The 60,987-nt window shown below is 39.2% G+C and overlaps 1 protein-coding gene across 1 annotated transcript; it reads left to right on the forward strand.

The window, feature by feature from the left end:
• Window positions 1-31,219: 31,219 nt before the first annotated feature.
• Window positions 31,220-56,990, forward strand: OPN5 (opsin 5). The gene is made up of 6 exons (XM_059076560.1): window positions 31,220-31,349; window positions 35,072-35,191; window positions 38,539-38,709; window positions 42,048-42,382; window positions 52,972-53,213; window positions 56,927-56,990. Exons 1-6 carry the CDS (start codon window positions 31,220-31,222, stop codon window positions 56,988-56,990), a joined length of 1,062 nt encoding a protein of 353 aa, XP_058932543.1.
• Window positions 56,991-60,987: the final 3,997 nt, after the last annotated feature.

Genomic DNA, 60,987 nt, shown 5'->3' on the forward strand with positions numbered 1-60,987 from the left:
CTGTTCAGGAGTTACAGGACATGCAACAAAGGAATGAAACACAGTCTGCCCTTGAAGCTGACTCAGTGAGAAAACCGTGGAAAATATCATTATACATAAAGCCAGCGCTGTCCTGAGGGATATAGGCTTTGATGGAGATCGTTGAAATTTAACTTCTGTTATTCTTCTTGAGTTTGACTTTCATAAAGTATCAGCAAATCAAAAGCCAAAAACAGAGATTGATTTCTGTTGCCTTGTATTGTTTTCCTATCAGCATTTTGGATTTTAAAATTTATTATTACTGTTTTTTATGTAGATTATATATACATGGCAGTCAGAAATGCCAATGGCGAATAATGGAAATTCTTTCCTGCATTCTTAAGATTAAGATATTGAGTATTTAGTGTCTGTATTTCCATTTTTATACATAATCACAAATACCTAAAAAGTGATAGATTAAGGATTTATATTGATGGATTTAAAAACCCATATGGCCTATTTGGTTTCTTCTATGATTTTTTTCTTTTTTCATCTAGGTCTTGCCCTGTACCACCATCTCTCTGGATTCCAACTATACTGCTGAATCACTCTCAAAAATAGGGACTCATATGAGTGGGTCATCTGGAAACGTTTGTCCTATTTTAAGAACAAATTAAAAGTTGCCTCAGTTGGTGGTGTCTTGACTCTTTAACTTAGATGAGAGAAAATATTAATAAGAATCAACTCTGCTTATTTAACAGGTCGCGTTGGTCTGTTGTGTCCATGGGGATGCTTGAGGAGAAGCCAATTAACATTGAGATGTGTGGAAACAGGATCAATAGTTTTCAGTAACTGAGGAAGATTACCAGAAGTCAAGGAAGTCTTTATCAGGGGCTGTGCAGCCCTGTGCCCAGGCCTGTCAAGCACTTGGCAGGCGATTGAGAAAGTCTAATTGTGGCTGATGATCAGTCATTTTACACTATTGTCACACCTCCATTCTCCATGTTTCATTTTAGGAACAGCATAACTTGTCCAGCCAGAAATTGCCTAATTTAAACCCTGACTCTTACCTGCATGAATCAAAATGACTCAGAAAGTGCAAATAAAATATTCATTTTATTTCTCTCATAGCTTCTCTTCTCAGAACTGAGTCCATGTGTACAGAAGAAACACAGGTACTTGAGAATTGAATTTGGGTGGCCAGGGGAAGAAGAAAAGTCTCACAGGACAATAAATCGGAACCTACATTTTTTCCCTGACAAGAGGATACAGGGTAGGCAGATTTACAATTTATGATCAAAGTTTTAATTATACAAAAAATAGAGTACTGATTCTTTAAAAGGAGAATTGCCGCCTTTTTAATATAATTAAAACGTTGATAATAACCAAAAATAGAGGGTGTATGTGTGTGTATATATATACATATATCTATGTGTGTGTGTGTATTTTGCTCCTTTTATATTTATTTAATAATCACAGACTAGACTCTAAAAAGAAGACTCCAGAACTCACAAAAGCATGGCATATTGCCATGCTTTTTGGAAGGGAGGAATATGTAGCACTGAGGAGTTAGACGATTCACAAGATATCACTTATTCCAGCACCCAACAAATATGGATGTTTATGACAATAGCCCTGAATCACCTAGAATATAGTAGCTAACATTTCTTATTTTTGTATAGTACTTTCCAGTTTTGAAGATGCTTTAACATATATATCTCCTTTGACCCTCACAAATACCTTGTGTGAAGCCAGAGTATAAATCTTTATTTCCAGTTTATAGGTAAGGATCAGAAATACAAAAAAAAAGCTCCAATGGTGTGCCTAATGTCAAATTATCCTACAAATCATGCATATTGACTTCTCATCTAATGATGGGTAGAACTATATAATACATGATCCACAAATTTCCACCATAAAAAATGAAGATCTCTGAAATAGCGAGGACATAAAATGAATGGTTTCAATTACTCAGAAACATTACATATGTGAAACATATCATTTCCCCTGACTGATTAGGTATCACTATATTTAGAAAATATGTTGTAATTCCTAATGCACAGATGATTATTCCTTGATTCCTTTTATTTCATTTTATTGTATTAGTAAAGTTAGGTTGTTTATTTGAGATCTTCCCTTTTTTTTGAGATCTTTTTTCTTAATGTAAGCATTTGTCACTTTAAACTTTTCTCTTAGAACTACTTTTGCTGTATCGCATAAGTTTTGGTATGTTCTGTTTCCATTTTCATTTGTCTCAAGATATTTTTTGATTTCTCTTTTTATTTATTCTTTGGCCCACTGGTTGTTCAGGAGCATGTTATTTAGTCTCCACATATTTGGGAATTTTCCAGTTTTCTTCTTGTGATTGTCTTTTTTAGCTTTGTACCATTGTGATCAGAAAAGATGCCTCATATGATTCCAATCTTCTTAAACTTACTAACACTTGTTTTGTAGACTAATATTTGACATACCCTGGAGAATGCTCCACATGTGCTTGAGAAAATGTACATTCTGCTGCAGTTGATGGAATGTTCTGTGTATATCTATGAAAGCAATCTGATCTAACATGCAGTTTAAGTCCAATTTTTTTTAAACTAACTTTTCTGTCTGGATGGTCTAACCATTGTTGAAAATGGGTGCTAAAGTCCTCTACTATTATTGTATTGCTGTCTATTTCTCCCTTCAGATCTGTTAATGTTTGCTTTATATATTGAGGTGCTCCAATGTTGGGTGCATAAAGTTTTACAATTGTTATATCCTGTTGATGAATTGACCCCTTATCATTATATAATGACCTCCTTTGTCTCCTGTTACAGTTTTTGGCTTAAAGTCTATTTTGTCTGATATAAATACAGCTACCTCTGCTTGTTTTGGTTTCCATTTGCATCCCTTCACTTTGAGCCTACATGTGTCCTAAAAACTGAAGCAAGTCTTTTGTTGCATATAATTGGGTCTTGTATATTATCCTCATAGTCATTCTATCTTTTGATTGGGAAATTTTGTCCATTTACCTTTAAAGTAACTATTGATAGATATGAATTCACTATTGCCATTTTGTCAATTGTTTTCTGGCTGTTTTATATTCAATAATTCCTTTGTTCCTTTGCTCCTCTCTTGCTCTCTTCCTTTGTGATTCGATGATTTTCTGTAGTTATGTGCTTAGATTCCTTTCTCTTTCTCTTTTATGTACTTACTACAGGTTTTGCTTTGTGGTCACCATGAGACTTATATAAAACATCTTATAATTATAATAGTTTATTTTAAGCTGATAACAACTTAACACTGAATACACACAAATGCTCTACGCTTTTATACTCTCCCTCCCACATTTTGTTTTTGATGTCACAATTTAAATCTTTTAATATTGCATTGCCATTAACAAATTAGTGTAGTTATAGTTAATTTTAGTACTTCTCTCTTTTAACTTTTTTACTAGAATTATAAGTATAATGTACCACCATTGCAATATTAGATGTTCTAAATTTAACTATATATTTGTCTCTACTAGTGAGTTTTATACTTTCATAGGTTTTCATGTTATTAATAAGCACCCTCTTGTTTCAGTTTGAAGAAGTCCCTTTAACATTTCTTGTATGGCATGTCTAATGGTAATAAACTCACGCAACTTTTGTTCTTCTGGAAAATTCTTTTTCTCTCCTTCAATTCTGAAGGACATCTTTGGCCAGGTAGATTATTCTTGGTTGGCAGTTTTTTCCTTTTCAGCACTTTTAATATATCATCCCACTCCCTTCTGGTCTGCAAAATTTTTGCTGAAAAATCTGATCATAGTCTTACAGAGGTTCTCTTGTAACAAATTGTTTTTCTCTTGCTGCTTTTAAGATCTCTCTTTGTCTTTAACTTTTGACAAATTAATTATAATTTGGTCTTGGTCTTCATATTAATTTTATTTGGTATTCCTTGTGCTTCTGGGAGTTCCTTTCAGGGAGTAACTGGGAGATGGGCATTTATGCTTGCTCCTTGCTTGCTGGACCCAGGTGTATAGCCACAGGGGGTGTTTCTGCTCCTGTTTAAAAACTGCTTCTTTGTTTGTTATAGTCTTGTGGGACTCATGAATGGAAGCCTTATTGGCTGTTAGAGCTGGGTGATTTGATGATCTGTCCTGGGGCAGCAGCATGAAAGTTGGGGTGCTAGATGTGTAGACAAGCTCCTTCTAGGGAGATACTGGCAACTTGGGTTTATTGTTGGAGTGAGCAGGAGGGAGAAGGTGATGGAAGTGCCCATTGGCTCCCCTGGGCTCCAGGGAGGATCACAGCCAGCCCTTCAATGTATGCTAATTAGAAATGGGACTCTCAGTAAGCAGCATGTAAAGTGTGCAATCAAGCCCCTTTCAGGGAAAAACTGAGAGATCTGTGTTTTTGCCTGTTCCCATTACGCTGAGCCCCAGGAGCATAGCCTCTGCAAGTGCTTGTACGTGCACCAGTTAAGAACTGCTTCTATGTTTACTTACTATGCTTGCTTACTATGTTTCAGTCCTGTGGGACTTGTGAATACCAGCCCCATTGGCTAGCAGGGCCAGGCAGTCCAGAGACCCACCCATCAGGCAGCAACTGCAGAAGCTGGGGTATCAAGCATGTGTACCCTCCTTCCAGAGAGATGTTGGGGGCCTGGTATTATTGTTGGAGTGAACCCCTTTGATTCCTTTTAGAGTGACTGTTTCCTCTTATGTTAGAGTCCATTTCTCATTAGTAATCTGTTTCCATATCGAAATGTGGTGTGGGTTAACAACATAGTGTAATTTTTTTTTTACTAATTGTAAAGGTAATACATGCTCATTATGGAAAATTTGGGAAACATACAAAGATATGAGTTTGAAAAGTTAAATTACTCATCTAGAGAATAATCATTCTCTAAGTTTTATTTTATTTTCTATTGATTGTCACTTTACTGCTATAGAGACATTTTTAAAACAATGCAGTGAGGATGTACTGCACATGTAAGTGTGTATTATTATTATTTTTTTATTATTCCATAATGATTTTCCTGTGTCATTAACATTTCTATATTTTAAATTGCTGTATAATGTTTCATAGATAATTCACATGCTACATAATTTATGTAACCACACTCTTATCATTGGACATTTATGCTATTTCAAATTTTGTTTTTGTAATTATGAATAATACCAGGATGAACATTGTCTAAATTTTTGGTTATTTCTTTGGAATAGAGTCTTACAAGAGGTACCACTGGATGGAATTAGGCAAACATTTTCAGTCTATTGACATATATTGCCAATTGCTTTCCAAAGAATTTAACTACCAGCTGTGTAGAATGCTGCATCACCCAATGTGAGATTATTTGAGTGGAATTAGTGTTGAAAGATATATTGCTGCTGTAACAATGCCACAAACTTAGTGGTTTAGCAGAACACAAATGTATTATATTATAATTTGGATTGCAGAAATCCTAAAATCAAGGTGTTAGCAGGGATGCATTCCTTCTGGATGCTCTACAGGAGGATTATTTCCTTGCCTTTTCCAGCATCTAGAGGCTGCCTGCATTACTTAGCTGGTGGTCCTTTCCTCCATCTTCAAAGCCAGGAGTGAAGAATCTTCACATTTTCTTCTCTTTGATCTCTGCTTCTATCAGCATATCTTCTCTGTCTATGATCCTCCTGCCTCCCTCTATAAGAAGCCTTGTGATTACATTGGTTCTTCCTGGATAATCCAGGATACTCTTTCCAACTCAAGATCCTTAACTTAATGACATCTGCAAAATGTCTTTTGCCATGTAAGGTAATATATTCACAGGTTCTTGGCATTAGAACATAGGCATCTTTGGGAAGCCATTATTCAGTCTAACACAAAAGGTAAAACAAAATTTGACTTACTATTCCAACATGCAGTTTGCAGAACTGCTAATTAGTATACTGGTCTTCATGTCCTGATAGTTCAGGAAACTTTTCATCAGGATTTTTGCATGGTTGAAGAAATAAAACATAAAGGAATGTATTTAAGTCCCTAATGAGGAAACTGAGATTCAGTGAGGTCATGAAACATCTCCCAAGTCAAATGGCTAGAAGGTGAAAGATCTACATTACCTTTTTTTGGTTGTTTATTTCTTTTTGGTTATATTATCTTCAGTTAAAAAAACTAAAGATGTGTGTATCAAATCATCATGTTGTACATCTTAAACTTACACAATGTTATATACAGTTGTATCTCAATAAAGGTGAAAAAAACCCTAACAATATCAATATCAAAATGTATAGAAAGTTTCTGGCTTTAAAAAGTTAGTTGCCAATTCTATAATATCATTACTGTTATAAAAGTGGCCTATTTTCATGTCAGCAATATTGGCACAGTACAGAAATAATTGTGGGAGGGTGTCCAGGCATGCTGCTTCTCTGTAGAAGGGTGTCAGTGGCACCATCAGTGGCTGACAGAGTTGATATATATTTTGGCCCATTCATCTTTAGAAATCATATACCTTTCAGGATTTTTATACATTTAGACTTCAAGAAGAAATATGTGTTAGTTAGAGGAAAGCAGATTTTAGTGGACTTCATGTGTCAGGAACAAGAGAGTGTTTTATAAATCCTTTCCATGGCATTAGCTACTTCTGGGAAGGTGTAAGTCCATCTAAGTATATAAACCATGGAGCATCCTTAGGAAAACCTTATAGAGGCCTTATCAAGACAATCAATCCACTCCTATTCCTTCAAAATATTTTTTTCCTTCAAAGTATTAAAGACAAAAATTAATAGTTGGCCATGACTTTAGTAAGCATGTTTCAGAGAAAAAAAACATGAATAATTATCTTTAGCATTTTGGACTGATGAAATTATCATTTTATATCTTCTGGGTCTGTGATTTGGTATAATTATGCATCTTTGCATTAAGCTGCTCTTGCTAATATTAATTCATATTATTTATATTAATTTTGGTATTTTACTTTGTGTAAGGATTTATATTACACTTTAGAAAAAATTCCAGCTAGTGTTCAGTAAATATGTCTGGAGCACCAAAAGGCAACTTCTGATCTCCTCCCAAGTATGACAGTTTTTAGCCAGGTTACTAATGATGAAGATGATAACCAAAGGTTTAAGAGAAGTGTTGGTGCCTTTCAATGAATGAGCATATGTTGGAGCATCTTGTCAATTTACTTGACAATGTTATCAATACTGTTATGTGCTTGGCTTTCTTCAGGGAGCAGTCCACTTTGATTTGTTTGCCTTCATAGCAAGCTTTATGGAAATCCAAGAAGGCAAGGATGAGAGTATTGACACTATGATAAAGTGGATCTGGTATCTGCTGATTCAGGAATGCAAGATTACTGTTCTAACTGTAGGCTCACAGATGCCTTTGAAGAGAGGTTAAAAGTTGGCTTTTGAGTCTTAGTCAATTTTAAGGCCATAAAGAAAGGCACAGCACACTGCAAAAATATGTCTTTGCTTCTATGCTCTGCCTGGAATCATGAGAAGTCTACAAACATCTTGGCTGCAGAATAGACAGTAATTAGTGAAACTGTGTATGTGTCACTAGCAAAGAGATGTTCAGAATTGCCCTTTAGAACTTTTTATCATGCCAGGCAGCACTGATTTTGCCATCTTATAAATAGAAACACTATTATTATTGATCACTTTCTTGATGGTGTTGTGCAAGCCAGGGATATCTAAAAAGTATTCAGGCACTCATATGACATTCCCCTATTCTTTATTAGAATACTAATTTCCAGTCATTATCTTCTGATTCAAAGTCAACAACAATGAGTCTTGTCTCCACTTTGATTTTTTTTTTTCTGTTATTTCACTGGAAATCTGGTTCAGTTGATCTTGTGACCTGTTGTAAGCATAACTTCGTTCTACTCTTTGTTAACTCTGCTACATAAGTTGTCCAATCTCACCAGTCTACATGTGATGACTGCTTATTCAATGAGCTCCAGCCTGACTCTCCCCTCCTCACCTAATGCTCAGACCCCAAAAGCAGTGAAGAATGAATAAGGGATGCATAGAGCCCAGAGGTCATAGCGCTGTTACCCTCCCAGTACAGCAGGCCAGTGGCCAGGACGGTACTCTTCATGGCTTTCAATTAAGCCTCCTACATTTGTGAATAAAAATGAATGAATGAATTCAAGAGGAGGCGTCAACCATTATGGTGAAGATCACCATATTCATTAACTTATACTGTAAATTACAAGTTAAGTAGAGAGAAAATGAAGAAGAGTTTAGTGAGAAGCAGCATTAATAAGTTATGTTACAGGATCTTGACAATCAAGTAGGCAAATTTAGTAATTTGACCTATTTATTCTGAATTTTTTCTTCACCAATGATCATGCTATTTCACAAAGGATTTGAGGTAGCTTAAAGGAAGAAGACAAGAAAATAAAAATATAAATTGAAAAATAAGGCTAGGTAAAATATTGATTAAAAAAGCAAGGCCAGACAGAGAAGAATTTAGAAAATAGAGCAATCTGTGATCTTCATCATTCTGAAGTTACAGGGAGAGAAGAAAAGGGTTCTTTGGTTGTTACTTCAAAGTCTCTTCCAATGCGTTAATGGGAGCCGGGTGATCTGGGGAAGTTTACTGTAATTCACTTTACTCTCCGTAGTAAGCCAATTTAATCTTTGCTCTTTAAATAAATATAGTATTTTGACGGCTACTTGCTTATTATCCTTTTTACTTATAATATTGAACTTCCTGATTACTGCAAGGGTTATTTATTTTAGTGTCCAATTAAAAATCTAGGCTACTAGGGACTTTGTAGAGTACAGCTCTTCTAAATCAGCCAACTGGTGGACAATATTCACACATTCTTGGTCTTTGTGAAACAAGTACTGAACGTGCAAATATAAAGGAAAGTGTCACTTTCTAAAATGGCTTGTTTCATATCTTATTTCTGCATGTAATGAACCCAAATGAACTGGAATGGTTCATTTTTTTTTTTTTTTCTAAAAGTAGCTCCTATTTTATTTTCTAAAAAAGAAATAAAGAAATAAAAAAAGAAGAAAAGATAAAATCCCTTTCAACTCTCCACCAATTGGCCCAGAAATTAAAGAAAATATACTTTATCAATTTATGAATCATAAGTTACTTTATTAATGGATTTCTTATAAAGCGAATCCCATTATTAGATTCCAGTAGTAAAAATTCTGGTTTTTTGTGAGTAAATACTGAATGATCATTTTGGAAATCCCACCTGTGTAAAGTAGCAGTTAAGTTGAGCCTTTAAAAAATCTAATTGTAAAGTTCAAATTATAGTGCTATTCATCATGGTATAGGTCTTTCAATTCTTTACTTTTTTTTTTTTTTGTACTTCAGAAATACCATCAGGTAAGATCTCACTCTTCCAAGATAATAAAAAACATGTTTAAAAAATGTTAAAATATAGTCTTTAACAATTTTACTGAAAATAGTGTCTAAAATACCCTCTAAGTTCCTTTTGCATATGTTTATTTTTAAAATACATACCTTTTACATGTGTGTAGGTATGTATATTGTTTTGAGTTCTATGTTTTTATGCAACATTTATTTCTCACATGTAGCTTTTGTTCTTCATATTTTCCATTTTAATGACTGCATAATATGTACATCTGGGATATTTTTGTTTCTTTGAGTATTACATTAACATTGGATATTTGTATTTCTCCTGTTTGTTTTAATTATTATAAATGTATGGCAAATGTACTCATACGCTTTAGAACATTCTTTTGATAATTTAAATTCTTTGAAAATTATTGATACTATCCTTAGGGCCCAGCATGTGATCAATTTTGGTAAATATTCCATGTGCACATGAAAATATGTGTGTTCCACAGTTGTTAAATGCAGCATTCTATACATGTTAATTAGAATGTTGATCATTCTTGCTGTTCAAATTATCTTCAATATCAGCATAGCCTAAGAGAAATATAATGCTATCCACATATGTAATTCTCATTTTAAGTTTTCTAGCAGCCTCATTACAAAGTAAAAGAGCAGATGATATTTATTTTACTCATATATTATTTCAATGTGTAATTAGCATAAAATTATTAATGAGTTTTTAAAATTTAGCCTTTAACATATGATGTATGTTTTATACTTATAGCACATCTCAATACAAGTGCTCTATTTGATCCCTACTTAAATTTCATAAAATTTACTACTGAAAAAGTAAACAAGACTCACATATCCAGATTGTTCCAACTAAATTTGAAAGTTTTCAATACTTAGATCAAGTGCCAAAAAATCATTTTCCTTTAATATTTATATTCACATTGACAAAATTGTTTTATCTGTTTTAGAATACTTGATCTAACTTTTGAAGCAAAAGCATATAATTTTCAAAAATATGTCTTTCAAATTTAATAAATTGACTAATTTTTGTGCCAACTCAGTACTATTAACATCAATTTCAAAGGCATATTGTTGAATTTGAAAAGCAATTTTAAATTTATCAACGTTAAGAAAGCATCGTTCAAATTTTCCTGTAGTGTTTGCAGCCAATTCATATAATATTGTCAATTACAATTAAAATCTTTTTTATGTTGATTCATGTTAGAAAAATGTGTAAAAATAAGTATTATAAAACTTGTAAGTTTTGATGTTAACATAAGTTATCTTACCTATCTAGCTAGGTTACAATAAACTTTTTCTTTCCTTGGAACTTGAAAAGTTAGCTCTTTCACATGTAGTGTGATACCAATGAGGAAACATAAATCAAACTCTTCAGGTTTTTCTTTGATTATTGGGTATTTGAAAGGCGTTGCTTTTTTTCAAGAAAGTCTTGAATTGGAGTTAACAATACAATAAATAATTGTAAGAATCTTCCACAATTCAACCAATGAACATTGGCAAAGAACACAAGATAATTAAACTCACTGTTTATTATTTCTTTCAGGAAGTCCATGAATTGGTGATGAATTCTAACATTTGCACATATATATATGCAATATATATGTATATATTTTATACATATAACAATTTTAATAACTGTATGCATGACACTTTTCATAGAGACTTTCTGAAAGGTGAGCAAAAATATTTTCAATATGTATCACACACTGGAATGAAGTAATGAGGAAAGCCTGAGTATCCTGTTTAAAGTCCAATAAATATGGATTTTGATCTAAAGCAACCAGAGCACCATCTGCTGTAGCAAAAAACTAATTTTTTCATATCTGGTAGAAATTTTTCTTTGACAGATATAAAAGATTTGAGAGTATCTATGCCATCAGTTCAAATTTTTTGGCTGTGAATTTCCAATATTTTTTTGGTAATTGGTAACTCTTTTGAGACAATACATACCCAAAATATTAATTGGGCAGATTCTGTTATACCGTATGACTCTTCTAAAGCTAAAGAGAAGTATTGCATTTCCATGATGTTGGTGTACCATTGTTTAACAAATAATTCACCTCCTGTTGGATTTATGTTACCCTTTTTTTTGGTAGGGTACTGAGCTTGCAAAACAGTGATTTATAAAAGATCTTTATAGTTTAAAATAACAACTAGAAACAAAGAAAATTTAGTAAGGATATATTATAGTCTTTTTAAAAATTTATATTTTAGTTTCAAAAGAATAAAAAATGCCAGTAAGATACCAGGAGAGCTGACGTTAAAAAAGACTCAGGCACTTAATTTAACTGGACTCTCATTAAAATGATAGTTGTGACCAGTGATATTGTGATTTATACTAAGAAATATGTATTTGGTCTTTTTCCCCATTTCTGGTACAGTAGTCCTAAAACTCTTGGAATTTTGTAAGTGGTAAGAGCAATAAGGTTGCCTTTTGTTACGTTAACGAGTGACTTTGGGAAAACACATAAGGATGGGGGCTGGTTGCCAGTGGAGCCAACCTGTGATTAGATGGTTGGTCCTTTCAGCCCCACCCCCCAACCTCTGGGTAGGGGAGATGGGCTAGAGGTTGAATCACTTGCCAGTGGCCAATGATTCCATCAATCATGCATGTGTAATGAAGACTCCATAAAAATCCCCCCAAAGGACAGGGTTTAGAGAGCTTCGGTTTGGTGACCACGTGGAGATTTGGGGAGAGTGGCAATCTTCAGTCTTGCCCTATGTATCTCTTCCACTTCTGTGATTTAGTAAGTAAAATGTTCCTCTGAGCTCTGAGTGCTGCTCTAGCAAATTAATCCAACCTGAAAAGGGGGTCATTGGAATCTCAATTTATAGGCAGTTGGTCAGAAGTACAGGTAACAACCTGGGCTTGCAGCAGGCTGGTGTTAGAAGCGATGGGTGGAGGATAAACAGTCTTGTCCTTGACCTGTGCAATCTGATGTCATCTCCAGATATAGTGTCAGACTTGAGTTGAATTGCAGGACACTCTGTTGATGTCTGGAGAATTGTTGCTAGTGTTGAGGGTAAAATCCTCCCCCTACACACACACACACACACACACACACACACACCACATGCATGCACGTGCACACTGGTATTTGTCACTAATGTGATCTTAGGTTTTGAATGTAAAGGTCCCTCTAAACCCTGATAAGTTTCTTTAGGAAAAAAGAATTTTTTGAGAATGAATGAGGACAGTGCAAAGTCAATACTTCCCAAGATGATTGCCCACATACATAATAACGAGCTTCAGATTTCAACCCTTAAATGCAGATCGGTGATGGGAATGAGTAATATTACTTTCCAGAAATGTTTCCTCCATGACATCATGCTAATAGTTAACTCAGGGATCTAAGCATTCTAAATTAAAGACGCTGTTGGACAACAAATGTTAACTTCCAGTTTTGCACATTTGATGAATCAGAAAAATGAATCAGAGTAAAACTCTTTAAATGAAACTTAACCAATCCAGGCCTTGAAAATTTTATTTCGACCATGTATTTCTAATATACATACAATATGTAGATGTCAGTGATGAAGGTTCACAGATTGGGTGAAATAGAAATAAAGACTCTGGTGTTTTACCTAGTATGAAACGTTCAGTTCCAATTACTGTTACTATGTTTTTTTAAAAGTTGGGGTATAGTTGCTTTACAATGTTGTATTAGTTTCTGCTGTACAGCAAAGTGAATCAGCTATATGTATACATATATCCCCCTTTTTTGGATTTCCTTCCCATTTAGGTCACCACAGAGCACTGAGTAGAGTTCCCTGTGCTGTACAGGAGGTTCTCATTAGTTACCTATTTTATACATAGTAATGGATATATGTCAACCCCAATCTCCCAATTCATCCCACCCCTCCTTTCCCCCCTTGGTGTCCATACATTTGTTCTCTATGTTCTATGTTTCTATTTCTGCCTTGCAAATAGGTTCATCTGTACCATTTTTCTAGATTCCACATATATGCGTTAATATACCATATTTGTTTTTCTCTTTCTGACTTACTTCTCTCTGTATGACAGTCTCCAGGTCCATCCATGTCTCTACAAATGACTCAGTTTTGTTCCTTTTTATGGCTGAGTAATATTCCACTGTATGTCTGTACCACATCTTCTTTATCCATTCATCTGTCAATGGACATTCAGGTTGCTTCCATGTCCTGGCTATTATAAATAGTGCTGCAGTGAATATTTGAGTGCATGTGTCTTTTTGAATTATGGTTTTCTCAGGGTATATGCCCAGTAGTGGGATTGCTGGGTCATATGGTAGTTCTATTTTCAGTTTTTTAAGGAACCTCCATACTGTTCTCCATAGTGGTTGTATCAATTTGCATTCCCTCCAACAGTGTGAGAAGGTTCCCTTTTCTCCACATTCTCTCCAGCATTTATTGTTTGTAGGTTTTTTGATGATGGCCATTCTGACTGGTGTGAGGTGATACCTCACTGTAGCTTTGATTTGTATTTCTCTTATAATTAGTGATGTTGAGCATCTTTTCATGTGCCTCTTGACCATCTGTATGTCTTCTTTGGAGAAATGGCTATTTTGCCTATCCCCTCTGTGCAATTCTTAAATACAGAGACTGTTTTGCTCATCATCCTTGTACACCTCACACGTTCACCTAGACTGCCTCACAGTAAACATTCCAAAACAACATGTTGAGGGCGTAATAAACATTTTGAAATGTTTACAATGAGGCAGGCAAGATGAAGGTGTGACGTGTACAAGGATGATGAGCAAAACACAGTCTCTGTATTTAAGAATCACACAGAGGGGCTCGGCAAGGGCACAGGGGATTAACTAAGGTACGATGGGATGTGTGCTATAATAGTCAGTATAATGGTGGTCAGTATAAGGAAATATGGGAACTGAAGTGACTGAGGAATAAGTGGTTCTCCGTATTGGAGTGTGATGGTGAGAATGGAATGATACATACAGGTGACATTTAGCTGATCTTGGAGGACAGAGGGTAAGCATTCCAGAAAGCAGGGCAGCCTATGAAGAGGCAAAGAAAGACCATCTCTTTGACAAAAGTCATCTCCTAGCTAGACAACAAGCCATGAGGGTTACAAGTCTATGAAGACTTGAAAGCAGATAAATATAGTTCAAAAGCCTTTTTAATAAAGTGGTTGCAATCAAAGAAGTTTTCTTCCTTTAGTTAGCCAGAAAATTATTAATAATTTTGTCAACCAGTGTGTGTTACAGGCCATATCTCATTTTTTTTTCACAACAGTTCTTTAACATAGGCATTATATTTGTGTCTCCATTTTGCTTCTGGAAAAATGAGATTTAGAGAGTTTCAGTGTCTTACGATGGCTCGGCCACACCTGGTGCTTGAACCCACGTGTTTGTCTGTAAGAACAGTCTCTCAACTGCTATTTGGTTTCTAACCATTCAGTTTGTGAGCTTTCCCCTATACTCTTAGACTTACTTTTCGCCTGCGGACATGGGTGGGTGGATGCGCATATGTCCTGCAGTTGTTTATTATTGCCTGACCACGTGGCTCCCATTGCTCATTTTGTGCACATCTTTTGGACTCATTACCCCTCGTTCCTCTCCTATTTAAGTTCTGACAGCAAGCCTTTCTTGCACTGTTCCCAACACTTTGCCTGTTTTCACTCATTTAATCTTTAGTAACTTGCCCAAAGGCACACAACTAGTAAGTAGTGGAGCTGGGATTTGAACCCAGGAAGTAGAACTCCAGAAGCTATGCTCATAATTACTATAGTACACTTAATTTCAATCTTAATTACCCTTCAACTTCCCACACTTGAGACAGACTGTCTCTGTCTCAGGCTGAGCTCCCAAGCTCCATATACACCTAACTTATGGCACTGGAATTTTCTACCTTTTTGTGTATGACTGCACTGCACATCTTAATTTTTCTACTCCTACCAGAAGAAAAGCCCAGAGTTACGTAAGCATCTATGACCAACATCATCATAAACCGCGTCTCCTCTCCCTTCAATGTTTGTCACCTGGAAAAAGCTTAATAAATATTTGTGTACTGACTAAGATCATAATTATGAATATTGATTATTCATTATTACATTGTGATAGAAAACATTGATGCCCCCCAGTGCTGTCACCATATGCATAGCTGGTTATCTTGACCCTCTAGATTTTAATTTTTTAGTGAATTCTTTATTTTCATATATATATATTTATATTTACATATATATATATATATATATATATATATATATATTTGACTTTCCCTTTCCCTTGCTGGCTGGTGGCCTGCAGTCACCTCTGTTTTTAATTCATAAACTTTATTTTTTAGAGAAGTTTTAGGTTCACAGCGAAACTGAGCAGAAATCACAGAGTTAGTTCTTATATACCTTCTGTCCCTACATGTGCCCAACCTCCAGCACTATTCACATCCCTCACCAGAGAGGTCCATTTGTTAAAATTGATGAACCTACCTTTACACGTCAGTATCAGCTAAAGCCCATAGTTTACATTAGGGTTCACTCTTGCTGTTGTACATTCTATGGGTTTTGACAAATGTATAATGACACCTATCCACCATTTTAGTATTGTACAGAATAGTTTTAATCCTCTGTGCTCTGCCTACTCACCCCTCCTTTCCCTCTAGCCCCTGACCACCGCTAATCTTTTTCCTGTCTCCATAGCTTTGCCTTTTCCCGAATGCCCTATATTTGGAATCATTCAGTATGTATTTTTCTTTAAGAAGGGCTTATTTCACTCCGTAATATGCATTTAAATGTCCTCCACGTCTTTTCATGGCTCGATAGCTCATTTCTTTTTAGGGCTGAGTAATATTCCATTATCTGGATTTATCCATTCACCTACTGAGGAATATCTTGGCTGCTTCTAAGTTTCAGCATTTGTGAAGAAAGCTGCTATAAACATCCGTGTGCAGGCTTTTGTGTGGACATAAGTTTTAACTCATTTGGGTAAATACCAAAGAGCGTGAATGCTGGATCGTATGGTAAGACTATCTTTAGTTTTGTAAGAAACTGCCAAGCTGTCTTCCCAAGTGGCTCTTGCAATCACTTCTTGCTTTTATCCCTGGCATCTCTAGTTTTCCTCCGTACATTTTTATTGTGGTAAAAAACACATAACATGAGATTACCCTCTTAACAATATTTTAAGTGTACAGCGCAGTATTGTTAACTATGTGCATTGTTGTACAGAAAATCTCTAGAGCTTTTCACCTCGCATGATCGACAGTCTATATCCATTGAACAGCAACTTCTCACTTTCCCCTCCCCCAGCCCCTGGCAACCACCACTGTACTTCCTGCTTTTTTGAGTTTGACTACTTTAGATCCTCATATGAGTGATCACGCCGTATTTGTTCTTAAAACTATATTATCCAGCAATCCCACTTTTTAGTATTTATCCAAAAGAATTTACAGAAGGATCTCAAAGAGGTATTTGCACTCCCATGTTTATTACAGCATTATTCACAACAACCAAGAGGTGGAAACAACCTAAATGCCCATTAGTGGATGAAAGAATAAATAGAACGTGGTATATACATACAGGGGGATATTATTCAACCTTAAAAAAGAAGGAAATTCTGTCTTATGTTACAACATGTATGAACTTTGAGGAAATTTTGCTACCTCTGTATTTTTTTAAAAACTATGTACACAGGAAGCCTGCTGTGGTTGACATCTGTTTTGGGGTTTTGGGGGTTTTTTTATTTTTATTTTTTTGTCACGCCACGTGGCTCGCGGAGATCTTAGTTCCCCAACCTGGGCCACAGCAGTGAAAGTGCCAAGTCTTAACCACTGGACCGCCAGGGAACTCCCACTACCTCTGTACTTTTAATCTCTTCTTTTCAACACCCTGTAGTCAGGGAAGCCAAGTCACTAGGCTTGTTAGAATTGTGTCTAAAGTAAGAGTAAATAGATATGTGAATCTGATCAAATAAATTCTGTGATGCACACACCCACATCTATATGCATGTGCTTAGAGACTTTTCCTGATTATTCCTGTTCTCTATTTTTACTATTCATGATATACATGATTACATGATTGCAGTCAATATAAAGAATATAACTAGGAAACAGGAATAAGCAAAAAATGTTTGCATAAACTGCATGGGATTGAAAATGTGTAATGAATAGCAATAACAGTTTATATAAAATTTGTAAATGAAATCTATTGTTCAGATATCATTATGTAGAGGTTCTTGACACCACCCACCGCTACTAGCTGACAAGCTGTCCTATTTATGCCTCTAATTGACATGAGAGAGATTGGGAGAATTTTGTTTGCTGTTAAAATAAACTCTGAGGGTTAATAAATTTAAAAAATTCTATCATCGTATTTTTTCATTGCATGAAAGTGCCACCTGAGGGGGTTCTCAAATGATGTCTACATGGAAATTTCAGTTGGTGCTAAAATAACTATGTCTTAAAAGATCATTTCCTCTGTCTCTTATACTTTTTTTCTTCTTTGAAACCCTGTGAAGGGAAGAAAGTATTTCTCCCCTTTGCTCCCTGTAAATCTTCAGAGAACCAATTTGATGAGAACTTTTATAAATTCCCTTCCAAACATACACCCACACAGCTCCTTTTCAACATGCTTCATGCTTCATTTAATCACAACATCCAGCATTTACTCACTTACCAGGGACTTGCATTAGCACTTAGGAGTGTGCCCAGGAAAACGACAGCTGGTTTGGCTCTCTGTCTTCCTCACTGCCTCATTTGGGCAAGAAGATTTTCAGCGTGAAGACCGGCAGCTTATTTATGTGCCAGCAACTTTTACTTCTTTTTTTTTTTTTTTTTTTTTTTGCGGTATGCGGGCCTCTCACTGTTGTGACCTCTCCCGTTGCGGAGCACAGGGTCTGGACGCGCAGGCCCAGCGGCCATGGCTCACGGGCCCAGCCGCTCCGCGGCATGTGGGATCTTCCCGGACCGGGGCACAAACCCGTGTCTCCTGCATCGGCAGGCGGATTCTCAACCACTGCGCCACCACGGAAGCCCGATAATAACTTTTAATAACCTAAAATATTGTTGTGGTTGGCATGATTGATTTGTTGGTCTAGGATCAGAAATTCTTGTAAACTTAGCTTTTGGGACTGCTTACTTACACAGACTTACAAGGTAATCACCACTGCTAGGCAAATTCGGTCTTTCCCTCCTTCTACACACACACACACACACACTCACACACACAAATAAGTATAGGTTGGCATATAGAAGCCACTCAATAAATGGTAGGAATTATTATTATTACCATCATCACCATTATTTTTTAACTATCATCTTAGTCCTCAGTTGAACAAAATTTCCTTTAGGCAGAAATAAATGTCCCCATGGATTACTGTTTAATCTTTCTCTTGTTTCTCTTGATGACAAATTTGTCCTTTTCTCATTATTTTAGAACCTATAAACCCTTGCTGATGTTTTATAATGCAGGTAGCTGCTTTCATGTTTAGTTGTGGGTTTTTGTTTTGTTTTGTTTTGTTTTTGCGGTATGCGGGCCTCTCACTGTTGTGGCCTCTCCCGTTGCGGAGCACAGGCTCCGGACGCGCAGGCCTAGCGGCCGTGGCTCACGGGCTTAGTTGCTCCGCGGCATGTGGGATCTTCCCGGACCAGGGCACGAACCCGTGTCTCCTGCATCGGCAGGAGGATTCTCAACCACTGCGCCACCAGAGAAGCCCTAGTTGTGTTTTATATTCGATCTTGTTTGGAGCAATTACCTGGAGGACATCAGGCTGCCATGTTGAGCTGTCATGGATGGCATCTTGCACTATGGTTGGGTGTATGTTGTGATGTGGAAGGGAATGTTCCAGGGCTTCTCCCATTTCCCATTCTCCTGATGTTTTGTCACCGGACACACACATTCACTTCTGAGGAATGCTTTACTTTAGGAGAACTCTGTGTCATTACCTCTTCATATCAATATGAAAATAAATCAAGGACAAACAGAGTCTCATATCATATGTCATAAGTCAAGAGCTCTTAAGCGTGGAGGTATGTCCATCAGAGTCACCAGAGGGGTTTTAAAGATGCATAACAAGACCTGAATCAGAATCTCCAGTGAGACCCAGACACGTGTATTTTAACTAGCTCGAGAAGTAATTCTAATGTACAGTTAAAATTTCAAATCACTGATCTAAACACACAGAATTATAAATATACTCCCATTGCTTAATCATTCACTGAGGCAAAATCATGGACTGTTCTTTCAGGAAATATTTTAATGGCCATCAACTGTTCTATTAAATCATTCTCTATTGTTTTTCTGGTTTTGATTTCATTGATTCTCATTTTTATCTTTATTATTCCCTTTCTTCTGTTTACATTTGCTCTGTTTTCATTCTTGGTTTTTAAGATGGAATCTTAGGTCATTGATTTGAGACTGGCCTTCTCCTGCCTTTGGGCTTAGACTGGAACTTAACATCAATAGTTCCCAGTTCTTAGGCATTCAGACTCACACTGGAACTATACTAACTAATCCTCTGGGTTTCTAGCTTGTCTACTGCAGATCTTAGAACTTCTTTTCTTGTTCCAGTTTTATTGGGTTATAATTGGCATACAGCACTGTGTAAGTGTAAGGTGTACAGCATAATGATTTGACTTACATACAGCATGAAATTATGACCACACTAAGTTTAGTGAACATCCATCATCATATAGACACAAAATAAAAGGGAAAAATATTTTTTTCTTTGTGATGAGAACTCAAGATTTACTTTCTTAACAACTTTCATGTTTAACATACAGCAGTGTTAATTATATTAATCATGTTGTACGTTGCATCCCTAGTTCTTATTTATCTTATAACTGGATGTTTGTACCTGTTTACTACCTTCATCTAATTCCCTCCTCCCTTACCCCCTGCCTCTGGTAACTTCAAATCTGATCTCTTTTTCTGTAAGTTTGTTTGTTTGCTTGTTTTTGAAGTGTCATTGACCTACAACACTATGTGAATTCCTGTTACACACATAGTGATTTGATATTTCTATATATTTTAATATTTGATATTTCTATATATTGCTCTTTCTAGCATAGTGATTGGATATTTCTATATATTTCTATATATTTATCACCATAAGTCTGGTTGTCATCTATCACCATACTAAGATGTTACACAGTTATTGACTATGTTCCCCACACTGTACATTTCATCCAATGACTCATTTATTTTGTAACTGGAAGTTGGTACCTCTTATTCTCTTCATCTGTTTCATTCATCTCCCACTCCCTCCCCTCTGACAGCTACCCGTTTATTCTCCGTATCTGTGACTCTGGTTACGTTTTGTTATGTTTTTAGATTCCACATATAAATGAAATCATACAGTATTTGTCTTTCTCTGTCTGACTTATTTCACTTAGCATAATGTCCTCTAGGTTCATCCATATTGTTTCAAGTGGCAAGATTTCATTCATTTTTTATGGCTGAATAACATTTTACATCTATCTATCTATCTATCTATCTATCACATCTTCTTGACCCATTCTTCTATCGATGGACACTGAGGTTATTTCCATATCTTGCCTATTGTAAATAATGCTGCAATGAACATAGGGGTGCATATATCTTTTCAAATTCGTATTTTTGTTTTCTTTGGCAAAATACCCAGAAGTGAAATTGCTGGACTTATTAACCTCCATAGTCATATGTGTCAGTTTCTTCTAATAAATCTCTCTCTCTCTCTCCACACACACACACACACACACGCACACGCACACGCACACGCACACGCACACACACACACACACCCTATTGATTCTCTTTCTCTGGAGAACTCTGACGAAGACACCATCTAATCTTTGCTCCTCCTTCCCATTTTACTTTTATGATACCATCTTATTTCCTTTGTTGGCTTATTTAGCTACAACGCTTTGTTTTGTTATTTTAGTGGTTGCCTTAGGAATTATTATACACATCTTTAACTAGCACAGTCTACCTTCAAGTGATAGATATGCTGCATATAGCATAAGAACCACATAATATTATACTCTTTTTTCTTCACTCCTGATCTTTGTGATGTGTTCATTCGCTTTACTTTTGCTTATACTAAATATCTCATACTACTTTTAAATAATAAGATTTAAATAATAAGAAAAAACATATATATAAAATTCTGTTTTTTCTGTATGTTTCATTTTTGAGTTTCTATTGCTTTTTCTTCAAATTCACCAGTCTTTTCTGATCTAATACTACCAACCAGAGTTTTTGTGTTTTTTTTATCTCAGACATTGTAGTTTTCATCTTTAGGGACATTTTTATATTTTCCATTTCTCTAGTTAACTTTTGAACATACATATAGAAGACAATTATAATAATAACTGTTTTCATGTCCTAGTTTGTTAATTCTAACATCTGGGTCTGGTCTGGGTCAGTTTCAACTGGTTGATTTATTGCTTCATTAGAGATGATATTTTCCTTCTTTTTTTCCTCCCCATTCCATCTCTTAAACTCAGAGAGTCCGGATTCCTCCTCCCTGAGTTACTGCTTGCAACTTTCTCAAGGCAGAAAGCTGGAAAGTTTTATATTGGGTGGCCAGGGAGGACACACTGTAAAGATGTCATTGGGGTAGTGTATGAAGGAAGCGAGAGGGAAATCCTTGAAGATACCCATAATATGAACCTTCTAGCCAGAGAAAGGAGAAAGCCCCTGAAGAGGGAATAAGGGAACAAGAAAAAAAAGTAGTTAACTGTAATAGAGTTTAAATGTTGCACTAGTTGATTTGTTATGGGGCAGGGATATTCAAAATAATAATTGTACATACCTTAAGATGACTTAAATTAGAGTTAGTTCTCAGCTAAAATGAAAGCAGTTCTTCCAAAGCGTGGACCCAGGGAGCTGAATAGAGGCTAATACTCGGGAAAAAAGGCTGCTAGATACATTATTCATTATAGCTCAGCTGACAAGTTGGATTAAGTTGATGCATAGGTTTTTTGCTTCCTGTGTGGAAAAAACATTCACTGAGATGGATTTTTACGGTGATTGCTTCCCTTATATAAAAGGAGGAATAAGCTTGCATCTTTCCTAAAGCCCAAGTTTATATGTTAAGTCCCAGGGAAGCAGCATTAACTTACAACCATCTGCTTGAGTATTTTTGGTGTTAAGTCAAAATGACAAACGAAGAAGATTAAGGACAAATAAATGAATGAGAAAAATCTTCCTTTGTTAAAATGTAGAGCCCAAGAGCTTTTAACTAAAAAGTTGTATGGAAGGATCAGAAAAATAGCACCATGATTAATAATCAGAAGAATTTAGAAGCAAGAAAGAAGGGATAAAAGACAACTCAAAATTCCTACTCTTTCTTTTTTTCACAAGGGAACAGTCAACACCATCCAGGCTTGCTGTGTAGGATCTCCACTGTGTCATCCCAACTCTTTGCCTCTTGGCTCCAGTTCTAACACGGAATGCCCCCCTCTTCACTGGTTGATTCATTCAACAAATATTTACTGAGTGCCTACTGAGTGAGCTTCTGATGCTGAGCTTGGCTCTGGGGACACTGTTGGTGACCAAGAGACGTAGTTCCTGTTGTCATGAATTTTTCTGTCAGGCAGAAGAGACACACATTAGAAAAGGAGCTTTATGAAGGAGAAGTTCAAGATTATTGGGGAATATGTAACAGGGAACACAGTTCAGTGGACCAGATTCTGGGAACTACTATTTTCCTGGTGGTGGTATTGAGATCCCTTTTGCTGAGACCCAGAAATGTGAGTGATGTACAGTTCACAGGTTCTTGTCATGGGTTGGATACCAGGGGCCTCAGCAGAGGTTAGGTCCTGGATCTGATAAAAGACAGCTTGCCTTGGGTTTGATGCTTTTACCTACCTCAGTACCCTTATCCAGGCACATCCTCTCTCTTCCCTTGGCCCACCTCTAAAACAGGGATTTCCCACTGCACGAGTTTAAAGACATATGTAATTCCTATTCATGCTTATTGGATAAGCACTTATCTCAATAGTAACTAAATAAATTTTGTGTCGTGACCTTGCACCTCCATCAAAATGGTAACTCTATGAAGGAAGGAACAAACTTTGTCGTTTTACTGTTGTTCCAAGAACCCAGTAGATTTGCTGGCTCATGGTGGAAAAACTGATATTCTTTATTTTAAGAAATAAATAATATTACCCATATGGTCCTATGGGCACTATTATATTGCATAGATGATGTTGTCCTCTTCCAAACCATTGGTGTCTTCCTTCTTGGAATTCCAGCATTTGAGCCTCTCTTTGGACACTTAGCTCTGAATTTCTGTGGCCATTAGTTATCTTTTCATATCCTGGAACTTGGGTCTATGAACCTGCACTCAGAGATTTCATTTTGTGGCAAGCATGAATCTCTGCACAAGGCATGGTCTGGCATTAGTAGAGAATCCACATGCAAATTTAAAAAGTCAATGTTCTTTGTACTCTTCCTCCCCTCCCTCCATTTAAGCATCTTTTCATTACTTTTCTCATTTCAACATCTTTCTTTGGAAAGACATAATGATTTTTAAGTTTTAAAAAATAAATCACACACCTCCAGGAAAGACAAATTCGTGCTCCAAATCCAGGCTTTGTAAAACAAGGTATCTGATCTCCAGAGGGAGGGTAAGTGGGTGATGGGCGATGAATTGGGGCATGATTTATGGTGAGAAGATTTTCAAAAATGAGATCATATCAGTAGCCAAGAGACGGAAACAACCTAAGTATCCATCAAAAGATGAATGGATAGGGCTTCCCTGGTGGCGCAGTGGTTGAGAGTCCACCTGCCGGTGCAGCGGACACGGGTTCGTGCCCAAGTCCGGGAAGATCCCACATGCCGCGGAGCGGCTGGGCCCGTGAGCCATGGCAGCTGAGCCTGCGCGTCCGGAGCCTGTGCTCCGCAGCTGGAGAGGCCACAACAGTGAGAGGCCCGCGTACCGCAAAAAAAAAAAAAAAAAAAAAAAAAAAAGATGAATGGATAAAAAAGATGTGTATATGTGTACAATAGAATGTTATTTGGCCATGAGAAAGAAGGAAGTCCTTTTGTGACAACATGGATGGACCTTGAGGGCATTCTGCTAAGTGAAATAAGCCAGACAAAGACAAATACTGCATGGTATCACTTATATGTGGAATATTAAAGAAAAAAAAGTCAAACTCAGAAGCAGAGAGTAGAGAAGAGTTTGCCAGGGCTGGAAGTTGGGAGAAATAGGGAGAGGTTGGTAAAAGGGTGCAAACTTTCAGCTATAAGATGAATAAGGTCTGAGGATCTAATGTATAACATGGTGACTGTAATTGAAACTTAACACTGTATTGTATAATTGAAATTTGCTAAGAGAGTAGAACTTAAATGTTCTCACCAAAAAAAAAAAAAAAAAAAAAGATAAATATGTGAGGTGATGAATGTGTTAATTAACTCAGTGGAGGGGAATCTTTAACAATGTATATGTTTATCAAATAACCATGATGTACACTTTAAATATCTTAAAATTTTGTACGTCAATTATACCTCAATAGATCTGAAATTTACAAAATAGTATTATTTGATTGGAAAAGCACAGTTATAGTGTTGATAGGATAGACTATTTAAAATCGATATTATATTGGAAAATCTGGGAATATTTCTTTTGGGGGTGATCTGAAATAATCTTATCTTTTAGGATGCTTGTCTGAAATGACTGTGTTTATTGACACATACCTTTTTTTCTTCTCTAAAATAAATGCAATTTCCCCCTTTTGTCCATGAAAACACATTTGAAATAGTGTTATGTGTGGGTTAAGGGCTTGTTCATTGATTTAGTCCACAAGATTTTAATGACATTCTACTAGGAGCTAAGTAGTGTAACATCATGTGAGCTGCTGAATTTCTCTAAATCTCAGTATTCTTATTGACAAAATGGTGATAATAACAACAACCTATTTTGTAGCATTATTGTCATAGGGTTTTAATGGAGCAACGCATGTGAAATGTTAAACACAGTGCCGGTTATGGGAAGAGTATCCGATCAATGCTAGATGTTAGATCCTGTGGATGATTAATGCCAAAGAGCAAGAACCTACCTCACTTTCAATTCTGATAAATCTTTAGAGCTGTAAACCAGGTTAGGACAAAATGTTAACATTTATGCTTTAAAAATTACGTGTGAGCTTCTCTTTTTCTATTTTTGTGCTCTCAGGCAGTTATGTTAGGTAACTGAAGAGAGTATGTTTTGATTTTTTTTAAAAGCCTAAGAAGATAAACAATTAATAAAGAGCTTTCGGATTTAATTCTCGATCATAAAGAGTAATCTGAGACGTAAAAATCTGGAAAAAAAAAAAAAAAGCAAGCATATGGTATCTTAAAGTACCATATTCTAGTTTCTGATCAATATCAGGGCCCAGCAGGTGCTGATGGGTTTTTAATCAGCAATAAGTTAAGCTTCCAAAAATTGCAACTCTTCTCAATAATTCAATAAGATGAGGTTATTTTTTCCAAGGATATGATTGGTCCTTTCAGCAGAGGGGTGGAGAGAGCAGGAAAGTCTAGAAAATGAACACCTTTCACTTGGTACTGTTTAAAATCAGCTGAAGTACAGAGTAACTAGTGTTGCTTTGGGAAGAGCCAACAGGAAGGCATCGAAAGATCTCAGCAAACCCAGCCTGAGAAGCCCAGGGAAAGACTTTCCTTTCTGGCAGGTCCTTAAACTGGTGAGTTTTAATAAGGGGACCAAATAACAAAGAAACAGCCAATTCTAAGATGATTGTCGGGAAAGTAGAACTTTGAGTTGAATGGTCAGTTAAAGGGTATGATGACGATTGCCAAGGTATGTTTCATGGGGCACAGAGACAGCAGTTCTTAATTCACGTTTAGGGGACTTCCCTCTCTTCTGTGTGATTGTGAGAATTAGGAGCAAGTTAGAGCTGAATTTTTCTGAAGATTCTGTCTGAATTTTTATTCTCAATGCCACTGTGTAACTGACGAAGCAAATTGGATTTGTTTTCCTCCTGTTGAGTTTAGGGTGAAATCTATCAACTAATGCTTATCAACTTATGCTTAAAAGGCATGGCAGAAACAGAATTTCAGATCAGGAATAAAACAAGAAGGCACCCAGCAGTAGAACAGTGAGATACTGTACAATTGCAGTTTTGGATCTGTCTGAAGTACTCTGAGTTTTCTGCCAGAGTAACTGTGTTGTCTAGCCGGTTTGTTCCTCCCAGTTTTTTTTTTAAACCTCATGTTGTATGGTTTATTCCTTCTCAAAGGAATGAATAGACTCAGTTGTTGAAGATTCTGCATGTGCTTCATGTTGGCCATTATTATTACTGAGGGCAACTTCATAACTAGGAATCACAGCTAACATGATCGGATCTGAAGAGCTGGAGGAGCTCAGACCCCGCAGAAAATGAATTGGGGAAGGAAATAGGGGATTTCGTACCCTTTTTTCAAAGTTATTTTATTTTGCCCAAGTTTCTTTTTACACTAGAATTTGAGGGCAGGGGGAGAAAATGAAATGTCAACTGTGAGGTTGCAGGCAAAAATATTTCCAACTTGAGAAGGGTTTGCAGGTCTGGTGTTCTGTCATGATGCTGTTAGGGATCCTGAGGTTCCAGCATCATCTCAGGGGTCTGCATTTTCCCATATGTTCTTGAGACAATCTCTAGGCTAGGTGCTACCTTGATGATCTGCAGAGGTTTGGGCTATTTGATTGCTTCCTTAGGAAAGGATCCTAAGGTATATGGTACAGGAAGACCCCTGGGAGAGAAAGAGGAAAAGGTGCCCCATGCCAGAGGTGGGCAGTATTACCTGGTAGGTAAATTGGGGTGAGTGCTCGGGCCCTTGTTCTAGGAGTGAAAAGCACTGAGGGCTGGGAATTAAAATAGTAATTATTATATGAAATTTGTCCCTCATCTTTTTTGCCTAGGAAAAGTGGTTTGGAGAGAATGTGGGATAAATTAATTTGCAACTCATTACTCAGAAGTTCAGAAAAGGAGAGATGGTTGAAATAGGAGTTACGTGACAGTTGACACTTAAAAAAATGATCACGAACAATTTAAGACAATATTAAAGCAGACCTCTCTTGCTTACAATCCTCCCAACGCCTTAGACTTGTAAATTTGCTTCAAGCAGAATTGTTTAGGAATAAATTGACTCGAAGGTTATTATTCTCAACGGACAGTTCAGCCCCTTTTTACATGGCTTAGAAGCTACTGAGTTGAATTGATTGCTCTCTTGCTGGCTTGGTTCTGCAGCAGAAAATATTCTTTCCTTCCTTTTTCCCTCCTTCACTTCCTCTCTTTTCTTCCAGCCCGCTCTTCCTCCCCATGTTTCCTGTCTTGTTAAGTGGGTCAAAAAAAAAAAAAAATGACTTTTATTTTCTTCTCTAGCATCATATTGAACCACAGAGGAAAAACCTGAAGGGTGTTAATGCGCATTTCTGTTTGACAGCCAACCTCAGCGGAGCACTAGCTTTCTTTGTGGCTGTGAACATTTCCCCTGTAGAGAAGGCAAGGATCTCATTAGCACTAACCAACAGATAAAGGTTACCTCTCTGGAGACCTGGATTGCGGATATTTGGGCTCCCAAATAATTTTTTTTTTCTTGATTGCCACTTTGTTGAAACTCTTGCAGGTTCCATTTTTATGTATAAAAGAAAAATAGTATATCCTTATATATGCCAAAATCATCCAAATCGCTTCACTAGGATACAGATCTGTTTTACAGCATATTAGTATGAGTATTATTACTGCTTGATCCACATTAAGCCCCGGCAGCTGCTGACACAGTAAAACATCGTCATGAAGAGCACGGTTTATGCTTATTGAATTTACACAACACTCAGTGAGCAGGAAGAGACTCAAGAATGGGGGAGAAAATTCCCAAGGTGTCACCTGGGTCCCTGACCTGTGTCTGACACACATCCAAGGCAGTGCTTGGTGCATGATCCGGGGCACAGATGTGACCTGCTCCATGTGTGGTGAGATTTCACGGCTATGAGTAGAGTCTTTTGCAGAAAAATCTCCTAACTCAGCTCCTGTGAGGCACCCATTAGTGGCAAAGCCCCAAGGGAAGGAACTCAGGAACTCAGCAGAGGTCTGCCACATAACTTGTAGTCTGTAAATACTTATAAAAATGAATGAATTGGATGGGTGTAAAATTTTCACGAATGTTATAAATAATCTGTAATGACTGCTTTATTAAAATACAGATGATAAATATTATAAAAGTAATATACCCTTGCTACATAATTAGAAAATGGATATATCACCAAGTGCCCCCAAATAAAAAGTAAAGGAAAAATAACTCTTAACATCACTATACATAATAACTAGACTATCACGATTTATAATGAAAAATTTTAACTCCTTGACATAAATCTTTCTATATATTTCTCTACACATTTTTTTCTCTTAAAAGATGTTTCCTAACTCTTTGATAGTTTTTTACCCACCAAATATATTGTGAACACCCTCCTATGTCAACAAAATGTATCAACTCCATTTTTTAGAGAAGAATTTGACAGGAAAGGATGGAGTGGGGGTGATGGGGTTAGGCTCCATGGTTCTCCAACGGGAAAGGCAGAGCCTGAAGCTGAAGAGGACAGGAGAGAGACTAGAACAAAGAAGACAAAGAAAACTCCACCCCCTGGTCTTTAGTAATGGTCTTGCTGCTCACAACGATGGGCCTCGGCTGGCTGGTCTTTGGAGTTGAGGTGCAAGGAAGTTTGGTCCTGAGTTGTTGGCCTCTCCCCATAAAACTCCAGCTTAGCGAGGGGCACAAATTTCTGGAGTTGATGTCAAAGTGAATCTAACCACAGACCCTTTCTCTTCTAGGCTTATTGTGGGTAACCTTGAAGACGGTAGTAAAAATGGGCCAACTTGACAAAGTTGTCAACCCGCTTGACAAAGACCTAGATAAGCCATCCATCGGACTTGGGAAATTTTAAAAATTTCCTTGCTTACCTCGTATCAGGTTTAATGCTAAGAAATTTTACCTCTAGAGGTTGAATGTTTTCAATTCTTGCTGTTCTTCTTTCTTTTGACCACCTTTCCCTAGCTCTTGGGTGCTTCTTTGTTAACTTTCTGGATATTTCATGGCCTTCCAGGTTCTTTCAAGGATCCCCATGGGTTACAATGTTTCCACCCTCCTCCTCTGTGTTGTAATTGATGTTACCTGTATCCCACTCTTTGCAGCTCCACTGGCTGCTGCTGGGTACAAAGTAACTCATTTCATAAACTCTGCAATGTGAAAGTTTTCATGGGTGCTGACAGATTCACATCTTATGTTCTCAGATAATATCAACCTAGAAATAAATTTGGGGGTGATAAAGCCTTCAGGCAAAAAATGGCTAAAGTTTCAGAGGCCAGAGAAGCCCAGTGGGGAAGCTCATTTTGGGCAGAACACTTTCAGACCCTTTGTATACGAAATTATCTACTTACAATGCCCATGCTTTTTGCTAACTCCTGCCCTAAACCAGTGACAATTTAGCAGGTCAGAGGGAAAATTTGTTGCCTAACATTTTTTGAAGATAATTCTAAGACTGGATAAAGTTGAACAGAATTAGACTGTCATCCTTGATACTGATGTTGTTTATTTCATCTTAGGAGGTGATGCTTTACCATTCTCTTTTCCATATCTGCTAAATAGCCATTTGAAATTCCGTTCAATTTAGACAGGAGGCCTTGGGTCTGGCTATACCTCAAGTTACCTCTTAATTTTTATGGTGAAATCATAGAAAAAATTTTTTCAGGTGAATCCTCGTAACTCAAAAAATACTTAAAACTTCTATGGGTGATGAGGAGTGGGGATGTTTTTAGATTTTTCTATGATAAGCTGTTCCGAGAACAGTTTTAAGAAGCATTATTCATGGTCAAAAAGATCATTAACTAGCAAATGTGAGGGCACTAGAGTATATTTTATTGCTTGAAGGATTATGCTAACATGAATAATGTGACTAATCACATGTAATTTCCTCCAAAAGGTTTATTTTATATGTTTGCGTAGAATCATAGATCCAGGGGGGATCTCGAGCAGTCATTTATTTTATGCTCCACTTTTAGATGGGATGCTTCTCTTGCAACCCTCTGGCACCTTCCCCAAAATATTAGACTCTTCAAAGAAGCATTTGTACTGTTACGCAGTATTTCTACAGCAAACAATAGATTTAGAGAATGGATTTGAAGAGGGGTGGGGGGAAATAATGGAGCTGCTTTCTGCTTTAAGAAACTTGAAACCCAAATCGGCCTGTGGATGAGCCTTGTGAGTTACAACCAAGAAGGAGCTCATTTCTAAATGGCCCAACATTTCAAGATACTCTTAACAATCTCCCAGTTCTTAACTTCATTTAGTGAAGATTATATGTTCCTTTGTACTCAATGCTCTAATAACTAATGACTATTTTTTCTTTTAGAAAAACTCTGAAGCTCACTGGACATATAACTGACAGAGATGCTCTTCTGGGCAATTTGGATAATTTAAAAAAACACCATATTCTGGCAAATTAAAAATATTTTATACATTTGTAATATTTTTAAAATATTGATGAAATCTCTCATCAATGTGTTTATCTCCATGCATCTTCTCTTAGCTCAGACCTTTACAAAAATTGCGAGGAGCAGGAAAATGGGTAGGGTTTGGCTTTCAACCTGTTATTCACCCACGGGAGGTGTGAGGTGGCACAAAGGGGGTGCCATGATAAAAAAAAAAAATGAGATAAAGGACATCCTTGACTGTCCAGTGGTTAAGACTAGATGCTTCCTCTGCAGGAGGCACAGGTTCGATCGGTCGGGGGGCTAAGATCCAGAGTGGCCAAAAAAAGAAAGAAAGAAATGAGATAACATAGGCTTGGCTAATCTACACACTGAAGAATTGAATATTGACATATTTGGATCATGGAAGAAAAACGTTCAAGGGTTCACCAGTTATTAATTAGAGACTCAAGCATGACTCTGGGAACGTGCTTTTCATTTTAAAGCGGGGGGCGTGGTTATGAGATGGGTCGGGCTGGCTTCTTCAGTTCTGCTGTGACCTCCACGTATCTGCCTTTCAGACCCTGGCGCTGGAGGAGGGCATGGCTTTGAACCACACGGCTCCGGCCCGGGATGAGCGCCTGCCGTACTACCTTCGGGAGGGGGATCCCTTTGCTTCCAAACTTTCCTGGGAAGCGGATTTAGTGGCTGGCTTTTACTTAATAATCATTGGTAAGTTTCCTCGCCTTTTCCGTGCAAAGGCTGCATCTAGAAAATTCATGGGCTGCTATGTTAATTTTGCACAAAGATTCCAACACTTAAGTGGATATTTTGAGATGGACAGCGGGGAGGAAGCAGGAAGAAGGGGTGGCATCACAGAGTTCATACGTATTTCATAGAAATGACTCTATTATCTTTATTATTAGGGATAAGTATTCCCTCGATAATCCAAAGAAGTTTTACAGCAAAATAATTTATCTTGAGACTATATTTCATTTTGGTTGCTTGGATAGTAGGCTAGTCTACCGAATGACAAAATTAATGATAATGAGCTCTTATTTAAATAGACTGTTTTTACTTTTTGAAAACTACTTTTGATATAAGGATAAGAGTATAGTCTCAGAAGGGACCTTAGAACTCATCTAGTTTAGCCTCTGCTTTTCACAATGGAGAGAACTCTGTCCCAATGCTGTAGACAGGATGGATTCACTGTGTTTGCTTCACCTAAAATCAAGTCCCACCGCGATAGCATCACTAAGTGATTTTGATGAGAGTTGAAAAAAATGTATGAATAATATATGGAAGTCAGTTCAGGGTCAAAAGTTTACATGCCTGATCCACAGCATGGTACATCTGCTTCCAGACTCTGGTATCCAATGTGGTGGCCACATGTGGCTCCTGAGTCCTTGAACTGTGACTTTTCCAAATTGAGATGGGCTGTAGTATAAATAGACACCAGATACTGAAAACATAGGACCAGAAAAAATCATGTAAAATAGCTCATTAATAATTTTAAACAATCGGCTACATGTCTAACCTATAACATTTGGGGCCTATTAGGTTAAGTAAAGATATTCTCAAAATTAATTTAGTAATATTTTTACTTTGTTTAATATGACGACCAGAAAAAATTTAAATACATATGTGGCTCACATTTCTGGTTTCCGTTATATTTCTATTGGACAGCACTAGTCTAGGTAATTAGATTCAAGCACAATACTTTTCTTACATTTAAAATCATTGTTTTAAATTTGGGTAACCAGTGTGCAGGTGGGTTATGTCTTTAGGTGTGTCTGCCTTTAATCTTTTCAGTTGTTGGGTCAAGCTTTCTCTCTCTCCTTCTCTCCCCCTCCTTCTCTCTCTCTCTTTCTCATCTACTTATTACTGGCTAAGACTTTCATTTAACCTCCTGAAATTAGCCAAACTCATTAGAAAAGTCTGGAGACCCCTCTCTGGTCAGTGCTTGAGGCAAAAGGAATCGATGAAATTGAATCAGAAGTTCCACTGCAAAGGGATTCCCTGGGTCTTTGGCTTTGTTATTAGTTATTATGGTACTGATTTAAATTCTGCTTCTTATCAATGGACCTCCATGTCCTTTCAAACACAAATATATATGGAGTGGCTATCCTTTGCCACTGTTTAAGTTGCTGGGAATACAGACGTGAACAAAATGGGCAAACTACTGTCCCCCCGAACAGGGACTACCTAGTAGTAAAATCCACATTGCATTTTTATTAAACATAAGTACGTTCAATGATCAGAGAAATAGACATCTTATAAATTGAATTTGTCGCAATCAATTGCAAGGAATGAATTACAAAGTAGCATCTGTAACCTGACAGATTTCTCCAGATGACACAAAATAGGGAGGACGATTCAGGGGTGGAAGGAAAATCTACAATCATATTCAAATGGGAGTGCTGGAGAGGCACCAGATAAAGGGGTCTGAAAAGAGTCCCGGAACGAAAGGGAGCCTCAGGTCACTCAGGGAGTCGGGGGGTGGAGCCAAATGTATGTTCCAGAGCCGTCGTTCGTTCAGGATGAGGCCAGGGTCAGCGGGTGGGGGCTGGACTCATCCTCGACCCAGTCTTGGGCTGGGTGCTGTGTCTGGTTCCCTCCCTCCTGGGGATGTGCCCAGATTCCTTTTAAGGAACCAGAGTGGAATGACATTCTTGGTGAGCTTTGTTAAATACTAGAAGTCTTAGGGGAAACTGGAAGATGAAAAGATAATGTGAGTTGGAATAGAGGAGAAATAAACTAGAGACCCATTTCCGTCCTCGACTCTTTTACTAGAAATATGTAGTTCATTAACGGTCTATAGACGAGATTTAAGTTTTTTGTATTCATAGAAAGAGTCAGGATTTGGGTCATCAAAAACTGTCCCCCTCACTTTAGCTTTTACCTTCTTAATCTTCTTTTCCTTTAACTCTCATTAAAAATAAGTCTGCATTCTCCTGATACCCCCCTACGGGAGATTGCCTGTGGGAATAATCAACATGCAGCTCGCAGAGAGTTGACTATTTTTTGATAAGCTTTGGGCACTGGGTGAAGCCTTATGAATCATTAGTAAAGATAATTTAAGAAAGGAAAAATAAGGAAATCAATACTCTCAAAAGAGAAGTAAAAAGACAAAGGATGTTTAAATGAGCTTTGTGTATCAAATGCATATGCATAATTACTGTTTTTTAAATCTTTTTGGACACGAAGTAGAAGGCATGTGTTTATAATTTTTCCAGCCATGTTTTCACATTTTAGTTTCCCAGTGTGCCTTGGTAGCTGGTTTCCTTTAATGTGACATGGGTTTCATTTTAGTTGGTTTAGAATCTCCACCACCTCTTCTACTTTTTTCCTCCTCTGTCTTCAGAAAGCTAAAGAGGTTTTAATAGACCACGAGGCAGCACTGACTCCTGCGATTCCGAATTTCCTAAGAGCACAATGCAGTTAGTGCCTGGTGGTTTCATACCATCAGCAGAAACACACATTTTATCCCCCTTGCCCCCCAAATGAATTGTGGTGGAGAAGTAGAAGTTAAGATAGAAAAATCTGGGTTTCTCCTGTTAATACTCTCCTTATTCCTTACTACTAAAGGCAGCTGTACCAGATTCTCATTTATACACAGCTACACTATGAAGCAAGAATTCCTGAAGAAATCTACTCTACATGTTAAGCTATGGAAGTAGGTGTATTCTTTTCTTAACTAAAGTCAGTAGGGATTGGGTCTTTTTGGATTTAAACTGGGTTTGGAAGAACTTTTGAACAGTATCATTGTAATGTCAAAGCCAGTCATTAACAAAAGGATATAAAAACGTGGGAACACATTTATATCATTGTTGGTAGGTTGGTGGGTCGACGGCCACTTTCTCTCCCTTTGCTGGGAGTGGGAGAGTCCATGTTATGAATTGTCACCCACTTCCCCTTCATACCGAGTCCAGTAGCAGTGGCAGATATCCAGCGTCCATGTCCTCGGGATGCAAAAAAAAGTCCTGGATGTGTGTCCAGGAGATGGCGCTGTTCTAGCAGGAGGTCATGCAGCCTAAATCTGGCCTCTGCTTCTCCCAAATGCTGGTCCCCCCCTCAGGAGTCCACAAGAAGAGTGAAAGCACCTCATTTGGTTTGGGTCACTTCGTCTTCAGGATTTATCGATAGCCAAGGGGTTAACCCTTCTCATCAGAGGGGAGGAGTTCTATAAAGCTAATGCTCTACAAATGGGAAATTAGTGGTTCTTTTCCTGGGTAAGTGCCGTTTGACAATCCCTGACTCCTATAAACCATCCCTCGCCTGTCACTCACAACTCATGCTTTTTATTTCATCTTCTTAACTTAGATTTTTATTTAGAATCCTCTCGCTACCCTCTAAATCTATGGTGTCCATTTTTTGAAATTGAGAAGTGTTTCATATCTGAGTGAGCTCTAAATCCTAGTTTTAACGATGGAAATTTCTATTTTTCCTTGTAGGGATTCTGTCCACATTTGGAAATGGGTATGTCCTTTATATGTCTTCGAGACGAAAAAAGAAGCTGAAACCTGCGGAAATAATGACTATCAATTTAGCAATCTGTGATCTGGGGATTTCAGGTAACGCAGCCATGCCATTTCTCCTTTGGGGGTTTGAATGGCCCCTTATAAAGTCCTCGCTGGCTCACAGATCACCCTACCCCCAGCTTCTTTTGCTCCTTCTTTCACAGATCATCTTTACAGTGTTTGTGGTAAGGCAGCAGAGTGTTGTTTGGCTAAAGAGATCATCCATTTAACATAGATGGAGTCCATTCCATGTGCCGGGCATGTTAGATGTTGAGGATACAATTTGAAATGATACATGAGACTTTGGATACCTCACAGTATAGTGGGCTAAATGATTCAGAAAACAGAAACTTACAGACAGGATTTAGATCACTGTTTTGAGCTCTGTTACATCCCTCACTCCCTTAGGGAAATCTGTTAAAATAAACATCAAGGGGGTAAGGTCTTAAGGATAAATGATGGGTCAGGAAGGTGAGCCAAGGAAGGGGGAAGGGTTGCCCTTGTAATGACATATTTAATCGTGGCTTAGGGACTGACTGCAAGTATAGGAAGCTTCTAGTTCAGTGGTTCTTGACCTTGGCTGCACAAAAAAGTCACTTGGGGAACTTAACAAAAACAAAACAAAAATAACTCACGGCTGGGTTTCATACCCAGAAACTTTGCTTTTATTTAGTTGAGAATGTTACCTGGGCATCAGGTTATTTAAAATTAGAATTTCCAGGTAAATTTATTGTGCGGCCAAAATTTTGAACCACTGGTTTATTTCTTGCTTCTTTGGCCTCTCTGGTAACCCAGCAAGGAGGAATTGGAATAAAATTTCTCTTTAACTGTAATTCATTTTTACAAATATGAACAATTTTGGGTCAGTCACTTCCCTTTACATTCATCTATAAAATTCCAGGGTTGCCTAGATACACTCAAATATGCCTCTGGATCCCCACTTTCTGCTACATAGCATATGGTTTTAAGTTACTAGAATTAGGGAAATTGAGTTTGAATAGCACACATCAACTCGTCTTTCCACTGGAAATCTTTTAGCAGGGTCTCATCCAAAGCATCCCTTCTAAAATGTTTCCCGGTATTTGTTTCTCTGTTCATAAGCGGATTTTTCTGCCACTGCCAATCTCTGAAAACAAGTCTTGGTGGTGTGTCTACTTACTGAGTCACTGTGTATTACACAGCAATGGCTGTGCTGCCCTCTCACTGAGTTTGGATGATCTTGGTTATTTGGGAAGACCTTACTCAGTATGGACAGACTGAAATATCATGACCTCTTTTGGAAAATACACATGCACATTAAGAGGAAAGTGACATATCCGGTCCCTTTCTGTGAAAATAGTCGCGATACGCCTCAGAGAATTTGCGAGGCTGCAAAGTGTCTGCCATTTTCGTTTTGGCCACGCGATGGCGGTGTCGCAACATTAATGATGGCTCTCCGGTCAGCTCACCATGCTGCCCTCTAGTGGTTCTCTCCCTGGTACTGAACGTAAAATGATTGAATGAAACCTGCCATTTCAGTCACGTCCGTCGCTTATAGCCGACTGATGCTTAAGGCTGAATTAGACTAGGCTTGAATAAAAATGTCCTTAATTGGTCAGATGCATTGAAAATGCTTTCAACCAAGTAAGTCTGCTGTAGAATTGCATAAACCACCTCATTACTCTGTATATATCTTTAGAGTAATTCACCAGAAAGCATTTTCTGCCATGGGTTAGTTTTCTCTGATCAACTCAGATCATTTTTTGCAACATCTGGCTTTCTCTTAAATACATTTTTTCCTTCCTATAAACCTTAAAAATTTTTATGTCTTTTAAATTTTTTTTCTTGATTCACTAATTCCATTATAAGCACCTTGAAGAAACACATCCTAGAGACCAGATGTATTTCATCTATACAGCTAATATTTGTTTAAATATCAATGGCTCTCAATCATGTATATGTATTAGAATCGCCTGGGGAGCTAAAAACAATATATTGTGATGGCGCAGCCAGATAAATGAAGTCAGATAAATTAAATCCAGATAAATTAAATCAGATTATCTGGGGGTTGGAGCTCTGGACACTGATATTTAAAATTAAGCAAAGCAAAGCAAAACAAAACAAAACTCCTCCAGTGATTTTAATGTGCAGCTGGGTTTGGAACCATTCTACCTAGCGGAGGAGGGAGAGACCTTTCCAAGAGGTTCATCAAAACCCTTTGGCATCCCGAAGGATCTAGATGACATCCCATAGGTCTATCAAAAGCTCCACTCCAGAAAGAAGCCTAAAATACCTTTTGCTGATGGATCCCAGGCACAACAGACACAAATTTCGCTCCATCGGAGTCACATTCAATTGTCTTTTTTGCTGTCTTTAGCACCCACCCAGCAGACACTCAATTCAAGCCCTGAGTTTGCTGCCTCCCCTGCCTAGAATATTTTCCCTCTAGATGTTTGCTCGAGTTCTCAGCCACTGATTTAGCATCTACCTAAACATCACATGTGCAGAGAGGTCTTCTCTGATCTCCTGATATAAAACAACCATTTCTGTCTATTTCCTTCTTCTGCTTCATTTTTCTTCCCGGAACTCATCATGACCCATCATTCTATCATATTGTATCTTATATTACAAACTATTTGTTTCTTTTGCCCCCTCTGTCTATTAAAAATGAATCTGTTAATCTTAATCTCCACTTTGTCCACTGGCACCTTGTTGCACAATGGGCACCAAATAGTTCATTTGTTAAACAAAAAAGTAATTCTTTTACACTGGGTTTCCTCACTGACAATGGGGTATAGACCCATTAGGACTGGGAAGCTCGGATATGAGGGTGCCCAGTCCAGCCAGTTAGAGTATGAGACCAGCTGCGTAGACCACTAGAGGCGATGTGCGTCTAACTTAGGAAAGCACCCAATAAATACGTGTTAATTGACTAACAGTGTACCAGGTACGGGGCACACCTGGGAGGGGTGGGGCAGGCTGGCACCTGCAGGCTGCCAATGTCAGTTACTTGGTTCTTCTAATGCATTAAGATTGGGGAACCCTCTTTTGATAGATGGATCAGATACAGATTTGATAGATGGATCAGATACAGATTTTGGAAAGCTTCCTCAGCCATTTCCTTCAAAGAGGGGGAAGATTGAATGCACAGCTGGATAAGGCGGGTGCAGGGCATGAATTAAAGTAGAAGATTACTTCCTAGAAAGTAAACAAACAAACAAACACAACGAACTGATGAAGCCTGAAGGAATAAATAGCTTAAATCCCAGAAATGTGGGTCTGGCTGTCAACACACTGGACCTAACATTTCCAAAAAGAGCTCTCTGTTGTCTGCATGGGATAAAACTCAACAGCGAGTTGAGGTAGGTGAGGTAAATTTTAACTGAAGGGAACTTCCCTTGACAAGTTGCCTGGCTCTCTAGTTGTAGGCAAACCGTTCACCATCATCTCTTGCTTCTGTCACCGCTGGGTGTTTGGCTGGATTGGCTGCCGCTGGTACGGATGGGCTGGATTTTTCTTCGGCTGTGGAAGTCTTATCACCATGACTGCTGTCAGCCTGGACCGGTACTTGAAAATCTGCTATTTATCATATGGTAAGTAGGAAGGTTTCTATTCCCTGAGAGTCAAATCTAGGTGGATTGTCAAAGCGGTACATGTTTTACCCAGAGGTAATAAGGATTATGAATATCCTCAGAGATCAGGAGTATTTCTACTTATAGCTTATCGTGTTCTAACCTATGTTTAAAGATTTGAACCTGTGTCAATGTAGGTTTCTTTAAATACTACTTTTATAGGAATGTCTGGTGTTTGGCTATGATGCTTTTAAAAGTATCATTTTTCTGTATAAAGTGTATAAACTTTTACCCTGTTACGCCATGCAAGCAAAAGAATGCATTTTATACATTGAAATGTTGTTGGGTCCAAGATGTTTAGCTGGTTCCCCAAGTAGTAAATATAATTATATGGAAAGAAGTTTCTGGTTCTCCTTTAGCACTCAGGATCCCTATGACTGCAGAGAAGAGGAATTCTCCTCCAGGTTAGAGAGCCGTGCCTGCAGGAAAGGACACGCATACAGAAATACCGCCAACAATCTTTTTGTGGTCTTGGTAGGTAGAAAGATGAGTAGCTAAGAGAACTGGTCAGGAGTGAGCCAGCAATAAACAAATTTTCAGAGGCTAAAGATTTTTCTTTAATGATAAGATGAGTCTACATGTGAAAAATAAACTTTTCGTACTTTGGCTTCTTGGGGCTCTGGAAATCTATTGAACCCCAAAGAGAAGGGTTTGGGCCCTTTAAATTTAATACTGAGAACCAGGTGCAACCAGGGAATAATATTGGTTCCCACCGAGCTGCTTTGTTTGTTAATCTCAATCAGCTTGATTGTTGTGACCAGGGGGACAGACTATGGCCTGGAGCCTGAAATGGGAAGGATCAAGTTGATGTGACACTCTCAATGGCGTGGAATTTCTCTTTATAATTTAAAAGTGTACGGTCCTAAATTTAAAAAAAAAACAAACATGCAGGGGGTCAGGGCAGGGGTAGGGTCATGGCCCAATGTCTGCACCATCCAGGCTCACCTTTAAAAAAAGTTTGCATCTCTTTTTCTAAACAGCTTAAATCTTGCAATCGAAATAGCTTGAATCAAAAATTCCAATAAAATACAAAAAAATACAGTTATAACTATTCTGGATGATTTCAGATTCAATATTTTTCTATCAACTTATTTTTGGTCATATCAAAATAGATTTTAAATATAGATTTTACAGACACAAAAACAAAAGTTCAATTTCCTGGGAATATTTGAGGCATACTAAACCTCGATGTCTCTGCTTTTTAAATATTCTCTTGACTTTAGGCTTTGGGTCAGTTAAAGAGATGAGGCTTCCCATTCCCAGAATCATTGCAGGGCATAATCCCTATGGGAACGACATATTTTTTTCCAGCTTCTTCTAAGGTTGATTCTCGATAGTCTAGCTTCATCATTTGATTTGTCGCACAATTAAACACTCCACGCAGTGTCTTGGAATGCTGGAATTAGAAGGTCGCTTGGGGACATGTAGACCTTTTTCCCATGTAATGTGATAAACTGTTTTAAGGCATCCCTGACAGACAGCCACTTGGCCTCTTCTTGAATAATTCCAGTGACCAGTGACGGGGAGCTTACTACTGCACAAGGCAGCCCATTCTCTGATTGGTCTGCTCTCGTTGTTACAATGTTATTCCTTATATTAAGACAAAACTGCCTCCCAGTAACCTCCACCCATTGGTCCTAGTTCTGACTGCTGGAGCATCACAGAACCAATCTACTTATCTACTCCCTCCTGTACTTGACAGCCTTTCACCATAACCGAATGTAAGTATAAAACACCTCACTAAGTAACCCTAACCATAAATGCTTCTAATGCCTATACACATTCCTATAAATATATATAATTATTTGTGCCAGTGTTTTCTCCATTATAATGGATAACTGAGAGCTGACAGATATTGTGCCTATGTAATTGTTACTCCTATCTGGTGGGTCCGTGAAATTTGCATTTTATGGTACCGTGTATTTGAAAAACTAGAGACAAAGGAAACAGATAATCTGTTTTATTTCTTGCTAGCGCCAAATAAGACAAACACAGGATGTAAATATTTGTGTTAGTGTAGTTCTTCATAGTTTGCAGAGGAGGCCTGGCATTGTTCATTTCACCCGTATCAAAATCTGTAAGCAGTATATCTTTATTTTCTCCATTTTACTGATAAGAACACTGACGTCTGGAAAGGTTACATGAAGAGGGTCAAATACTAGAAATGAGAAGGATTAGGCCCTTCTGATTTCCCAGACCTCACATGACACTAAACAGAGGCAGGCCTTGAGTCTGTGCTGAAGAAATCGTTCGGCTTTTATTAAGCATGTTTTGATATTTCTTCTCTGCTACCAAAAAGCAAGGCAGTGAGGAGTTAACTTCTCTGGCCCTTTGGGTTTCAGGCAATAACCGGTATGGAGGTAATTTCCCCTGCAGGCTGAAGCCCTAGATCAGGCCGACCTGTCTTAGGTGGTTGTAGTGAACTTTTGCAAATGATCGCCAGTGCTTTACAGCTTTCCTTAAATGACTGCACTGTTTCTGCCTCTTGGAATTCTCTTTCGGCGAATGGAAACTAGTGCTGAGACACAGAGCTCTTTTTTTTTTTTTTTTTGCTCTTTTACTGGAAATATTTTCACAGAATTTCTTTTGCAGAACGTGATACGATCTACCTAGATTCCCCACTTCTCTATCTATGGCTGTGTGAATGTGACTGTCGTATTAATAACATTGGAAGATTCAAAAATCTGCTCTCACCCAGTGGGGTCACCCATAACGTCACCCCACACAGTCATGACCCTGGCACCAACACCCACTCCACAAGCGCTTAGGTGAGAGGCACACGAGCTTTTAGGAAGAAGCGTATTTTAAAGATACAGGCAGTGTCTTATCATTCCTCCCGCAAAGGACTCTACCTTAGATAAACCCTTAACACATGCTTTTTTGGGGGCTCCATCTTTATATTCTACCAGCTGGCCTCTGGTAGAATACAAGTTGTCCCGGATAGCATCTCAAAGGTCATTCCGGATGATCTCCCCAAGATCTTCCACTGTCTTCAGCGTCCTCTCATCTTTTGTACTGCCACCTCTCCCCAGCTTTTGTCACTTCCCCCTCCCAAGGCTCCCAGATGCCTAGAGAAAACCTTCCCTGTGAAATCACTTCCAGTTTTATTCTCTTGGAAAAAGGGCCCAAGCTCTGGAACTCTCTTCCCTCCACCCTGCTCTCCCTCCGGCTTTGGTTACTGACCACTTCTCCCAGAATCCAATGGATTAACTCTTTGGATGTGGAATTTGACCTATCGAAGGGAGGTATCTGGGTGGAGGGTAGATTACATCCTGGTAATGCTCTTCTTCCACCTCCAGGGGTTTGGCTGAAAAGAAAGCACGCCTACATCTGCCTGGCCGTCATCTGGGCCTATGCTTCCTTTTGGACCACCATGCCCTTGGTAGGTCTGGGGGACTACGCACCTGAGCCCTTCGGAACCTCGTGCACCCTGGACTGGTGGTTGGCCCAGGCCTCAGTAGGGGGCCAGATTTTCATCCTGAACATCCTCTTCTTCTGCCTCTTGCTCCCGACGGCTGTGATCGTGTTCTCCTATGTGAAGATCATTGCTAAGGTTAAGTCTTCCTCCAAAGAAGTAGCTCATTTTGACAGTCGGATCCATAGCAGCCATGTGCTGGAAATGAAACTGACCAAGGTAACTGCAGTCATAATTTACAAACATGTTTTCTAACCAATTAAAACTTCTTAGGGCAAAGAGGATAGAGAATGTTGGAGACTGGGAGAACTTCGAATGTCCACTGTTTATATCCTTATGAACTTTGTTATTATTTATTTAAACCTTTGTAGTATCTCTTCCCTCTGTCTCTATCTCACTCTCATTTACACACACACACACACACACACACACACACACACACACACATCTAATATCTACCAAATTTATACAATGGATCTAGTGGGGGCTTTTTCTTTCTATTGAATAGGATATTATTGCTTCTTAAAATTATTTCACTAATAAGAATAATAACTTTTATGATTCATAGAATGCCTCACAATATTTACTGTCCTGTATGGACTTTGATGGGCACGATTAGGGGACATTCCTTATTAACAGAGTAAGAGCTTTTACCATGTCTGCTTTCCTATGGGAAACCCATCTTCACACAAGAGCGATTTCTGCAGCATTGAGTCCCTGGGCAAATGCTAGTCTCAGAGTTGGCAGCTCTTCAGATATTGTGGTGTAAGGAAAAGAGCAGACAGTTTGGAAACGGATGAGAGTTTGGATTCTATCACCGACACGTTCCAGGTTTGTGACCCAGAGAGAGATACTTAACTTCTTTGGATATCTACTTCCTCACTTAACGTAACAGGAATAGTAACATCTATCTCTCTGGGTTGGGGTGGGGATTCAATGAGATAAACATGTTATCCTGTCATCGGCTGCATGGATGATGTTAAAGAAATCATAATTCCTCATGTCTCTGCTAACTTTTAGGATTTCCGGTAAGGGCTAAGGCAGTGGTCTTTACACTTGCATCACGTTTCACCCTTATATCGAGGAGATATTTTTCAGCACATACTCTCAAGCTGTGTTTTTAATATTAGCACACCCTAGTTTCCATCTTATATCTGAAAGATAAAAATAAATGCAGATTGAAGTTCTAATCATTCTTCTGGTGTCCCAATCCATCATGTTGACTGATATCCACCTTCAAGTGTCCTCACAGCCTACCCTGGAGACCACTGGCCTTAGGGACCAGGAATAACACAGTTCCCTCCAGACCACAGGTGGCTACCTACTAAGTCAGGACTTTTGTCCTAGTAATAGTTTTCTCTCCCAATTTCAGATTTTTAGATGTTGTGCAAGGACCTCTTGGTTGCACAGTGAGAGCTAGAGGTTCCGGTTCCTTTACTCCCTAAACTCCACATTTGAGTAGAAGAAAGTTTGAGCGAAGTTTTCATCACTCTAAATCTATACTGATCACCTAAAAATAGAGCCGTTCTACCTAGACAAATATGCAGCATCAGGAATCATGATCTACTAGCTTACAATTGGCTGTTATGTAGGAGAAATATTTTCATAAATTCAGGATCATGAATTAAGTTCTTCATTTCTAGCTCTTCCTTTAGCTCCTGTCTGTGATGTAAAAAACAAACTAATGCCAATAAGTTAATCCAAGTTAAATGTGGATTCCATTTCATCCAAATCCTATCCTGTACCAAGTACTGTTCTAGGAACTAGGTGAATGCAACTGAGCTAAAAGTGTTCGTGTTCAATAGTTCGTGGAAGTATGCCCAGGGAACCACGTGATGTCTGTCACATGGGTATGTGATCTCAGTTGCAGTCCTGTGGTGTGGCCTGCCGTGGAGCTGCTGAGATGTCATATGATGTCCTCTCCTCTTCCCGTCCCCCAAGGTTACTGGCCTTGAGATGCTTGGCTGCTCTTAAGCAGTGAGTCTGAGTCCTCTTACCCATGAGGCCCTTCTCCCATTTCTCTGAGGCAATCACTCATCATCCTCTCTCCTGTTAGTTGAATTCCTCAACGCACGCCACTCACAGCCAGCTTTTACCAATACCCTAGCATCTGGTTCTTTGTGTATTCTTGAGCGTGGGCAGCTCATTAGTCAGAGCTTCTAAAGCTCATTATCATACATGGGGAAGCTCAGCATATACCATTTAATTGGATGCAAAGTTATTTTGTTTGTTTTTAATTTTTATTAAAAACTTTTTATTTTATATTGGGGTATAGTTGATTAACAATGTTGTGTTAGTTTCAGGTATAGAGCAAAGTGATTCAGTTATACATATGAATGTATCTATTCTTTTTCAAATTCTGTTCCCATTTAGATTATAGAGTTTTGAGCAGAGTCCCCTGTGCTATACAGTAAGTCCTTGTTGGGTATCTATTTTAAATATAGTAGTGTGTATATGTCAATCCCAAACGTGATGTGTTATCATTCTCCTTGCCCTGCACTGTGTAGACCAAATAGTCAGGCTCACCCAGACCAGATTAACTAAAGCGATGTTAAAGGAAAAGTGTAGGCGTATATGTGTATGATTTTATTTTATATATGTCTTCTAACATGTATTCTCATTATATTATATATGATATCTATATTATATGTTACATCTTAACTTCATTTGTGTATATAAAACCTATATTAAAATAACCTAAACATACAATGCTTCTAATTATTCACATTTGTGCAAACTATTTAAGTCAAAATTCAACCTACGTTGAAAAATAAACAGAACTTTCTATTGTGACACCTTCTGTTCTAGATTTAAACTACTTTCAATTACTAGTTAATTTTGATTTTTTTTTGTACTGAGTAAAAATAAGTAGAAAAACCTTCGCGGGCCTTTTCATAGTCTTAGAAGCCTTGTCCTCCATTCAACTACCTCTCAGGATTGGCACTTTGCTTGTTCATTTGATGCTTCTGATCTTCAGAATGTCCTGCTCTAAAAACTTATTAAAGGCCACCTCATTGGATTATGGGATCAAAATAATTCATTTCTTTGTGTACTCTATTTATTTCTAGGTAGCTTATTATCTGGGCCTGCACTTTGCCAGTCTGACCTCATCAACTTAAAAATTGATGTTCCAGCTATAAACCTTTCTGCACACTGTAATTTCCTTCTAGTTAATTAAAAAATGGTTTTGCTAGACTTTTATAGCAGGCTGAAATTTCACAGACTACAGAAATTGCAGAGGTGTGCAAAAGCAAAAAAAAACCCCTACAGAAACCAAAAAGAACAAAAAGGAAAAAAAAAACACGCTTTCTCTTTGTATTCCTATGACTCAGTATAATCTCATTTTTATGCCAGCATTTGACCTTGTAAAACAAACAACATTACACAATCAGGGTAAATTCAGTTGAATTGGGTTTTCCTCCTCTTCCTAGGCTCTGTGTAAATTTAGGGAGGTCTTTCTAACTCCATGGGACCAGTGGGTGGGGGCATCTGGTTTGGTTGTTGTCATTTATTGACCCTGGTATTGCTGAGATAGTTAAGGTTTCCTCTGGCCTCAGGCATCCATTGTCATGGGTCACTTTGCATCTTTCTTGTTTCAGCTGTAAGGCCTCTTTAGGCGCACTGGAAATTCCAGGTACTTCCCCATTCTTCTTTGGCAACCCATTGGGTGGATGTCAAGACCTTGGCTGGCACCCTGGGAAGTGAGGCGCAAGCTGTCCGCTTGTGCAAATGCATTGAGAGTCTTGCTCCCCCAACCCCTTCCCTGGCCCCCTGTGCTCGGTTCAGTGGACGCACTGTGGGTTCTTGTATACACGTACATCCCTTTAACTTGTCCACACTGTACACTTAATGCTTCTAGTCTTGCACATCTCTGGCTGCAGATACTCAAAAATCATATTTGTCACACTGGAAACCCTCTGTTTCAACTATTTCCTCCCTTGTAAGTTTCGAATTTCTATTTTGAAACTCAGAAGCTGAGAAACGAATGTTTTACTTCCTCGGCATTTCTGCTTGTGAAAACCTTCATACCAATGCAGTGGATACTCTGGCTGCTGCTATGATGAGGGGGGAGGTGGAGTCACAGGAAGGAAATACCAGAAGTTTAAATTAATTTTTCTGTATATTACTGTGCTGTGCATATTGGTACTTCATATTTATTCATTCAGCACACACAGCTCACCTACAATGTCCCAGGCCTATAGTAATATCCAGATCCTGTGGACACCTGGGTTTCTCTTAATTTTTCTTATTTCTACCAGGAAACCTTCCCAATCGCTCCTGCTTTGCTGAAGTCCCTCTGCTATGGGCCACCAGAGTACCTGGCATATCCACTTTTCTAAATGACACAACAGTGAGAGGCCCGCGTACCGAAAAAAAAAAAAAAAAAGTTTCATTGCCGCTTTTACATTTGCCTTGTAGAACTTGTCACGATTTTTAGTTAATTTACAATTACCTACTTACTTCCATGATTATTTGTTCCATGTCTGTCTTTACCACTAGTCAATAAGGCCCACAGGGGTAACAACCCTATCTTTCTGTTCACTTTGTGTCCCCAGAACCCAATCCAATGCCTCAAACATATACAGGTATATTTGTTGAAGGAAAGAATTTCAAACTATGGGTCAGTGCCAGTTTTGACACTTGCCCGCTGAGAAATCTCACAAAGCTGACATTTGTTATTTGTTTTGGCTGACAGTGGCTGAAACCCTTTCCGGGTCTGAAATTTCCATGTGGAGAAATTGTCAACATTTTATGTCTTGCTGGGGAGCAGCAGGGGGGAAACAATGTTTCTGTGCAAAGATGGCTTCTTGACTTAAAAGATATGCAAAGACAAGTTATTGATTTTCCAAGATTCCCTTGTGGCTAGCTAGAGTGCAGCTATGACCCAAGGCTCCAGCTATGGTAGCCTGTCTCAGAAACTAGTGACACCTGGTGAAGGGCAGGGAGATTGCTCGCAAGGACACGGCTACAGCAGCAGGAGTTTGTGTATCAGAACCAGTTCAGGTCATAGTTTTGGGTATCATTTCTGTCTGCTTGGCCCCAATTCTCAGTTGAGCATTCCCAGTGATGCTCTGTCCTAACCAGTGCATTCCTTTTCTGTCTCACTCAGCTAAAGTCCATTTGTGTTGCTTACAACTCAAAACACAGATGCATAGAGGGACATGACCTAATTTGCAGCCTCTCCTTCCAATCACAGCTCTCGCTTGTTTATGGAGTAGTGGTATTTTAAGATTTGAGAAAATTGCAACTGGGAAGTACAGAATTCTCCTCTTTCTTCCACTCCTTTTAAAAAAGTTTTTTTAATTTATTTTTTTTGGCTGCGTTGGGTCTTCGTTGCGGTGCGCGGGCTTCTCATTGCGGTGGCTTCTCTCGTTGTGGAGCACGGGCTCTAGGTGCGTGGGCTTCAGTAGTTGTGGCACTCGGGCTCAGTAGTTGCGGCTTGTGGACTCTAAAGTGCAGGCTCAGTGGTTGTGGCGCACGGGCTTAGTTGCTCCTTGGCATATGGGATCTTCCCCGACCAGGGCTCACACCTGTGTCCCCTGCATTGGCAGGCAGGTTCTTAACCACTGCTCCACCAGGGAGGTCCTTACTCCTTTTTAAAAAAAATATAAATTAATATTTCCTAGTTGGATCACAAAGCTCTCAGGAATTTTTTTCATCAGTGTATGAAGGTGGGTCTGAGACAGTTGGCCTTCGTTGTCATTCTGCTGATAAAATAGAAGGAAGGAGGAAACTCAAACTAGATGTGTTTGGAGTTGTAGCATTACTTAATTTCTTAAAGGTGGTGTGAAAGCGAAATATCGCTACCCCTGTTTCTATACAGATGAGGAAACAGAGGGCCGAGGAAGGTAGGTCAGTTGTCCGGCTCCCCACCTTCCTCCTTGTCATTGGTAGCACCACACAATGACAGGCTGCCCACACGTGGAGGGTCGTGGTCTTACAATTGGCATTTATCATTGCATTGCCATCCTTCATTACCGTTTTCCCCTCTAGTTGGGAACAAATCCATATACTTGCTGGCTAGAGCCAAGAGAGAAAACCAAATATGATCCTGCCTTTGTTCCTGCCAACTGTACGCTCTCTGTAGGCAGGCGGGACCCTCTGCTGCCCTGTCTCTCAATGCACAGATGTGGTGATCTCTCTCCTTGTGACCTTATCTCATCCCTGAAATATCTTTGTCCTCAGTAGTCTAGCTGGTTCTGGAGTGTGATTCAGCCTTGTCATTGGTGGGGAATTTGCTCCATCTCTTTGGCTCTGATTTTAAGCCTTCACTTCCACATCCAGTCCTCTCCTCATCTATTTCATTATCCAAGGTAGCAGGCAGCTTCAAATGTTGGCTGAAGTCTTACCTATATCTGGGCAAAGGAGCCTGGTGGAAGGAATTGAAGGGGCAGATCTTAGAGAGAGATTCTGTCTCCCTTCCCGTGGTCAGTGGAACTGAACCAAGATTGGAATCCAAACCTGAATATCTCCATGTCAGACTTCCCCACTATTCCACGCTGCCTCCACACACACATGAGATAGGACTTCCCTTTTTGGAAAACTTCTCTGCTGTAATGGTTCAGATGTATTGGGCCCAGAGGCAGTGCCTTAGAGAACTTCTTCATCCCTATTCTATTCTTGCTTTAATTGGTTAATTCACTGGGATTAATCCATTGTGGGCAGTATTGCTTACGCGACACTCGATGCCAGCTTGAACCGTGTAGCTGGAACATACCAGTATTTCCTGGCCCTCTGCAGCAAGATATTTTAAAAATCAACAGGGTTGCAGATGTGTGATTCTTTTGTAGAAGCTAAACACGTATTCTGTGAATTTCCTCCCACAAAAACTGCCTAGTTTAAGAATTTGAAGTTTTACTCCTTTTCCAGTGAACCAAAAGGCAGTGATAAAAATGAAGCAATTAAAAAAATAAACAACTTAGAAGAAATCGATGGGTACAGGTGCCTGTATTAGAATTGGTTTTAAGGATGTCTGGGAGAGAAAGTTTGGAAAATAGAAATGAGGACACACTTAGAAATATGGAAAGAGAAAGACAGAGTGATGGGAAGGCTAAACGTGCTCCCACTTGAGTAGAAAGTTCTGGGAAAACTGAATGTCACACGAAAGTTTTGCAAAGTTTTGTAGTCTCCCTTAAGAATAGCTTTAATATTTCAAAGTTTAATATTTTGTGGAGTTTATTTAACACGAGAAGCTTGTAGAAAATGACTGTGCCTCATATTCACTTTGTATTCACTTCAAAAACATACGTAACATTACGCAGTACTTTGAGATCTAAGCTTTTATCCCTCTTTCTGCTTTAAACTTGATTTCTAGTCATTCAATTTGAAGTATTTAGCTTTATTCTAATCTCAGAAAGACCACTCGGATTCCTTTGCTATGTATTTAAAAACCTTGGTGTATTTTAATTCTCTTCTGTCCTTTTAGAAAGAATAACAAAATGCAAATGTTTTCAGTCCTTACTGTTCCCATTATACACTCCCATAAAAAGAGAAAATATGTAAAACACAGAAAATATTATGGACCAAGTGCTAATCTATTTTTTGTTAATGACTTTGGCAGAAACACAGAAAACAGCTTTTGAGATACTGTGAAATCATCTTATGACTCACCAAAGGGGAAAGGATGGAGCTATGTTAAGTTCCCAGACATCTGCTAGAGCAAACTTTATTTATATCGTTATTGTTTATTTGAGGATTTAGAAAAAAAAAAACAAAAACAAACGACCCTGACTGTGAGCTTTGAGGCATCCACTCCATTTACAAACAAAAGTCACACAGACCAAACCACATGCTGTTTCTCCTGGGTAAGCTTCTGCAGAAAGATGGAAAGGCAAGTAAGCAGGAGAGCTGCATGTGTGCGTCAGGCCTTCTCTATAACTGCTGAGCACGGGTGAGAATTTTAGCTCAGGACCCTAACTCGGGACTTCAGGACATGCAGGAGATCTGGGCTCACTTGATTCACCTCTTTGGGATTTAGATTCTCTATTTGCAAAATGGAGCAAAATGGTTACTGTTGAGGTTTTTCTCTGCTAAAGTTAATATTTAAAGATGATCCTTGAACTTGTTGGGTAGAACTTTAGAATCTGAGACTTTCAGATAGATTTCTCATGCTTCCTTCTTGACACAGCCCACACACATGGGGTTCCCAGGGCAAGCACGCCCTACTGACAGGCTGTTCCACAGATCAAGTAGACTGAGGGGTACGGACCATTTCCTGCATGCAATAGCTCTGCTCCCACAAAAGCATATTGAAATGCACATGCACACAAATGACTTGATTATGGGAAAAACTCTTCCAATTGAATTTCAGAAACAATAAAGTATGTGCAAATATTGTTGCTTTAACTACTATTAATAAAATATCTGATGTCTCATTCCTCATCCTTGACCCTCCAGCTTGATGTTGCTGACCTGGGTGCTGGGAGCTGTTATTTTACATTTTACTTCTTAAGTTAGGGGATGGGGGCTGTGAAAGGAAGTGGTTCCTGGCCTCAGATAGCGCCAGCCTCTCCCCGTCCCAGGCCTTTAGGTAACTCAAAAGGAAGGCTGACTTTTCCTAAAACTGCCTTATAAAATCCCAAGGTGGGTCTGATTATGATTGTTCTAGTCACGTGTCCATCCCTGCTCCTAGGATTGTAGCCAGGGGCATGCAGTCCTCTGGTCAGAATTGGCTCCTGTGATTCCTGAGATGCCAACTCCATAAAAGAGTATACAGGGCAGAAGGATTGCTGGCAATGCTAAGGCCGAAGGTATACTGGGAAGAGGAAAATAAATACAAACAGACAACACCAGATCTTCATCACACAGTGGGTAAATGTGAATACAGTTTCATTATTTATCTTACTGAAAGAATAATCTAGTAGATAATGGTATTAAGGATGTTTTGAAGTTAGTTCACGCTCTCTCAACCAGGGCTTAAAAGAGCTCGCATTACCGAAAGCTTGGACTTCCTTTGCAAATCTCAGTACTCTAATTAAGACCCCTCTTGTCTCCTGTTCATACAGTCGCCTAAACAAACCTGCTCAGAATGGAAAGTCTAGGTGCGCCGGCCTTGGGTCTACTTTGTTCATTCTTTTATCCTCAACACAAACACGTAGGAGATGCTCAATCATGCTTGCTGGTTGAATGAATAAACAACGACTTTTCTGCCTCCGATTTTTCCCAGCTGCATTTTATTTTACAGGTTAATCTTCCTAAACGTGGCTCTCATATGTCTCCTGCTCAAAATCCTGCTCGTGCATTCAGGCGTATGGAATTAATGGCAAGCTCAGTAATATGTTATACAGAACCCTGAATACGTGGATGTTATCTTTCTTTCCAGGCTCCCTTGGTTGCTTTCTCATACTCAAAGTGAATTGCTTACTAGTTCCTATACAAACCTCACACATACCTGTCTTTACCTTTGCTTGTGCTGGTCTCACTTGCCTTTATTTCCATTTGCCAGTGTGTAGGTTATAGGCCACATTCCTCATGAGACTGTTCTGACTTTGCTCCACAGCATGGAATTTTGTCTTCCTCGGAGCTGGCACTTAAACCATATTCAGCTTTGTCACGTAGTTGTTTGTGCTCTAGAGGGATACAACCCAGGCACGAAGGTGTGCGGGTGTCTCCAGAGCACTTACACAGTGTCTCACGCAAAGCACTTGCTAAAAAAAGATTTGTTGAATTCAAGTGGGATAATCTACAGGGTCAGACTACATTATTTTTTTTAAAATAAATTTATTTATTTATTTTTGGCTGCGTTGGGTCTTTGTTGCTGCGCGCGGGCTTTCTCTAGTTGTGGCGAGCGGGGGCTACTCTTCGTTGCGGTGTGCGGGCTTCTCACTGCAGTGGCTTCTCTTGTTGCGGAGCACGGACTCTAGGCGCGCAGGCTCAATGGTTGTGGCACGCGGGCTCAGTGGTTGTGGCACGCGGGCTCAGTAGTTGTGGTGCGCAGGTTTAGTTGCTCCGCGGCTTGTGGGATCTTCCCGGACCAGGGCTCAAACCCGTGTCCCCTGCCTTGGCAGGCAGATTCTTAACCACTGTGCCACCAGGGAAGTCCCAGACTACATTCTTAAAGAGACTGCATGGCAGATGGTGAGAAACTAGTCAGGGTGCTTTAAACCCTATCTCTAACTATTCTTTGGTCTGAAAGTTAGGAGGCTTCTAAAGGTAAATATAATTTGGTGAGAGAGAAAAGCACTTTCTGGAAAAGTCTCGTTTTATACGACTGTGTCACTTTGGTTCAAGCTTGATGACCCTCTTTGGCTTTTGTAGCTGGTGAATTTCCACCATCTGAGCCTCAAACTTGAGAAAAACTTGAGCCAAAGGAAATTACATTTCATAGAAATCTCTGAAGCAGCTTCCTATTAGAATTTCAAACAAAGGCAGAGTTTCTAAGTTTCCTGAGACAAATGAGGGTGATTTAAAATTTCATCAAGGTGTACATATTCTCCATGTAGTTTTTAAGTGAATGTGGGTTGAGAAGTCTGGAAATTTCAGGCTCACAGATGTCCTTTTAGCATGATTTTCCCGCTCCATGTAGGCACAATCTGACACCTTTTATAGGGTTAAACTTCGGGTCTTTGGGTACATTCAAATTCTGGAGTGGAGAATGGACAAGATGCGGTGAATGGGATAAGAATTGTCATAACTTTTTCTGGCTGAACGTCTCAGAGATCCATATGAAATGATTCCTACTGGCAAGATAAATGAAAACATGATAGACAGACTTTCTTGCGTGTTAAGTAGGCTGCCTGCTCCTCCCCCCACACCCATGGTTTCCACCAAGTGCCTCGATTTTGTTCTCTGTCGCTTTCCCTTACCAGGTAGCGATGTTGATTTGTGCTGGCTTCCTGATCGCCTGGATTCCTTACGCAGTGGTCTCCGTGTGGTCAGCTTTCGGAAGGCCAGACTCCATCCCCATACAGCTCTCTGTGGTGCCAACCCTCCTGGCAAAATCGGCAGCTGTGTACAACCCCATCATTTACCAGGTCATCGATTACAAATTTGCCTGTTGCCAAACTGGTGGTTTGAAAGCCACCAAGAAGAAATCTTTGGAAGACTTCAGGTAAAATTTCTGAAGCTGCAAATGAATGATACCCTCTTTGTTTCAAAATCCAGTGGGGTTCAAGCCACTGGGAATGCTGCCTTCCTAGGGTTAGAGCTCACCACTTAGGATTAGTGCTAGGAGGACTTTACTTTCTGTTCACCAGAATTCCTGTAATCAAGTAATCAGATATAAGGGAGTTGGACAACAGGAGTAGAGGGTGGGAAGAGTGATTCTGCTTTTTATTGTAGAGCAGCCGAGACACGGAGCCATGCCCATTTGAGCACCCACCCTGTATCGCTCTTCCTTATGTGGAACCAAATCCACTTCACTCCAAGAGTTGAGTTACTGTGCCACATGGCATTGATCCAAAATCAAGTTTTCACAACAGAAAAGATTCTCTTGTTTGGGACATTTCTACCATTAGCTGAGATATAGGATTTGGTCAGGCAAAGGAAGGGGAGAAGGGGAGATGACGTTTTTACTCTCTGCCAGTTTCTTTATTTTCACAGCAAGACCCAGATTATCCCTTCTCTTTGTCAGATGAGGAAATGGAGATTCAAGCAAGGTGAAGGTCTGTTGGGTTTCAAAACTCAAGCACGTTGACCCGTAACTATATCTACTTGCTTTAAACTGATATTCATTCAAGTTCAAGCACATTCTAAAAGATCTGCATTTTTAATGTTAGCACTTATTAACATTTTATGCTAGGACTACTGTGTTGTTTTTAATTATCCCATTTTCTGAAAAGATCCCTGTCGTAGGATAATAAAAAATTAAACAGAATAAAAAGATCTACATTTTTAGACTTCCTTCCCCCACATTTTGTGATTTTGATGTCCTGTTTTACACCTTCTGCTACACAATGAACAAGTGAGTTTGGGGACCCAGCGCCATTTTTCCTAAAGACCCGAAAGGCTCCGGGCGAGTCAACAGTGGAGGGTGATTGGTCGTGTTCTGTATCCACTCAGGGACCGTCTTAGTAGAATGTGGAACAAGCACCAAATTCCTGGTCTGAGGTGAGGGGTATTGAACAGCCCCTTAATTCTTACTCACTTGAAGTCTAGATATTTTTTCAATGCTATTTTCCTTGAGTAAGTAGGGAACAGAGGAAAAAGTAGAACTAACCGTGAGAAGATGTGGGGGTTTTTTAAAAACATCTTTATCGGAGTATAATTGCTTTACAATGGTGTGTTAGTTTCTGCTTTACAACAAAGTGAATCAGTTATATGTATACATATATCCCCATATCTCTTCCCTCTTGCGTCACCCTCCCTCCCACCCTCCCTATCCCACCCCTCTAGGTGGTCACAAAGCACCGAGCTGATCTCCCTGTGCTATGCAGCTGCTTCCCACTAGCTATCTATTTTACATTTGGTAGTGTATATAAATCCATGCCACTCCGAAGTGAGAGAAGATGTGGGTTTTGACCTTGTTCTTTCACCGTGCTTGGGCAAGTGACAAATCTTTTGACCCTGAGTTTCCTCAGCATGTTGGTACAGCAGCAAAAAAAAAAGATAAAACAGGCACAAAACAAAAGGTAGCGCTATCGCTGTTGCTGTGGTCCAGGGGAAGAAACACACAACTTGGAGGTAGGAGACCAGAGTTTAAGGTCGATTTTGCTATTTACAGCAGCTCTATATCTTTGGGAAAATGAACCACTCAGCGCCTAGGATTGGGATGAGGTGAGGGCAAAGCCCATCTTCCAAGTTGTAATAATTACACAAAATGTCCAGGTGAAAAGGGCTAGGTGACAACTGTTAGTGTTCTTTTTCCACATCGTTTGTGGTTATTACCATCTCTGTTGAATTGCCTAGTTAAATTCAAATGCTAAAATGCATCTATTTTGGACATAATAACACTTTGCCCTTATCAGCTATTAATACTCTATTATGAATGCAGGTAGGGAGAACACTTGTAACGGAACAGCTGCGGGAGAAAATGGTGAGGTGCGCTTTTTCATCTGAAGGAGATGGGAATTTGACAGGGATGACTGAAGGCAAATTTCACTCACCTCATAATTTTGCTTCAGACTGACTCTGTGTTCTGTGTATTTGCTCACAAGTGTGAGTAGCACATCAATATTCAACACTCCACAATAAAAAGAGAAAAAAAAATAGGTGGAAGAAAATGACTTAGGGCCACAAAGCTTTGGAAAACTCAGCCAGGCAAGGGATAATTCGGTTCACCTGCTCCAATTAGCCATTTATATGGAATAGAGCACTTTCTTTGCCTAAGGAAAGCAAGGGCTGCTTCCTTACTCCAGAGTTTCAGCTTTGGGTGGAAAAAGCAGGCAGTGGTGATGAAGCAGGGTGGAGGCCTTGGATTCTAGAGGTTAAAGCATCTCCAGGGAAGAAATGTTGAAAAGGTGTGATGAGTTGCAGATTCTAGAAGGATCTATTTTGGGGGAGAGCCAGAAGGCTGAGCAGTGGCCACCAGAGTTTTCTTTTTAGCTTTCCAAAGAAGACAGACAAACAAGAAGGACCGTATTTATCTTTGTTGCTATCAAAAAGCTAAGAAAATCGGTAATGTGGAGGTCCATAGAGTGAGGTGTAGTCATAGGAAGCCAGTCCAGAGTGGTTTATGTACTACCAGAACAATTCAGTTGAATTAAACTGGATTCATTTTATCCTCGGTCTTTCATTTTCTGAGCTCTGAAATGCATTACTCATAATGGGAGACTCTCTTGGGAAATAGTTTGAATTCAAATAAAAAAGCTAATGTGTTGAATATGAGATCTTTGAAATAAATTTTGAGTAATTTTAACGGTTCATTAAAAGTTAACTCATTTTTCCCCCCTTGAATTGATTCCCCTGAGATTTTGGTAGAAGCTGATGAACTGAAGGAAAAAAATGTGGCCAAGAGCCCTTTTTGAAGTTTTATTATTCACTACGCTCTAGTATCCAGAAGTAGTCTCCCCTATTTTGTAAACAGTGTTTCTGCACCCTGGCTGTGTATTAGGGACACGCAGGGAAACTTGAAAAAATACTGCTCTCTGGACCCCATCTGCAGAAATTTGGATTGAATTGGTCTGGATTAGGCCTGAGCATCAGTTGTTTGGTTGGCTATCTCTCCCAGATGATTCACATACACAGCCATGGTTGAAAGCCAGTGAACCAGAGTCTGGGAAAGGAAGACATTGACATTGCAGCACGTGGAGTCATAGGCCTTTTACCCCACCTACCTAGAGACCAATGAGGCCACCCGTCACCAGTGACAGGTGACCCAGACTTCAGATGCAAGGCCAATCTTAGGTGGAATAGAAATGTTCAGAAGAGCTGGTGGTGCATAGTGGAGGCCTGAGGCATTCCAGAGTCCTAGTATTTTAGTAAAGATGAAGAACAAAGCCCCAGACTCTGGCATCGCTTGTAATCAAGCCTCCTCTGACCACGTTAGTTGGATGAGTCACAGGGCCCAACTGAGTGGTAGGTTGGTTGGTGTGCAGAGAATTTTGTCCTAGAGGACAGGAAACTCACTAGGGCACGGGAAGTGCGCGCTAAACCGGTGGCTTGTTTTTGGAAAGCTCTGCCCAAGGAATTTCTTGACTTTGAATATTCCAAATTGAATTATTATTTTCCATCTCTTTCTAATTCAAGTTTTGTGCATATAATCTTCATGGCACTCACGTTTGACATGCTATACATATATATCTTTGTAAATATCTCTGTGTGTGTATGTACATATATAGTGTATTATATATATATTAAATTGCATTTTTCTTCTCCTGTATCCAGGCTGCACGCCGTAGCCACAGTCAGGAAGTCTTCTGCTGTGCTGGAAATCCATCAAGAGGTATGAAGTTGGACACGGCATTACTCATGGACACAATTGTTCACTTATTTGCTTCTTCACTGCTGTAAACGTTTGATTGTGACCACACTTTTATCCTGATATTATATTTTTATATTTTGTACCCTCTCCCTCTTTTTCTTTAGGCCAAGATTTGCTAGGAAATTCCAGTGGCCAGATGGAAACTAGATGATAGGTTACTACTTCAAGGAATATTACTAGAATGAGCCTCCCTGGAATTTTTTTAAATTGTTATTTTAAAACCTATTGTCATGGTACATAGTGTGAAGTCTGAGGTATTAAGAAATGTTTAAAAGTTTTATTTATTCGGGCATATTTAATCTCATTACATCATCATTATTATTTCTTAATGTAGGGCCAGGGAGGCCGTTTCTGGGGCTCATTTAGGTGGGTGATCATGGGGACAGGGTGTTGGACCACAGGCTCTTTGGGAGATGCTCCTGATTCATGCAGCCTCTCTTCTCATGCAGACAGAGGGTCACACTCTAATGGTAGTGATGCCACAAAGTAGTCCTCTAGGGAAATCAATTTTGCCTTAAATCCCTAAATGGAAAACTCTCTTGTATCTCAGAATTTGAGGACCAAAATAATTCCCACTGATGATAATTTTACTCATATGGGTTTTTTCATTAAGTTCTACCTACTACTATAGTGGATGTGACCGGGCATTACTAGCTATAATTATTTAAGAAACGAACTTAGTGAACATAGCTATGTATAAGTGCTGATTCTTTTATTCATTTGTTCTTTGTTAACTTTGTTCTTTCTTTTGTTCCTTCTTTTTTTCCAACAAATACCTTGTGAGGTCTGCAGTTAAAGAGATGCAGATGCCTGCCTTTTAAGAGCTAGTGAAGGCAGCAGGCATGTAAATACTAGGTCTAAATTGGCCTTCAACTCAACGTCTATTTTCTCTCCTAATTCAGCACGCAAGGCCATCTCTACTACACATCTTTATTTAAGGCCAAGCACATGTCACCCACCCCTGCTCCCACCTACCTCCTCCTTCTGCTAGGAACGGAGGGGCTGTTGGTACTCTCTCCACCCCTCCCCACTTCTTTCACTCAAGGATGGATAGAGAATGGACCCTCCTCCAGGGTTCAGCCTTCAGTATAGGACACCTGCAGTTTCTTGGTCTTTCCGTTTTCTCCAGAGTTGGGGTGGGGGGCCAGGAATGGCTTGGGGTGTGTCAGTGGTTTAAGAAAAATACTAAATTGGGCTTCCCTGGTGGCGCAGTGGTTGAGAATCCGCCTGCCGATGCGGGGGACATGGGTTCGTGCCCCGGTCCGGGAGGATCCCACGTGCTGCGGAGCGGCTGGGCCCGTGAGCCACGGCCGCTGCGCCTGCGCGTCCGGAGCCTGTGCTCCGCAACGGGAGAGGCCACAACAGTGAGAGGCCCGCGTACCGCAAAAAAAAAAAAAAAAGAAAAATACTAAATAGATGTGTGTATAAAACACACTCTATGATGAAAGCAAAAGGAGTGACAACTCTACTTGAGGCTTGGGACCGCTTGAGAAAAGAAGCAGGATTGTCCTGAAAATAGAGAGGCCAGGGACTTCTAGGCAGACAATATAGAGGTGTGAAAAAGGTGGAGAGCGACACAGGTTTAGAGAAGAGAGTCTGTCTGTATCTGCATCCCAGCTCTGGGACCTTCAGAGAGCCTGTAGAATGGGAATAGTAACAGGAATTTGCTCACAGGGTCATCGTGAGGCTTAGAAGAGAAAATATCCATATAATTCACTTAACACTGTGCCTGAAACAGAGCAAGCACCCCTTACATGTTAGCAATTGCTCTAATTACGATTAAGGTGGGTGCTGGTTGTCAGAAGTGGGCCTGGAAGTTGTAGTCAGCAAGGTCTTTGTTGTTTATGCTGTTCTGTAATGCGGAGACCTTGCAGGAATTCAGGCAGGGGAAGGAAGAAATGAACTTTATGATTTTTATTTTTTAATATAAATTTATTTATTTATTTTTATTTAATTTTTTGGCTGCGTTGGGTCTTCCTTGCTGCGCACGGGCTTTCTCTAGTTGCGGCGAGCAGGGGCTACTCCTCGTGTGCGCGGGCTTCTCATTGCAGTGGCTTCTCTTGTTGCGGAGCACGGGCTCCAGGCGCAAGGGCTTCAGTAGTTGTGGCACGCAGGCTCAGTAGTTGTGGCTCACGGGCTCTAGAGCACAGGCTCAGGAGGTGTGGCGCACGGCCTTAGTTGCTCCGCAGCATGTGGGATCTTCCTGGACCAGGGCTGGAACCTGTGTCCCCTGCATTGGCAGGCGGGTTCTTAACCACTGCGCCACCAGGGAAGTCCAAGCTTATGATTTTTAGAAAGACCGGCCTGATGGCCATATGGAGGGTGGATTGTCCTGGGTGGGGATTGGGTTCAAGATTAGAGATTTGGAGACAAGTTAGGCAGCTTTATAAAGAAATTACAACTGTTAATGGGGGCCTGGATTAAGGAATGGTAACAGAAATGAAGATGAGAATATAGGTTTAAAATCTTTTAAGAAGTAGGAAATCTTGGCAATTGATTGCCTGGAGAATGGAGGAGTCAGGATGACCCACAGGCATCTGCTTAGGAAACTGGGAGGATGATGGTTTCTACAGAAGGGAAACATGCATGCGGGAGTGGGATGGAGGGCAGATAATGAACTATATTTGGGATGTGTTGAACACAGTGCCACAATATGGGCCAAGCTATTTAAAATAGATGGTTAAAAATAATCTACATTTCATACCGGTTGATATGGGGATTATAGAGTTTGGGAGTTAGCAGGTAGGAAAAGCATGTTAAGGAAGAAATTGTTGGTCTCAAAAGACTTGAAGAAAATGAAGTGAAGGAGTTTTTGTTTGTTTTGTTTTTGAGGGAATGATTATGGAAATAAATGATGGAGGGAACAAGTAGAAAAGAGCATTCAGATGAGTGTCGGTTTGTCTAGAAGGTAGAATTTCACACTGACGTAGGAAGTCCCTGAAGGTAGACCATACCCTGTCATTTACTAACTGGTTAACTGGAATGTGGTCTTTAACACAGCTTGGAGAAGCAGGAACAAGAAAAGATCAGTAGAGTGATGGGGGTGTGGGGGGAGGGGGGAGGAAGGGTTCAACACTAGGAGCCTTGAGGGAAGTTCCAAAAATTCTCTTCTGCTTCCCATTTGAAAATACGATTTAAAAAGTGATCCTCCATATTGTAATTTTACATTTTTGTGTGTGGTACTCTGGGAGGCTCCAGAAATGTTCCCAGTATCGATAGGGAAGGACAGAGCTGGTCCTTGGGTTGGAATGGAGGAAGAAAAGAATGATTCTTTGAGGGTGAGCTTGTATACACCAGGCTGTAATTGCCCCTCCCCCCAGGGTCTTCCAATGATTTGAAAATGCCCTTTGTAGTCTCCAAACACCTCTACCAATAAGATTTAAGTTTACTTTAGCTTAAAGAAAGACATTACCTTTTGTGTGCTAATGTGGTCCTGTGTAAGACAGACTTTGAAATCTTGAGCAGGCACTATGTCTATTCTCCTCCTGGTTCTGGTGACTGGTCCAGTGCCTGATGTGGGATGGGCACTAGGTAACTGAATGGTTGAACTCAGTCATCAAAAGGGTAGCTATCAGGTTAAGATTTGGAAAAGATTTGGAAGTATGGGCTAGCGTATTAAACCGAGAATGTAAAATCCTAGATCTCTGATTTATTCTTTAAGTTCACTTATTCACTTGCTTCTATGGACCTCCATTTAAATATGACCTGTCTCATTAATGAGTGAATGGATAAATGAATTTGTGAAATGGGAATTAAGGAAAGAAATGCCCTATTAACTTGAAAGTTTGGATTTCAAGAATCAGAGTAAATTCCAAATATATTTTTATTTTTTCCAAGTAGAGTGAGGCAACAGGAGTATATTATGCAGTAACATCCTATTGTTTGACTCTTAGAAATATAGTTGTCTCAAGAATCAAGCATGATGCTTATTTAGAACTGAAGTGGTGACTAAAATTTTTTTCTC

This window comes from Kogia breviceps, chromosome 10 (assembly GCF_026419965.1).
Source record: "Kogia breviceps isolate mKogBre1 chromosome 10, mKogBre1 haplotype 1, whole genome shotgun sequence".
Lineage (NCBI taxonomy): Eukaryota > Metazoa > Chordata > Mammalia > Artiodactyla > Physeteridae > Kogia > Kogia breviceps.

Coding starts and splice junctions, on each gene's coding strand:
- OPN5 (XM_059076560.1), top strand. CDS start 31,220: ATGGCTTTGAACCACACGGCTCCGGCCCGGGATGAGCGCCTGCCGTAC. Junction 42,383..52,971: donor TGGAAATGAAACTGACCAAG/GTAACTGCAGTC, acceptor TTCCCTTACCAG/GTAGCGATGTTGATTTGTGC. Junction 53,214..56,926: donor AAATCTTTGGAAGACTTCAG/GTAAAATTTCTG, acceptor TCCTGTATCCAG/GCTGCACGCCGTAGCCACAG.